Raw genomic sequence first — 60,948 nt, forward strand, 5'->3', positions numbered from 1 at the left:
GGCAACGTTGAAGGTAAAAAATCCAGTGTTAGCAAAAATAATAAATAAAAATAAAATACATGTACCAATAAGCAAGTACATGACTTCCTTGTTGATTCAGATGTTTCCTCCACGTTAGACGTGAAATATGAAGAAATGATCCAATCAAAATTGACAGAGAATAAGTAAATGAATTAAAGAGGAAATGACAATCTAAAGAAGTGGGAAAATACAAGTGAATATAAATAGATAACTAGTGAACAAAATTGGAAGTAAACAATGTGGAATCATAATTACTTAATTCCACATTAATTTCCAAATCTATTAATTTATTCATTTATTTCATTGTCCATCCATCCGTCCATCTTCTACTTATCTGGAGTTGGGTCTCAGGGGCAACAGCTTAAACAGGGAAGCCCAAACTTACTTCTCCCTAGCAAAAAAATGGTAAGCTAGCTTCCAATTCATTTGGATTTAATCATCACAGAATGTAAATGTTAGTTTTACACTGCTGAAATGTTGTGAAGGATCCAACTTTTTTCATTAACAATACAAAATTTGTGTTTTCTACAACTAAATACAATATTATTTACAATTTCACATTTTAAAATTTACAATATTTTTCTGTTCTACGTTATACAACATTATACTGGTAAATGAACAAAATATAATTGTGTTTTTCTTTACAAAATTTTTCTGTCATGATTTCACAGATTTTTACTGTTGATTTTACGGACTTTTTTTACAGTGTGTTCAAACTTTCTATCACCCTCTATCACCCTCGACATGCTTCCATGTTAGTTAATACGACAGACATTTAGATTTGGGGTATTGCCTTATTTGTATCATCTATGTTTGGAAATGTGTGTGCCATACATCTAATATAATGAATATTACATCAAGAAAATTAGTAAAAATAGATGATAACATCCAAACATCTATTTAAATAACTTTTCTCTTTTTTTTTTTTAGATCCCGGCATCTCGTACAAAGACCGCTGCAGGTCTTTCTGCATTAAGTTTCTATGTTTTCCCCACATTTGTTCTCTCTGGGTACTCTGGTTTCCTCCCACTGTCCAAAAAAATCATGACTTGGTTGAAATGTTTCTAAATTGTCCTTAGAAGTGTGTGAGTGTGTGTGTTGGACTCTGTCTCTTGCCCATTGACCACTAGAGAAAGGCACCATCCCCCTGTTGTGTCCAGTAGATAGAGACAGAAAATATGGAGGAATTATGTTGTGCCCTCAAGACATTGGGTGTTAATGATGTTTAAGCATAGAAAAAATGGGAAGTGGTCGGACAGAATGCTACTTTTATTGAAAGACCACTGATATGTTACTCATAAATGTGTAAGCTAAACCTCTTTGACATGTCTTCCTCTCTTGGAGGCCCTCTGCTGGCGCGTGAGCTCTCAGCAGCTGCTTGGTTTGCTATTGCTTTAGGCCAGCTATAAATGTTTATTACCCTCTGTTTGCATTTGTTAAACCGAAACAGTAAATCTTTGTGTTGTGTAACTTCAATCCAACTTTTTTTTTTTTTAATCCCTTGCATTTCATTTCTTCAGGTATAAAAACACTCTCGCATGAAATTCCTTTCCCAATTAAACATCGAACACTAAGTCCGCGTATCCAACAATAACATCGGCTTTGAAAAATCTCACATGGCTCTGAACTGGGATTAAAAGTGAAGCAAGAATTTACACTGCATTCTGAATTAACTCGTGGATGGAATCGCCAGGCTGCCCTTTTTTTAGGGCATTTTTGCCCCATATGATTTGTTACTTGTTTAAAACCTCTGAGTTTTAAATCTACAAGCTTTAAATTTGTGTATAAATCACCAGTTCGTAACAAACGCCGCCTCAAAGCACTTTAGAAGACATAGCTCTGGAAATAACTTGTTTCCGGTTTAACTATACGTTTCCTACTTCACTGAACGTTTCAAGTTTCTGCAGCCAACTTTTCAAAGCTTACTATTCGATAATGATTACCTTTATAAAATGCAGAATTATTCATGGTCAAATTAATAATCTTTAAACTTGGAAATAATAGAAAGAAAACGCGTCTTAAGCCATATTTCAACATAGTGCATTGGACTGAAACATTCACCAATACATTTCAAGTATAGTTTGCCTTTAATCAACATGATCATGCACATCCATATTTCATAAACCAAAGAGGGCTTGCACAAAACCTGAAAACTTGTACTCAAACAATAAATAGAAATGGGACCAATAACACATCCTTGAGGGACTCCGCAGAACAGATGAATATTGGGTAAAAGAGGCATTGAAAAAAATCCTTCAAAAAGGAACTCTTCTTTCATTTTTTTATGCATATTTAGGATCATTCATCACTAATGTAAGAGAAGAATAGTACTGTGTAGACAAAGTTAGTTTATTCTTTGCATCTGATAGCAAAACGTTTAAATCTCCATTCTTCATTACCTCACCTTTCAAAAATAATAGCATAAGTCTTTTTTTTTGGGGGGGGGGGGCAAAAATAAATTACATTGGTCAATGTTTTAAGAAGGTGACATTATGGGAGTGGTTCTAAGTTTTAGTCATAAATTGATGTATTGTACTTTTTAAGGGTAGACTGTTGAGGTAAAAACTTTCCAATATTCTACAACTTTACCATCATAATAAATATCAGAGCTTAAATAAATATATGTAAATTTTTCCCCATTCGAGCTCACTGTTAAGGTCCTTTAAAAATAACCAGAGGTTGCATGTGATTTCCACCTAAATGACTTACTAACGTATCATCTGCATATTTATTTATCCTGCCGGTCCTGAATCCATCATTGCCGTAATTCTAATGCCGTGGCAACCTGTGTCACCAAATTTTCCGAATGAGGCTAATATTGTTATTCCCAGAATACCCCTCCCCCTCCCATTAGATAAACATGCATGCACACGCAGTACGGCCGCATGGTGCACATGCGCGCGGCGTCTCCTTCCCCATCAGTCGGATCAGTCTTTCGAGGAACCTCCTCTCTCTCTCGGAGAGTCAGACTCGATATCTTTCGCTCTAATAATCTTCCACAAACGCAGCGTGTGGCTTTGGCGTCCCTGGATGCTCCCCGCACGAGATGCCTCTCACACAGGCAAATAAACACTCTACACACACACACACACACACATACATGTAGATGCATTCTTTACTCCCTCCTCTCAGCTTACCGATGAGTTATAGTTTCTGCAATTATAACCCAGAAAGAAAAAAAAAAGAGAGAGAAAGAGATCCATATGCTTCCTAATTGGCTTGGAGATCCTTTGCTTTATTCACCCCAGGATAAAAGGCCGGAAATATCAGTTGAAGTGTTAGCTGAGGGGGGAAGGACCGCATGAGAAACGGCGGCGACAAAAGACGGAGAAGAATGGCCGCTGGAGAGGAGGAACAGCTATCTCGAAAAGGTAGAACGAGGAGCGTTGTGACACAGGCGTGGTGCGTGTTTGAAATGAAAATAGACAAAGCACATTATGGGTATTATGTGATTTTGCACTAATGGGATGTTAAGAGGAGCTGGCTGTCTTGGCAAAGAAAAGAAAGAGAGGAGGGGCTAGAAGGGGAAGGGAGAGGGGGTTAGGCCGAGTCTAGCATCCAGAAACCTTCAAGTGGTTTCACCCTCATCGCTCCCAACGGTCAGAGCGTTAAATCAGCTGCGATCAACCTCTTGATTGGGAATATGCGTTAAACTTACCGTTTTTGTGCTGCTCTGTGAAATACGTGAAGGTGTTCAGGGTGTGCAATTTGTTGCTGGTGTGGCGCTCACTGGCATTTAGCCTAAACGCCGAGCTCATTAGCGCTGAATCAGTTCCAGGAGAGTAACACCCAGACCTCAGCTCACACACCACACAGCTCCGGCTGTGGCTGTCTGCCTTCGCCTCTGTGCCAACGCGCTAGCTCTACCGGAATGTGATTGATATATGTATTTAGTGTTTGGAAAGCTGTGCAACGAGCAGACTGCTTGCAAAGACTCAAGAGAATCGATCTGCCTTTAATGCTTGCATCAAACTGACTAAACAAAAGTAGGGGGTAGTTCCATGCAGGATCTGTGGTCCTTTCTGGTCGAGTCAAGAGGGCCAGTGGTTGCTCAGTTCAAACAAACATGCCGTAAAATGTTCTATTATTTCAGAAAAAAATAATAGAAAAGTCAGCTGAAAAAGCTCTACCGTTGAGATGCTGTAGTGGGTTTACATGTTGTGCTGCTGCTGCACTGTGACAGGAAGTTCCTCTGTTTCTCCTTATGCTAAGCTAATAATGCGCTGAGCCAAGCTGCTACGCAGTCAAGCAAGGAAACTTGCATTTATTCTCAAATGCTACTTGCACATTGCAAATCTGGGCCTGCAATAGGTATGGGCCAATACCAAACTATGACTATATGATAACCTTAAGTAAAAATGCCGCGGTTTTGATCTAAAATGTGTTATTTAGCATTTTCTTCAGCATGTTTTGACGTGAATATATACACAATTTGCTTTTTAAATGTTTGCTGAATTATGGGCTGATCTTCACCCTTTGACATGACCTGCTGATACCAGAGTTCTAGAAGAAAAATTGAGACAAACGTGAATTTACCTGGCATTTTAAATTAACTTATCACCATAATTTCTATAGTCATTGTCAAATGTAATGATCTTTGAAAGCTGTTGTTTAAACCGTAAGTGAGATGCTAAAATTTGATTCCCCTCTAGCGTGCACGTTCATACTTTAGACTTTTGGCACATAACATGATTTAGTTATATCATGATTAAACTATATGAGAGCAGATGTAATCTATAATGGTCTAGTTTACATTTAATAGAATAACTGTGTTTCCACAGTAGCTAGCATGAATCAGCTACGCAACAACAATCATCTTTTTATTGATGTAATGTATCCCATTGGAAGTTTTTACTCCATTTTGGATTCCAAGACAGTATTTGACGTAAAGCATATTGTATATGTATACATATATAACTCATATGCACACAGAACCGACAGACATCACAAGTAGGAATGCAATTTTACGAAATACGAGTTAAGCTAAAGAGGTTCCCAGGTAAAGACACAAAGGCACTCGGTACTTTCGCCTTTCACTTAAAATTTATGAAATGCGCAACATAACAACTCCAAAACAGCCATGCAGACAAGTTATGACCAGCACAATATGCCACAGTAATATTTGTATCACCAATGCTACACTCTAATTGTCGCTCGTTCTTTTCGAGACAACATTAACTTTGCCTTCACTTTGGCAAATAGTGAAGTTTTCTCCTCTGCCTGCCACTGCCTGTAAGCATGTTTTACACGTAGGACAACGTTTTTCCTCCAAGTTGCCAATAGTCTCCTTACGCTAGCCAAAGTTTCTTATATATCGGACTTAAATTGAGCTAGCTTTGTAGCGGTGTGCGCAGTGCGTGGAGAGACGTGTGACTTGAGCTCCACTTTATCTCTGATCAGACATATAAAAACAAGAATATGATAGAAAATGTTCTTGGTGACTTTTTCATATCGCGGCTTATCTTGAAAACGGTAACCAGCCCACGCCTAGTCTCTGTAAACATAGGGAACTTTCTGTTTTGCATTTTTTATATACCTGGATAAGTGTGGATAAATGAAAGAAGGATCTATATGTTTACACCCATCCATCCACAAATGTAAATTCATACTAAATGTTTTGGGGACTCTTGAAATCCGAGTCTACAGAAGGATTTAACTTTGACAATAAAAATGAGACGAAACCTAATGGCAGGTTAACGATTCAATGTAGAAATGTAGCAGAATGAAGGTCAAAATAATCTAATGTAAATGAAAACACATGCAGCTGGACCTGAGGAAGGAGAGATGATTGAGAACTGCAATTGAAAGAGGAAGTAAAAAAGGTCAAAAAGTGATCTTTATTTTCTTAAGAATCTTTAGCCCTGCTATTAGCCAGTGGTCGTTTCTTAACCTTTTTAGTCCTGAATCAAGGGCCTGCTGAATTGAGTCAGTCCCCCTCCCCTCCCAAATGGAATTAGACTAAAATTACAGCATGAGGTCATGGCTCCCTGGCAATGAGCTCAACTACTCCAAGGGGAAAAAAAGGAGGTTAATTAAAGAAAAAAAATTTGAAAACCTTTGAAGATCCATGGTTTTGGTACAGAAATAATCATAAGAAATAAAGCATATTATATTTACTGAAGTATGTCAGAGCAACGTTGGAGCCAGAAACCTCAAAGTGGGAGGACTACAGCGAGAGTTTTATGGAAGCGGCCCGTTTCAGCATCTTTGTGATATTCCCAAGGAACTAAACTTAGCAGGGCTGTAAAACACACATTAGTGCTCACTCGCAACAGAAACATGCTCCTCGAGGGGGAAAGTTTGTGAGATAGGTGGTCCCAGTTATGGGATCAGTTTCTTTGCTTTCACAATGGCAGCCTGCAGCCTTCTAATTACCTGATCATGCACAAATGATTGCAGTCGTACAGAAATTGCACGTTTGATGGACAGTGGCGAACTGGGCAGAGGAGGGAAAAAAAAAATATCTTTTTTTTCTTTTTCTCACGTTAGTGGAAGAGCGGCGTATTGTGGTGGGGAGGCTGTTTTTTCCTCTCTGCACCGCATCTGGTTTCCAACATTTTCACAGGAAAGGATTCCTTCGCTTTTGCTTGTGGCTTGTCTCTGTCCAACAGCCTCGCTTACGGGCCTTCTTTGAAATAAATCCACCAGGACAGCCGGATTGGTGCGGCGGAGAGTAGAAATTTACAGTGCCTCTACAAAAAAAAAAGTCTTCGTACCCTGCTTTTCCACATGTTGTCATGCCAAAACCACAAACTTCAATGTATCTAACTCGGATTTTATTTACACAAACTGAAAGCAGTGGATTATGGTAAAGTGGGAGTAAAATATTGCTTTGTTTCAAGAAAAATGCTAACAAATATCTGAAAAGTGAAAGATGAATTTGGCTTCAGACTGTTTTACGTGGGGCACTCATAAATAAACTCCTGTTTCTGCTTGCATCGATCAAGTCACCTGATTTGGAGTACATGGGAATAGAGATATGAACTAGACAGACTTTACTGTCATTCAACTGCACACTTAAAATGTACGCACTGAGACTCTAATAATAAATAAAATAATGAATAAAAATTATCTAAAAAATAAAATTAAAAGTATCAATAGATGTACAATAAAAAAGATTAGTGGGAGCTACAAAATCATTTTATGTTTACTTGTAAAAAAAAAAAAGAAGAAGCAACGTTTGAGTATGTTATAACTAGTCACACATTGATTATGCATCATGTCAATAACATATTAAAAACTTAAAAAGCATTTTAAATAATACTGTTTAAAATGCTTTTTGCTCCGTCAAAATTATTTCAGCAATTTTGACGGAGCATGTTTCCACCCGGAATTAGAAACGTGTTGCACCCTTCAATAAACATACTATCAGACATCGCCTTTTTCAAACCTAGGCCCAAACAAATTGGATTCTATTTGACCGTAAAAATGTTTTCTATATGTGTACCTAAACTTGTTTCTGTTCATATTCGTGTTATCTTTATCGTCAATAATTTCTCCTGCGTCCGCTGATTGGCGCATGCTACGATTCGGAAAGAGCCTTTTCTGCCCACACACAGTAAACACAACAAATAAATATATATATCCGCTTCAGCTGCAACAACAGAACAACCGTAAAAAGCTTTACAAGTACCGTCTCTCCAGTTCGCCTGCTGCTGTTACCCAGCCGCAGTGGTTGGCGCGTCCATTACTCTCTAAGTGGTATTGATGAATGGACGGGATGTCATGGGCTTTTCTTTTTTTTTCTTTTTTTTTACCCCTTTTTTTTGGGTTCGGTGTGCGTGCTAAAGAGCGTTTAACGGGGCGGGGGGAAAGGGACAACAAACAAAAACAAAAAAACAACCAGCTCTCATCGCACAGCCTTAATTAAACTGGCTCCTTCCCACTATGCATAAAAAACTGCCTTTTAATTGCTTTGATTAAAGTTTCTCAGCTAAACCCCAGAGTACATTTTGTTTCTGGTCACCCAATGAGCGTCTCCAAACTGTCTCGCTGTGGAAGCAACAAAACTCTAAAGCAGTTGGTCAAATTAAAAGTTAGTGCAAGTCTCGTACTTCCACCGAAGTGTCTCAACGCTCGCAAAATAATAATAATAATCAAAAAACAGTTTTCTATTTCATTCAGCTTTTCGGCATGTGCTCGATCGTCAATCCAATCGCTTAATGAAACGCCTTGACCCTCGAGAGGAAATTTTTTGTGCACCGTTTGTCCACCGATTCGGTTTGCCAACTCGGGCGGTTGTTAGATGCGCATGTAAAAAAAAAAAAAGAAAATGCTAGGGTGGCTCTTTTAAAAAAAGATACAAATGAAAATCTTCTTAAAATGGAAAACGTAAGGTGCAAGAACAGAGTTCAGCTTCTGCCGTTTAATTTAACAGTAAATTGCACCACAAACATCCAGTGACTTTCACAAAGAAACCAGACTTGGGCGCAACCATTTCAAAAACTTTGCTAAATAAAGCAAGACTGAGTCATTTGTCAAGAACCGTTTGACACTCCTAATGACAATTGCTTGGGTCGACTGTGACTTTTAGTGGGAAGAGTAGTCATCTTGCAATTTGAAGGCTGTAGGTGCAATTTTCAGCATTGATGTGCCTCTGGGCAAGGCACTTAGCCCTGAGTTGCCTTCTAATCTTTGCATAAGCGTATAAAAGTGTAAACATTTATGAGTGGGATTAGGTGAATGTGGCTCTAGTAAAGTGCTTAGAGTGGTCAGCGTGACTAGAAAAGTGCTATAAATTCTGTTCATTTTCCATGTGTGCTTTATTATGAGATCTGGTTTAAAACCACCATTCATAAAAAATAAAAAAAAAACACCAAACAGAGAAAGTGAAACCTGTCTTCTAACACAGGAAATAAAGCTGGGTGGCTTACAAATAAAATAAATGACAGAAAATATTTTTAAAAGTGGTTTTGTAACCTGACGGCGATAATTTTTGTCTAATTATGTGATTAAAGTAATAATATTAGCAGAAAAACAATACGATCTTACCAGAAAAATGTCTTAAAATTGCAAGAAAATACTTTTTTTAATGGGAAAAAAAACTTTGCAGTTATCAAGATATAATGCTCAGTTCTTTAACTGAGATAACAAGATTGTTTGAAAGCTATCATACTAGTAATTTGATGCTTATTTGTTACAAGATTAAGTATTTCTATTGAGTATGATTTATTATCTGTACAACAAACACCAAGATCCTGAACATTCCTCATTTAAATTTTTTTTGTATTGGCATTCACATAGAATTAAGACTTAATATTCTTAATATTGCGACTTTATTTCAGTAATAAATCTTAGCTCGGCCCTAATATTCTGTCGTTGAGTTGACCTGAATTCAAAGTCCAAATAAATAGAAGCTGTAAAACTGACATCCCTCTGAACTACACTGTAAAAAATAAAATAAAATTATATAGGCTATATAATAAAATACCGGCAGCTGTGGTTGCCATAATTTTACCATATAATACAATTTTACCGTATTTACAGTACTTATGGAAAATTTTTTAAGTTAGAATTTTACCATACTTATAAAATTTTGGCAACCACAGCTACTGGTATTATACTGTAAATTTGAGAGTGTTATTTTATATATATATATATATATATATATATATATATATATATATATATATATATATATATATATATATATATAGTGTATGGAAACCCAAAGAGTGCATTGGTGAAAAAAATGTAAGAAATCCTGATTTGTTTTTCCTACAAACTAAATCTTCAAAAACCAAAACTTCGATTAATCGCTCAAATCGATTTATCGCCCAGCCCTGTGAGTAAGTAGAAGAAAAACTGTGACCTCTTAAAGGTTGATGGTTCAGCAGTTATCAAACGTCAATCAAACAGTTGCTCATGCAACGCATTACGCAAATCATCTTGTCGACTGACGGTTCCCTTTTGGCAGGAAGCTGTCTGGAGTTATCACCACTAGTCTTTTCCTCTTCGCCCCGATCCCACACGTCCAACTTCGCAGGCGTCAGCTGTACAAACAGAACGAGTGAAGATCTCCTCTTCCTCCTCCTCACCCCGTCCTGCTGGGCGAGTGTGTGTGGGGGTGGGTGGGTTCGGTGGGGGTATCCAGATTGAGGATGACTCGGGTGAGCGCCGCGAGACACGCCTCAACACTTTCTTCACTTTGTGCCTCTTGCTCTCGGTGTGAGCGCTGCGTGTTTTTACAAAGTTGTCGCGAGAGAGCGAAAAAGTTTGTGTTGTTCTCCAGAGCGTGTCTGTTCTTTCACGTTTACGCGGCCTAAAGGTGTCTCGCTGGACCTGGAGTCAGGTGCATTCCTGGGCCTTCCCCACCACCGTCGTCAGCTTGGAGGAAGACAAGCTAGCGACTGAAATGCGATTGAGTGAGAGTGTGAGGAGGACGGTCCCCTTTCTCTCCCTCCCTCGGCCCCTCGGGCGCCGTAAATTGGCGCGTCGTCCCTGCGGAGCATCGCAAGCGTAAACACACGCCCATGAATGGTTTGAATGGAATCCAGGGGTCACCGGCGGACCCTACCCGCCTACTGCGTAGAGGTCGCCACAGTGATCGCCCTCGTAGCAGTAACACATAGAAAGTTAAAGATGAGAGGGATGAATTCCCCCTTCTTACACTCCCATCAAACCTCCTGCACATCCCCATAGAGAGAATCCCGCTGCTCTGTAAGAGAGAAAAAAACGATTATTTGTCCAGACTGGGGAAGTCTTCAGCCGTCAGCGACAGAGCATCAATCTGTCAGGCTGCCGAGCCGCCAGCAGCTGGGAAGCTGAAGCCAGGAAACAGCAGATGAAAGTTTTTCCTACAGGTATATATCCACGGTATAGGTGGAGCAGAGACTGATCAGCTCCTTTCAACAAGAGCGTAACGGGTTGAAGAACACGTTTGAACTCTTAGTCAGCTGTAAACGTGGCGGGAAAGTGGGGGACGTTGGATGAGTTTTGATAGCTTCAGCTTCAGGCTCATTTCGTTTCCATTTATGTTCCTGGTTTAGCTTGTACGGATGATTTTCACGCATAATTTTTTTCTATTCTAGCCAAAAAAGTCAGCAGCTGAAGTAAAAAGTTTGACATTTTCCATCTTTGAGCGTTTTACAGTGACAAACATGGCTGAAGTCTGTACATCCATGGACGTCTGGTGTCGAGGATGGATTTGATTTTCACCGTCTGGCAAAGACAGGAAAACAGTTTCCCTTATCTGCAAGTAAGGGTTTTGCTAATATTAGCTAGTGTTCATTCATTTTCGACATGCACTCTGTCGAAATCAGTCTAAAACTTAATTAAACACGGTGGTGGTAGCATCATAGTGTGGGCTATCTGAAAAGCTAGATTGAGAGGGCTAATCCTGGAAAAATCCTTCAGATATTGGTGTTCAGCTATGCATAATATGACATTTTTACAGTTGTAATCTTGAGTAAAAATATGATGGTATTAAGTTACAGCTGAAACTCAAATACCGTTACAGACGGGATTACTTTGGTCTTTTAAAATAAACATAAAAGTCTCACTTATCTGTACTTCAAAAGCTAATAAAACTAAAACAGTACATTGAGAAATCAGCACAGGAAGTAGGTCCATATAACTGTTAGAACAACCTTGTTGGACTTTCAAAATAAAACCCAAACATACTCTACAAACCGAAAACCTTCATATTTAACACAGCAGATTATTGCCACTTTGGACTTAACGCTACTGCTGGAGCTCAACCGCTATTACTAATGGAATTACGTTGGTTTACTGAGATTTTCAAAATAAAAGCCTCACTTTTCCATGTTTTAAAGCTGGTAAAACAGTCTTGAAAGACAACCGAGTTAGACTTTTGAAACATACATAGACTCTGCACAGTGGAAATATTCACTCATATACAGATGAACTACACATATTTATACCCATAAGTACTCAGACATACATCCTTATTCCCAAAAAAGGTGGCAAAGACAGAAAAACCTTCGTTAAGAGCCCACATTTACACAGGAACTCTTTTTTGGTTATTTTCTTGACGATGGCAAATAGTCAGAGACGTTCACAAACTATCTGTTGTTTTCGCTAGTTAGGGTTCGGTGCTCAAACCTGAGACTCACCAGACCTAACCCGAACATTCTTCCGTCCAATTTCCCAACCAAACATCCACAAGGAAAAAAAGAAAAGAAAAGAAAAAAAAAAAAGTCGACTGACTGACAACAACTTGAACTTCATCCACCCAGGGCGAGTACAACTTGACATGTCCTCATCTTGCTCTCATAATATTTTCAGAGGGTTGTTCCAAACATAAGCAGAGCATCACTAAGTGGCTCCTTTTGTATGCGTGGGCTACAAAAACAGCATCTAAATTTGCTTAAAGTCCGCAGTGTTTCTTTAGCTGCGGCTGCTCTCTCAAGCGACACCCCTGGAAGCTCTTCGGTGGCTGTTTGTTTTCCTGATTCGTGAACAGCACAGCTGCTCCTGCAGCCAACTCAAACAATGTGATACAACACATTTGGAACTGCTCATCAAAACTGGACTCTGTCGAAAATAAGATCCACTGAAATATCATGATGTCACTTACAACAAGTGCGACCATTTTCAGGCTAAACGCTGCGTTCTATAAGTCCTGTCGATTTAAACAAAACACTGAAACGATGTGCGGACTGCCAATCAAATAACTCAACCTCTGAAGGCTTCACGCTTGAGCTGGCCGTCGTTTACGAAAGCGACTTGGCGTTCAGGTGAAACGGGGCATTTAGCAGGTCCGGGACCTGCTCCAAGTTGAGCACGTGTGTTCCGCAGATCAGCATGCAGCCATTCCTCCGCCTGTCAGCACAGGGGATGGTCGGGTTACCGAGGAGGGAAACGCAGCCGGTTACACGGTGCTGCGATGTTGCAGGGCAAACAAATAAATCTACTCATCTCAGCAACGGGGATTTGTTTGCGGTGGGATATTTCCTTCTCCTCCACCTCAGAGTTGACCTTTTTTTTTTCTGCAAATGTTAAAGCTTGGTACATTGGAAGTTGCCAACTTAAAATAGTGTATACTGGAAATCAAACAGTATGGAAACAGCATGCAAACATCAGCATATTTTGGGTAACTCTAGAGGAACTGCCATGATTCGCAGCTCAGGAGGGAGAATCTTGTGATAGGAAAAATGACCAAAATGGAGCATTTTCGCATTCCAGTAAAGTGATTGCTGCATTTAATTTTTTTATTTTTTTGGATTCTAACACCACATTTCACAATTAACCTGCCAAATCCACTATGAAATCATTTTATTCAACAGGGATGATTTTGGGCACATGTCTTAACAGTCACATGTCTTAAAATGGAAAACGTAAGATGGAGCGCAAAGTATTTATCCAGGTTTTAGTGTTTTATTTAATCTATATTAATGGGAATCAACAATATCCAAACTACAAAATATATTGAACTTCAGATTTGGGCTTTTAATAAACTTGTCAAAATAAAGCAAGAGTGAGCCAAATCCTGTTCCTGTTGCTAAAAAGATACATAGAAATTCTTAAAAAGATGGTCAACCAGTTAAACTTATATGTTTTCCTATTTTTTTTCTAAATCTGACAAATCTGCAAGACCCTTTTTTGTTTTAAGTCTATGACATTTTTATGCATCACTTGTCTACAGAAATCTGACTGCTTTACTTTTTTCATGAAAGTATTGTTTAGCTTGTTTATTTACCAAGTAAAAAAAAAAATCAAGTAACAAAATCGTTTGTGCAATCATAATTAGAAAGAAACACACTAACAGTACTTTACACTCAGAGTACTTTCAACTTGATATTTTTGGCTCTCATGCCAAAACGTTTTGAAAATGCCTGATCTAAACCGACAATGAAATGGTTTAGATCAAAGTGTATAAATCTGTGAAGATGGTGCAGTCAAAGTTCAGATGCAGATAGATCAAAGTGAGAATCGAAGCAAATTTAGAGAACTGAAAAATCTGCTCAGTCTGACTGAGTTTGAGATTTTATTTACTTATTTGGAAAGAATGGGTGAAAATTTCAGCCTCTCTGGTTTGCAAAGCTGGTAAGAATTTGCAGCTACAATGGCATAGAAAGGCGGTTCAAGAAGCTATTAACTCAAATCAATCAAGTCAATCAATCAAGTTTATTTGCAGCAAGGCAGTTCAAAGTGCACATCATAAAAACACAAACATACAAAATTATAGAAAACATAGTCAGTTGAAACATTGTCAGGTGCCATCGTTGCACATCAAAATGTTGATTAAAGTTTTATTCATTCTTTCAAAAACAACTCTAAACATGTGGGTTTCTAGTCTAGATTTAAAGGAACTCAGTGTTTTCGGCTGTTTTGCAGTTTTCTGGCCGTTTGTTCCAGATTTGTGGTGCATAGAAGCTGAATGTTGCTTCTCCGTGTTTTGATTCTGGTTCCGGGGATGCAGAGCAGAACCAGAAGAACTGAGGGTCTAGAAGGTTGATACAGCAACAGGAGATCTTTAATGTATTGTGGTGCTAAGCCATAAACTATTTTAAAGTCTATTCTCTGAGCTCTAGGGACTTTAGAACTGGGCTGATGTGCTCCATCTTCCTGGTCTTAGCCAGCTAAAAATAAACGCATGTTACAAAGTTTTTATTTGTAATTGTAAAAACCTTAAAAAGTATTACTGCCTTATGTCAGCCTGACATTATATCTTTTTTGTAAATATAAAATGCTCCACATCCTCACCCCTGTTTTTTTTATCCGCACTGATTCTGGGCATCAGCAGATTTTTTTTTTTTTTTTTTTGCTGTTTAGAGATCGCTGCGTGCATATTGATGACTCTGAATCACCATTATTGGACAGTCGGTAATTAGTTTTGGTGTTCACATTCAGGAGAGCGTGCGCGCCGAATGCACGCATGGGGGTGTAAAAGCCTCTTTCTAGCTTTAACGGGACACAAGAGGGCAAAATGGAAGCGTGAGAGAGGCTCTCTAAACCTTGGAGATAAAACTGCTCTGAACAGGTCGATACCATGGTAATTTAGTAAACACACAAGTTAAAAAAGAGAGAAAAAAAACTCTTTGCCGCTCCGTGAAACGCTCCGGTTTATTTGAACGGAGCGGTTCTGCTCACACGTGTCCATCTTACACCAGCGACGAGGCCGCACTGAAATCCATCCGGTAAGTTTAGCCTGTGCTAACACTGGAGGTGGGCTACGTTTCAGCAGGTCTTCCAGCCCCCCTGACCCCGTCCCCGCCGTGCTGTGCATTTGGGTTCGGTTACCTGCCGGTGGAGCCACAACTGTAGTGTCAAACGGATATCTGTCCAGAGCCGTGGGGGCTCGGCCACCCTGAAGCACAGAGGCGGCCGAACCCCACCACCCGCCAGCAGCAGAGGTATACTTTGATAGAGGCCCCCGAAAGTGTTGTGACAGGGCACAGGAAGTGCCAACTGCCCAGGGAGGAAGTATCAAATGAAGCGGCGTCTTGAGAGCTGGATGAACCAATCGGAGTTTTAACACTAGTGGAGCCTACTAAAAGGTTTTTTATATAGCATAATGTGTGTTTTTACAGTTTAATTCCACCCGTCGGGGATGAGTCAACATTGCTATAGCACACGAGGTGTGTGTTTTCATTCATCTAAAACTGTGCAGGAAAAATAAATGGAAACAGGTTAGCACAAAGGAAGAAAAAAAGCCTCCAGATTCCTCTGAGGTGACAAATAAAAGTGACTGCTCACTGTTTCCCCACTCACAAACCTTCTGAACTCTTCTTTCTCTTGGCGTTACCCAGTCATTACTCGCAGTGCCTGGAAAACATGATCTTCAGATGTTTCACAGTTTGTCACATTACAACCACAAACTTAAATGCAAAGTTTTATTTTCTTTTTTTTAAATGAATCAGTATAATTGGGAAGTGGATGGAAAATGAAACGACTTTCAATTTATTTTTCGCAAATATTAAAGGGTGCTGTGGTTGGTCATTCATTTCCCTTTGCTCTTGTGCAAAAGGAAATGTGCTGACACGACAACTATTTGTGAGACAAATAGCGTTTGGGTTATCATGATTTGGGGGATGCTTTTCCAACAGGCACACAGGGAAGGTGGATTGAGTTAAAGTACAATGCAAATTATACACAAAAAAAAAAAACATGAGACTGGTTGAGAATTGACCCTCATACATTCATGCAAAGAAAATACATTTATTAGAAGGTCCCAGTTGAGAGAGTTTGTCAAAGCTTGAAATTTTAATTTCACACATCATTTTGATCCAATATGCTGGATTTTGAGCTGTTTTGCGAAGAACGGGAACCATTTCGCTCTTCACATATGCAAACCTGGGATGTGCCTCAAAGTTTGTGTTTGCAGATGAGTTCTAGTGCAGCACACCATTGAATATTTCTGCAAAATTGTTCACAAGAACCTAACGTGGCACAGATGTTCACAGGGGCCTGTTTTGGAAAAAATGTTTTAAAAAATAAATCATAAGTTAGCTACTGAAAAATTCAAAATGGCAGCCATTTGTTTAAGATGGCTGTGGTCATCAAGGAAAATTTATTTCTGCACAAAATTTTCCATAGATTAGGGGTTTTTTGCTCATAAAAATCATATTTTCTGATTTTTGTTTTTCATATTGGTTGCCATGCTTATCATGCACTAAAAATTTTTTTTACTAAAATCACCACTTAGTTAAATGTATTTGGTGTCAAATTGTAGCCTGTATGTTTTAAGCTGTAGAAAATACTTATATTTTCTATGTCTTGAATTTCCTTCTTTTTTTTTTTTTTACATTTTTTAAAATGGCCGCCATGACGGTAACGAATTAATGGACGTTTGCACTAAAATGTAGTTATTGCCAGTAGTGGGAACAGCCAACCAAAAAATTATGCTCACTAACCACCAATTCCCTAAGCAAGAATATTTGCTCCGCTAATGCTAAACCACTAAACACATTAAAACGAGCTCAAAAACGGCAGCCATGTTTAAAAATGGCTGTCAATTCACGTAGCTAATGGGAAAATATTAACAACATACAGCATGAGAGGTGAGCATGCAAACTTTTATCTTTGTATCCACACTTGGAAGGTTTTTACACCATGTTACACTATTCCACCTGTCAAATATACTGAAAAATATTAGCCACATCTTTTAAAACTACAGTAAAACACTCTACAGTTTATAGTTGCAATTTGACAAAAGTGTGAAAAATATCAAGGCCTGCAGATAATTTCACTAAGGATTCAGTCGCATAACCGTGAAACAAAGACAGCATAGTGGCACTATTTCAAGGCTCTGTAAGACGAACACGCCTGTCCCAAAGTTCTCCTCACCCCACTGCCATGAAGTGTGCTAAAAGGAAATCAGATTCCCCCAACATGCTGCAAGCAACATCGGTTTCGTCTTTTATGTGGTGCGCGTTTTGGCAAAAAAAAAAATAAAAATAAATAAATAAAAGCGGTTCGGGAACTTGTGCAGGGAGACGTCTGGATCCAATTGTGGGCTGATGCGTCGCTGTGCGAGAGGAGCAACGTCTGTCAAACAGCGAGACGGGATATTTTGGGAGACGTCCAGAAACCCCAAAAGGGACGCAGCGACACAGATAGAGCAGGGGTGGCTCGAAAACAACCACCCCAAAGTCTCAGCTCCGACTCCCACCCAACCCCTCTCCGTTCCATTCACAGATCCGAATCATCTGCCACAGACACTTTGTGGTTGAGTCAATGAGGTGGAGAGCTGGAGTGAGAGAGAGAACGAGAGAGGATGGAAGGAGAGAAATACACCAACAGAAGGGGAAGGTTTGGGGGAGGAAGTTTAGGGAGGGAAAATAAGAAATGAATGGGGCCACATGGGTGGCTTCCAGTCGGGGATGTTTTATTTCTTTTGGCTTCTTGAGTGACAGGGCCATCATCACTGAGGAATCAGTGACATAATGCAGACGACGTGGACAGAACGCTTTGAAGCGCTTTCAGTCTCTTTTTTTCCCCCCTACATGTGAACAGCGTTACATGGCAAGCAATGCAAACATACATAGGCTTTTGGTCTGCCTGCTTTTAATCCACGATAGAATCTGTGTTGACATGCAGCATGTCTGAAACTTGTCTATAGTTAAGATTAGAAACACTAGTAGGCCGGAAACATTTGGTAGTTTTTGGGAGAATGCGGATTTCTGAAATCCGCAATATAAGTTACTACATGCTTTAATTTATACCTAAACATAACTACTTTCAGCTTGCAGTGAACACTTAGCAGATAAATGTTATTTCAAGTCAACAATCTTAATCTCCTGACAAGAGATGGCTTGTTTTTGCTCTATTCATTGTTGTACCTTAAGTTTCTTGCAGTGTTTCTTTACAGGATGTAAAATCTAACATGTTTTATCATGCTAGATGTATTATTATTATTATTATTATTATTATTATTATTAATTCGTCCTCTTGAAAAGCTTCAGCAGAGTCTGACGGTCAGCAAAGAATGATCTATTTTCTCTTTTTTTCATCAAATAAAATCAAAAGCCTGCCTGTACCAATGGGTATACAGCTATACGTTTTAAGATCAAGTAAACAGAGTTTATTTATTTATTTATATATTAGTTACTGTCCTTGAGGCTTTTATAGAATGGGTGGTTCCCAAATCAAGCTCTGCTCAAGACCCCCGTTTTCCTGGGACCGGCTCTGTTTTAAGCACACATATAAGCCATGCTGTACTCACCTCTCTCTCTCTCTCTCTCTCTGTGTGTGTGTGTGTGTGTGTGTGTGTGTGTGTGTGTGTGTGTGTGTGTGTGTGTGTGTGTGTGTGTGCGTGTGTGTGTGTGTGTGTGTGTTTGCTGTGTAGACCTCTGGCAGTCTGTGTTTAGAAGAACTGTTTGGGCTCTGCCTTGCGTCAAGCTGCAGCTCTGGGTTTGGGTTACCTGCGGGTGTCACGATGATGAACGGGCTGCCGGAGCTTGATGAAGTGTTTATGACCGAAAGGCGTTGTTGCATGTAACTAATCAGGCCTGAAGCCGGTGGGCGAAGGCGAGACTCTCCGCCGAACGGCAACGGCAAGAGATGCTTGATGATGTTTTGGATGCAAACAGTCAGCGGATGTTGCGGTGACATCACGCAGCTGCTCGACTCGGAGGGTTCCGCGGAGCCGCCGCCACTGGGGACTTCTCCTGGCTAGAGACGGCTCGGTTTTTTCTTCTCTTTTTTTTGTTGCTCTATTTATTGTTGTAACCTAAGTAGGAGATGTCTAGGTAACCTCTGTACTTCGTTTCAAGTGGACAGAATAATAAATCCAGCCGTAACAAATGGTTTGTTTCAGGCCAGCCCTGTTATTTTATCATCACATTCTGCACAGGCGTGATGGATAAGCTACGAGGCTCCGGCTGTTTGTACGAGTGGCTAGCATGCCAAAGCAAACACGCGCGCGGGGCTAAAAAAGAAAGTGAAAAATGCGGTGAGAGGCGGGCCCGCATAATTCTGCAGCAGAATCCCCCGGATCTGAGGGTTCACGCCGGGGTGAGACAGGCAAAAAGATTGGAGGATAAATAAAAACACCCCCAGAAAGTCTTCGGCTAAATAAATTATGTGCAAGGACGCGTGAGTTTGCACTTCGCGAAGTGGTGAAAGCTTGAAAGTTTCTCCTCGGCGGCCCCCGTCTGCAGAGAGGTGGCTCCGGGCCAGAGTCTTTCATTCCTTTTTTTTTTCTGCACTTCATGCATCTGTTGCTGTTACTGCAACTCTCTCTACGGGGGAATCGTCAATGCCCTGGGCTTGTCTGTGTAAGATCAGAAGGGTTACATGGTATATATAATCTTAGTTACCGTTCCTTTTTCTTTGTAGCTTGTTTCAGCTGTAGGGATTTCCATGATCAGAACTGGAAAACACTTATATGTAAAAGGGGAAGAAATAGTGAGCAGTTGAACATTGTCAACAATGCATTAATTACATTTGGATTGCAGATGTCAGGCATAATTACCCCCCCCTCCCCCCACACACACACACATCTATCCCACAACAAGTTGAATTTTAATGTCTGAGTTCATAAAGTCAAGATTTATAAGTCAAGGGAGGAAAAGTCAGGAGAAATGTTGTATGAAAGCAACAGTTTGGCACCCTAGGTGGACATTAAAAAAACTCTTTGCTCCAAGTCCAGTCTGCCTGTAAATAACCACACTTTGCCCCTAAATGCTACGTTTTGAAGCATTTAAAAAAATTCTGGCAGAATTCAGATAAATGCCGACATTTTTGTTCAGGGAATGTTTGAGTCCCGTTCCTTAACATCGACTGCGTCACCAGAGCAGACTAAGTCATATTAGCAAGCCGTACGGTCATTGTGTAAGTCTCACCTTTCTCCACATAACCTAACCGTGATTTGCTTGTTGGTTTTTCACCACATTCATCATCGTCTCTGTCAAAAGAAGATTACTCCAGAGTGATGCCACACAAGCTTGTCTGTAGTTCGTTACCCCCTCCCAAAAAATATAGTTCATAAGTAAAACTGAAAGGTCATTTTAGGTTAATGCTACAAATTCAGTTCAAGATTGCATTGTTGATCCCCACAGGGAGAATATTATGTCTTGTGTACAAGTAACACAAAATACAGTCAAAATGTAAGAGGAGTAAAATAAAAAAGTACGTACCAGAGGTGCAATATCCCTCAGAGAGAATACAACCGGCCGGATTAGATTAACTACCAACAGGTGGAGTTGAATGTTCTGATGGCCGTTGATGAAAATCAAAATCTAGTGGACATTAATATGCAAGACGGTGGTTAAGAAATAATAATAATAAAAAAAACACTCCAATGGAAATCAATATTTTTTCTGAAAAACTTTATGCTCACAAACAACCTCGACAGGAGCCGAGGTGACCCGGGTGTTTACACCCTGCTTAAGTTACATATCCAAGCTCACCCATTTTTTCTGAATATCTATCTATTGAAATCAAAAGTACTGACTGAATTATTTTTATACATTCCTGGTGAGCAACCACATGTTCATTCAACATGCCCCATGATGAAGAACAAGGTGTTCTGCAAACAACAGCAGCCCGTCGGACCCTGTGGATCCAGGTAGCACATCATCATCCACATATGGTGTTCACTTGCTGTTTTTAGTGAGGCAAAGGATTTATTCTTTTTTTAAATAATTACAGTTGCTTATTGTTTTTTTAAAAATGTATTTATTTATTTAAGGGTTTGATGGCTATCGTTCATTAGCTGGACAGGAAGGAGGGCAGAGAGAGAGAAGGGAAGAAGGGAATCAAACTGAGTCGATGTCCTGCCACTGAGCCATGTGGCGCTCCTTATTTTTTATTTATTAATAGCTTTATGGCGAGAAAGACAGAGAGAGAGAAAGAAAGAGGGGAAGAAAGAAAAATGCAATGGCTTGACAAAAATGGAAAAAAGCCACCGTTGTGCAGCAGGTCCTTGCAGTTTGGAGCAGCCTCTAATTAGGGTAGCATTCAGGGGTGGCATTAGTTCCCAAACTTCTTTAAGGGGTAGAAAGCGGAGCTCCTATTAGAGGCAGACATGCTGAGTGTAGAGACATACGCTCCCATACGCTGAATAGCAGATGGAGAGAACCGGCACCGCCAGGGGAAGCAGGGGCGTTGCTATGGATCCTGCAGCTCTGGGCTTCTGTCCAATAAATGTTAAAATTATATATTTTTTTGTTTACATCTTTTAAAACTGAAATTATGTTGTAAAAGATAACCCGCATAATGCGAGGAAAGATACTTCACTTTTTATTGTTGTAGTAGTTGGAGTGAAACACTAAGAAGTCAGAGCTCCATTTGTTTTGCAGGAAGATAAAGAGGGAACGCTGTCAACATATATTTCTGTTTTATGTAAAAACATGACGTTCTGATGTGTTTTAATGAAAATAATCAATGGTTTTATTAGAAATGCATTTTTAAAACGACTTCCACAATGAATAAAAAAGGAGTACGGGAAAACATCCTGGTTCTTATGAAGTTACGTTTTCACTCCTTTTATTTCATTATCGAACTTAATTCCATCGATTGGGTTTTCAATAAAATTCTGCAATTACAATTAAATTATGACGAGCTTTTTGTCAATATTACAAAGTGCTTATTATACAAGTCAGGTTTTTTTGGAGAGGCAGGAGGGCTTAGTCACCAAAGTCAAAGTTTTCAAGCAATTTCAGTTATTTTGTTTAAATTTCAAAGTTTTTTAAAATATTTAGTTATCTAAACATTGTATAACAGGATGTACTGTTTACATTTGTAGTCTACATTTGTAAAACTATCCCCTCATTAATAATATTATCAATGAACAAAACAGTTTTGTTAAAAATTCAGCACTTTTTCTGGTACACAGGGAAAAAAAGAAAATTACTTTTTCTTATTCTTTTTTCATTAAAAAGAACTTTCATGTGCACTTGGATTATACTCGTTGATTGCTTTAAAAAAATAATGTATACTTAGATTTTTTTCTGAACATGAAAATTCTTTTTTTTTATTGTGCGTTTCAGTGTTTTCATCCAAAAACAGAGTCAGATCCAAAACCAAAGTAAGAATCAGACACGTTTGCACCAAAACCTTTTGTTTGCTCAAACTCAAATATAATTTTGTGCTTTTTTTTTGTTACAATTTTCTTAGAAACTTAACTTGACTTTTTCTTTTTTCTTTTTTTTTAAACCACGAGTCTTTTCTGCTCTGGATGTTGCCTTATCCCCTCTCCTCATGACCCGTGTGACCCTGTAGGATAAACTGCTAACTGGGCTTCAGTCATGCTCAAGGAGGATGATGGCCACATGATCCATGGACACGTTGAGCCGCAGGTCTCCTCCACCTCCACCTCACTGCACCCTCCGACATCCAACACTTCCAAGTTCCCAACGCATCTGTTTCTTTTTTTTGTTCTTTCTTGCTTTATTTATTATCATTTTTATTTTGTTTTTTTCAGCCGTATGTGTCGCATCTCGGTGTTAAACACTTTCCATAATCCTTTCGAAACTTAAGGTTATTTAGTATTATTAAGCGGGGGGAAGCTGAACGATCTTATGCAATAGTTCAATAAACATATAGCCATTCACTTAAGAATAAACTAATTAATAAATCATTGTAGGAAGTGGAGGATGTAAACAGATATTTCCAACGTGATTTGATCTCTATTTTACGGCAGGGTGTTTTTGCGTCTTTTATTTTTATTTATTTATTTATTTATTTTACCTCAAATCCCTTGAACCGTTTTTACATTTTAACCTACGATTCTTTTCATTTCTTTTATTTTTTTTAAATACAAACAAACAAAAAAACAACAACAACAAAAAAAAACAAAGTCAGGTGAGTTGAGTAAAATGTCTTATATTCTCAAGAGAACAGAGGAGGTGGAGAAAAAAAAGAAAAGAAAAAGCACTTCAAGAAATTTAGTGGTTGATTTACGCCGAATCGGCCACTTAAACAATTTACGGAACGTATTTCTAGGTAAGGCTGTTCCAAAAATGCTTTCAGTTATTATAAGAGCAATTCACGCAGGGAAATTAGCGCCCGACGTACATTAATACTGGAAAAATAGAGGGTTTAACAATAATAATAATAATAATAATAATAATAATAATAATAATAATAATAATAATAATAATAATAATAATAATAATAATAATAATAATAAGCACTGTATTCCCTAACATTCCTAACTAATGCCAGATATAACTGGTTGTTAAATTCCGGAAATGATTCCATGATTTATCATTTCCGCATTTACTTTTGCTTTTGTCTCTATTTCACTTCTGCTATTTGTAAACAAGCCTTCAGCTGACCTCGTTCTTTACTCTCTCTCTCTCTCTCTCTCTCTCTCTCTCTCTCTCTCTCTCTCTCTCTCTCTCTCCAGTGTGCGCGCGCGCGCGCGCGTGTGTGTGTTCTGTATCAGTGTGTATGTGTGCCCGTCTGTCTCTCGTTGCGTGTTACATCATCACGCAATAGCTGTCCTCTCGTGGCCCACTGAACTGGCTCTAAGCGCTGTACCAATTTGGCCATCTACTACGCGCTTCACGTTTCTGTGGATCAGCGCAGGCAGACACACGCAGGCGGCGGGCGCACACATCCAGTCACGGAAGCGCTCAGGCTGTGTATTTTGATTTATTTATTTATTTTTAAGGCAACCATGTGGACTGATTAAAAATTTTTAAAAAAGTCTACCACATGCATCATCTCAAAGTGTACTTTCATATATCTCAGATGCTTAAAAGCGGTTTGATTTTATGCGAAAAAATAGAGCAATTGTGTGGCTTCTTTCTGCAGTAAAAAACGCACAAGTGAACACTCCAAAGGGGCAGAAAACATCTGAAACAAATGGACGTATAATGTAAAAAAAAAAAAAAAAAAAATCTAAATAAATAAAAATCAAGCGGATTGAAGGGGTTCTAACTCCCAAAACTCACATTTACGCGCCGATCAAGCTGCTGCCAAAATGTCAACAGTTTCACTTTTTTCCCCTGGCAGATTTTCAATTTAAGAATGAACTACGAAGTTATTGAAAATTACATGTTACATCAGTAATAATCCCAATTTCCAAACGTATTTTAGCACGTCATTGAACGTCATACTAAGAATATTAGATATTCTACATTAAAATAATTGAACTCCCGCAAACTCATGTTTGTACGTTCAATTTCCAATTAATATTAAGTTTTCAATTCTACCTACATTTTTTTTTTTTTGAAGTGAGCTGAAGTTAAATTATTGAACCGTTAGCTATTCACATTTGGTGTGCAGTGAGGAGAGAACACACAGAAAACAGTAAGGCTAAAGTGTGAATAAAGTTGAGAGAGGTTCTGTTTTTACATTGAGAACTTAGGTTCGTGTTCAGTTTTACCTAATTTATGAACAACACTAACGCAAAACTCAACGGGGCAAGCTGCACTGTAAAAACGAATTTTGGAAATGTGAATACATTCAATAAAATTGTCTCGAGCTGATCAGTACATGAATTTAGCTCCCAATGACGTTTAAATTATGACTTCACTCGCTTCTTCTTTTTTTTATTTATCACAAATCATACCAACTGTTTCATTTGTTAGCTAAACTGCTAACTAGCTAGGCTCTGGTCAGCAGATAATAATGAGGCTGGGGTGTTTACCTGGGTTTCACTTTGAATCATAGCTTAGTAAAAGCAACTAGTTGTCCTTAGACTTGTGGTTGAGACGTTTTCTTTGTTGGAGGAAGAATTTGAGTTTTTAACCAACTTTAACAACGATAGCTCTTTCTTCTAAACTTGTTACCAGCACCAAAACCTTCTCAGTCACAATCTTTATAAGAATTCTGACTTTTTACTACAATGATAAAAAATTCCTTCACTTTGCAACCCGTATAAGCATATAAATGCAACTTCTTTCTGCTGAATATATATATATATATATATATATATATATATATATATATATATATATATATATATATATATATATATATATATATATATATATATATATAATAAATATCTATCTTACTAACATTTCTTTTTTTATAGTATAAAATCTTTAAAAAAGAAATCAACTAGAGCTTGTATGACTAATTATTCTGCGTAAAAATGATATTAAAAAATTCTCATTTTTTATTATACTTGTTTAATAATTAATATTAAAAACGGTCATCTTACTTAAATCTCTTCTGTTGAACTTCTAAAACAATTATTTTCAGGAACGATTATTCACCGTCAAATTCGAATAATTTTTCTTATCGGTGTAAGTCAAACGGGAGCATATCCTGGATGATTATTATTATTTCTTTTCTCAAGCACTATGGCCATGATGTGTAAATCTGTGACCCGGCGGCAGGGACAACACAGCCGCACCCCCTCCCTCCCTGCCCTGCCTCACCCGGCTGACACCCTCCTGTCCGCTCACCGCAATTACGAGGATGAGTGTGAGAGAGGTCAGATGGACACGCAAGGCCCGTTTGCGCATGTTCCAAAACGTGCAGCGGTGGCACCGAGACCAGCGTGATTCAGCCTACATTTGTGAACACACGCACAGAGGCTGAAACACGCTCATCAGCCAGACGCAGCCTGTCCTTCCTCGTTGCAGGGGCTGCGTGCACCGCACTGTAAGTGGTCATTCCTGCACTTTGACTTTGCACTTAAACGCACCAGAAAGCTCAAAAGCAATTCAATTGATTTCCCAAACAAGCTATTGTCTCGTCTTTCTTTTCTGTTGCAAAACAAAAAGAGAAATTTATTCTTCTTAATAAACAAATTGTGTAAAAAATACCACACCTCAGTTACACCATAATTGGCAAAAAAAAAGAAAAAGAAAATGTACAATGCTTTCATTACTTCAAATCAAAACACACAGCAACAGAATTATAAATGACTTTGCTGCTTGCGTGTTCTTTTCTTCTTCCTTTAATACAAACTTCAAATCAAAACCTTTAAACCTTGTTTTGATTTGTTCATAAAATAATAATAATAGATATAAAAAAGATGGATGTGTTTGACACAATTTAAAACATGTGATCACTTAGAACCTGTCCTGAGACGCTCCTAAAGAAAACAGCAGTGACTGAAACTAATCACGTCTTGATAAAATACAAGGAAAATTCGAGGTCAAAAAATCCTTTTGATTCTCACTGAAATAATAATAATAAAAAAAACCCATACCATAAATATATAGTTTCATAAACAGCATGAATATAGGCACAAATAGTGTTTTTTTTCTTCTTCTTGCATGTCCGTCATTCTGCTGCAAACAAACGTACAAAAATAATCCTACCTTCAAAGAGGGGAGGGGGAAGTTTGTTTCTGTTTTTGATAAGTTTTTTGTTGTTGCAGTTTTAAGACTTTTTTTTTTTTTTTTTTTTTTAACAGGCGCTAGTGCCGCCGATAATTCTGTTCGGGAAGTTTTCGACTAAAACGGCCTCCGGGTGGACGGACTGCGGCTGGCTGGGGAGCCCCACGGAGGTCGGTAAAACCGGGACAATGACAGGAGGAGTCCTGGCGGGGCTCAGCGACCCGCCGATGATGCTCTCTATGGAGAAGGGAGACCGCTGCTGCGGCTGCGGCGGTTGCTGCTGCTGCTGCTGCGCCGGGGGGCTAGCTTTCTGCGCCGGGGATGCGGAGCCCAGAGCGGACCCAAGCTGCGGGTAAAATCGGCTCCGGGCAAGGTCCGTGCTGGTGGGCATAAGCGACGGCGAGGGGATGTGCGTGTGGGAATGTCTGGGCTGCTGCTGCTGCTGTTGCTGCTGCTGGAAGGCGAACAGCGCGGAGTGCGTGTGGTAGGACTGCAGCTGGATGCCGTAGCCGCCGCAGCCGTACGGTCCGTACCCGTACGCGGCCGCCGCTGCCGCCGCCGCCGCAGGGATGAAGCCGTTGGGCTCCCGCAGCAAGTCCTGCGTCTGCTGCCTCTTGAAGCGCTTCCTCCGCCTCAGAAAGCTCCCGTTGTCGAACATGTCGGCCGACTCCGGGTCCAGCGTCCAGTAGTTGCCCTTCCCGGGGTTCCCGGGCTCGCGTGGGATCTTCACGAAGCAGTCGTTCAGAGACAAGTTGTGCCGGATGGAGTTCTGCCACGCCGGGAACTTCTCCCTGTAGTACGGGAAGCGGTTGCTGATGAAGTCGCAGATCTCGCTGAGCGTCAGCCTCTTCTTGGGGCTCTGCAGGATGGCCATGGTGATTAAGGCGATGTAGGAGTAAGGGGGCTTCACCAGGGCGTTCTTCCCCGCCGGCTTGAAGGCATCCCTGGTGGAGGAGGAGGTGGAGGTGGAGCCGTCCTGCAGGCACGGAGGAGGAGGAGGAGAGCCGGCCAGGAGGATGCCGTCCCGCATCTGCGCCACCTCGTCCACGTAGGAGCGCGTGTGGCCGTCGCCGTCCTCGCCCTCGCCGACCACGTCGATGTCGGTCTCTTCCGAAAGGAGGGAGGCATCCGACATCTCCGAGCTCAGAGTCATGGCTCAGTCTGTGCGCTCCGAGCTGCCCCTGAACCCCCCCTCAAAAACACGTCAAAAACTCATAAGAGAGGGAGAGGAGAGGCGCAGGAGAGAAACGTCCGCTGTTTTTTGCGCTGTTTCCATAGGTTTTTATTTTTATTTTATTTTTTTCTCTCTTTTCTTTCTTGGGAGGTTAGGCAGTTCTCAGACTGAAGCGCGAACCCTGGAGTGGTAAGACTGAATGTGTGCTATGGGGGGGAGAACCTGCGAAACGGGCAAACCTAGATCTCACAAGGGGCGGGTCTTTTCTTTAAATTTATACCACCGCCCTGATCACATGGGGGAGGAAACGTCACAGAGGCAAACGAGAAGCATGTAAAAAAAAGAAGAGAGACAACAACAAAAAACAATAATATAATAAAAATTGAATTTGAAAACTCAGGTTGTCCTTTTCCTGTGAGGAAAGAGGTTTTCTATAGTGCTTTTTTGATGCATTCCAAACTCAAATGCGTTTATTTGTTAGAAATGTAGCCAATTGCTATGAGGACACGCATGTCTCCATTTATCTCAATTTACATACAAAATAATAAGAATAAAAAAAGGGTGAAATAAAGGGGTTAAAAATGCATTATACAATAAGCTCAGTGATTGGCCATTTATTTCTCTTCTGCCCGCTTCCTGGGAGTGGCGCTCCCAGTTTGCGTGATCCCGCACTTCTCCAGATTATCCTGCGAGCCATTTGTAGTAGGAAAGAGTCAGCTGTTAACTCGAATCAGTCACGGGTCACGCAGAGCAGGCAAGCCCCCCTACATGTACATGAAGCCGGGGCCTAGAGCCGGCTGCATGCGTGGTGCTGTGGGAGAGCGGCTATAGACTCGGATTTTTTATTATTATTTTATGGAGCCATTTATATTTTATTGTATTTGTCTGGTTTAACAAAACAACACAAAACAATAATTTTATAATAAGCATTGCAGAAGACGTCATCTTTAATGAATGTCAGGCAAAAATCGCAAAATTCTTATTATTTATTTTCCTGTTTTAGGATTTTTTATTTTTTATTTTTTACTAATCTTTTGGGTTCTTTCTTTGATGTTTAACGTGTTAGGTAATAAGTCAATAGATAAGCAAATTGAATTTAATTAAATTCTGGCTTGCTCATCTTGAGGTTGATTTAAAACACTTTATCACATTTATTGTTCGAAATAACAATAGTACCTGTTAGTGATGGTTTTTAAAGCACAAATTAAACATGACAAGCAAGTAAATAAATCGAAATTTGAAAATAATTCTGTTTGTATTTTTACATTATTAAATAAGGAAAACAGACGTTTTTTTGTTTGTTTATTGATTTATATATTAAAAATACATAAAGAAAAATTAGGTGTGGTTCATAAAAAAAATCCATATCCAAACACGCTTAGAACTTGATAAGGTAGCTTCCCTTTCCAAGGGGATCTGCTTTGTTTGCGTATGACTCCCCCCACCCCCAACGTTTCAGACGTTTCCTTGTTTACACCGCCATCTAGCGGGGAAATGGTGCCGTACAAAAAAAAAAAAAAAAAAGAAAAAACCTCCAAGTGGCGCAACATAGTGCCTGACTAAAACTTGATTCATTTTTAAATAATTCAGAATGCTGGAGTTATTTTGTCAATGTTACATAGGCTGTATTCTGCTGATGTTCTTTTTTTCTGTGCGTAGAGCAAAAACATCTCTTTGACCATAATTTCGCTTTTTAAGGACATCACTTACCAGCGCCAAAATTAATCGAAAGTAGGGTTTTATTTTTCCTATCGTTGATAATATCGTTGATAATATCCTTGATATTTTGAACAATAGCTGATGTTTAATTCGGTCAAAATGTAAATGTTGGCGGTTTTAACCGGTTCATCCTAAAGGTGTTAAAACTTCTTAAAATATATAAATTGACTGACAGTTCAATGTACGTAGACTCAAAAAGAGATCTGCGACAGACAGATATCTGTTTATCCTCAAACGTTTATCGTGATAATAGAGCAACTTCTTTCTCTTTTTTTCTTATTGAATCATCTATTTATTTTAAGCATATATATATTTATATATAAATTTAGAAATGAAAATACATCAAGAGTAAAAAAAAGATGTGTGTGTGTGTGTGTGTGTGTGTGTGTGTGTGTGTGTGTGTGTGTGTGTGTGTGTGTGTGTGTGTGTGTGTGTGTGTGTATGTATGTATGTATGTATGTATGTATGCAAATAAACTCAGAAAAAATGCTCGGAAACCTCTGGCACCTGCTACTTATCCCCTGCATCCCACTTTTTCCATCCAAATAAAAGTGATATTACAAGTGTGAGATGCAGAGACTTTAACCTAAACATAAATGCTCGAATAACCACATTATACTCTGAAAGCAAATGGAGGTTATGGAATATAAGGTCATTTTCCCAACCTTGAGACATCTTGATGCAAATGCAAAAAGAAAGCTAATGCACTCTGGAGCTTTCTGTTGTTTATCTGTATTTACAGTCAAGAGGGACGAGTCCTGACAACCACCAATCCCTACTTGTTTGGAGTTTTTTAAATTGAGCAAAAGCCCAATAAAAAAAAACACAAAACAAAAAGAGTGAGAAGCCTGTACTTCCCTTACTTTCTCAGAGTTAATCTAACAAAGATTTATATTTGTGAAATGTGTTTTTGCTTGTTTTTTCACGACTTCTGCTTTTAAAGAGTTCTGAAAAGCAAATGACCTACAAAATAGTCAAACTAGGACTGGTTTACTTCACAGCAATTATTGATGTTTTGAAGCATTTTATTGGTAAAATCTTAGGTTCAAAAAGTGCACAAGAAATGCCACTTTTCCACTGACACTTTATTCAAACACAAACAACAGTTTATTTCACTGGGAATGTTTTGGTCCTAGTTACATACAAAACAGGTGAGGCCAAAATTATTCATACCCATGGTTGATTTAAAACACCCAGTGTTTAAGATTTATGGAACAATTTCACTGAACACAACTCACTTTTTGTGCTTATCATTACTTTATAGTACTATTGCATGCATATATTGTTATATATTACATATATAATGATAATACCTGCTACACTCTGGTACACACACTGTAAATTTACAGCGGAATTCCAGTAGTAACATACTGTTATTCCAAAATACGGTAGGATATTGTCAATTTGATGTCTTCTTCTGTTGTCACAATCAAGACTGACGAGTAAACTACTGAAAAAATAATTGTACAATACAGTTTTTTTTCTAGGCAAGACATTTTACTTGTATTTGCATCTTAGAGAACCAGCATATTACAGCATGTTACACCAACAATATTAAACGGAAAGAAAAAAATACTTTTAGGGAATGAATCAGAGCATAATCAAAAATGTTGATTACCAGTGTTGGTGTTGTATGTTAAAAATACAACGTTAATTAAACACTTGTTTAGTCAAATTCAAAGATAGGTTTGTCAGTTTCCCTAAAGAGATGGTGTTTGATAAAGAGCTGCTCCCACAATCACAACGTATCTGTGACGTCACGTGTTTACCCTGGAGACAGCAGTATGGCGTCTTGTCTGGAGCTTATCAAGGTAAGTTCCCCACAGCTATTTAAACAATATCTCAATAAAGAAAAACAAAACAAGGTAAGTTCCATGTTAAGACCATCATGTTTTTGATTTTGATCATTTTTATGAGTGCATTAACTTTCTGTTTGCGCAAGAGTATCAACTTATGCTTAACGTAAGTTTATTTGTTTGGATATCGCGGTACAACTGTTCAGTACAGGGGCGCTCAAGTCCAGTCCTTGAGAGCTGCTATCCTGAAACTTTCAGACGCTTCCCCGCGCCAATTAACACACCTGAATCAAATGAAAGGCTGCTTAGCAGGTCTGTTGGAGTAAAGATGCATCGAAAAGTTGCAGGACGAGAGCTAATAAAAATAATAAACCAAGGGTGTCCTTGGTTTATTATTTTTGTTAGCAGCTAAAGCTAGCCAAGCAGACTGTGTAGCACGGGGTGTCGGGTGGTTAAACGAACATTAAACCAGGCATTCTTCTGTTGGTTCATGTGCTTCGTCCTCAAGGGCGTAGGAACGAGTCTGTCATTGGGGGAGACGCATATCGGAAACCTGACAGATCAGCCAATACCTTGAGCAGAAATGTCAAACAATTATGCCATCAACACGTCAGTAATGCGTTACTCTAATCTGACGCTTGTTTCAGTAACAAGTATTCTAACATGTTACTATTTACAAACCAATAATCAGATTAAAGTTATGCATAGTACAATGACCGTCATTCCAGGATGAACACTCACTTTAGGATTTGCCTCACAACTACCAAGCTAAATACTCTGGTAGCACAGACAGGCTAACAGATTCTGATATATTTTATTGGTCAAAAGATATTTGATTATTGGTCAAAATGCATTGATATAAATTGACTGGTAATTGAACTGGTTCTACCTCTTTCTAAAACCAAAGTAGAAAACAGCTCATAAAATAGGACTCAGCAGTTTTAAACTCAATACATCAGTTTGACCAACAAAAATAAAATCTAAAAAATAACTTTTGTTCTTCTTGAACAACTCTCTACATCAGTCCAACAGTTTGATCTACACAATAAAAAAAATTATACTTTTCACATGTAACAGACCCTTAGCTCCTCACTGTTAACTCAGTCTCACTTTCCAGCTCTGCATTCAGTAACTTACCAAACATGAGCCATAAAAAACACTGAGGCAAAAAGCCTAAATGTTTTTTTTTCCCCGTCATTTTCAGCCACAAACATTTAACTGAAATATATACGGATATGTGTTTCTGTCTCTGCCTCCCTCTGACTCTCTGTAGCCTGATGTTCCTGCATGGATTCATGGATTTACAACAGAGACACTAATGTAATTTACAGTGTCAGAATGTGAACTAAATATAAAAAGTATGTTTTTATCATATCAAAAAAAAATTATCTTTGTCTTTCTGTTTATTCACTGTCACATGCTGTTTTTATTTTAATTATGTAAAACACTTTGAAATGCCTTGCAGCTGAAATGTGCTATGCAAATAAAATTTGATTGATTGATTACAGAATGAGAATTTAAACAACGTAATTTTCAGATGTATACATTATTATACATCTCAACTCTATTTACTGTGTAGCAAAAATGTTCACTAATTTATTTTTAAACCTCTCCTCAAGCACTTTTCTTATTGTCTAACCATTACCCTTATAGTGTGGAAATAATTTTAAAAATATTCAAACGTTGAAAGAAATCAACCTGACATCAGTCTTCACCTGTTCTCCTTTCTGGTTTTATTGAAATTAATATAATGTTTATATCTTCACACTCTGAAACTCCACCTGGCTCTCCTATGTCTTTCCTGACCTGCTCCTCTCATAATAAAATAGTTTAGTTTATTTAAAAATTAAAAACAGTTAATACATATTTCAATAAACTAAATGAAGACCTCATCAGAGCTTCTTCACCTTTCTTCAACATCATTCTAGCACTGCTGTACTCCTCAATATATAATATAATATAATATAATATAATATAATATAATATAATATAATATAATATAATATAATATAAATACATGTTAAGTGGTCGAGTATGATCAGGTGTTGTTCACTTTAAATAATAAAAAGACTCATTTTGCTGCTGTTTCAGTCTCATTCTAAATCATTGTGACCAGACTAGCAGACTTTAAACAAAGTTGGCAGTAAAATTTTGGACATGTGACTATTCCAGAATTAAAACCGCTTAACCAAAAAGATTTAGTTCTATATATGAAAGTAAACTGACAAGATGTTATAAACGAGCGATATTCATGGCAAAATTCCTGACAGACAGTTTATCTCATTCAAACTCCGTCTGCTGCTGCCTTTACTCTGAGCCGTTCAAAGAGGGGAGGGGGAGGAGAGGGGAGCAAGCGCTCTGCTGAATGCGCTGTTGTGCGCCTTAAAAATAAAAGCATGCGAGTGGAAGATTTTAAAATTCTTCGCAACTGCGGCGAAATTATTGGGAGGGACGAATGTGGCTCTCTTCAATATTAGGGGGGACATGCCCCCCCCGTCCACCCCGCTTCCTACGCCTATGTTCGTCCTACATCCAAAGGCCACAAGAAGAATCCAAAACAGCTCATGTCAAACCGGACCATATTTTCAGATATGTGCAGGTATGTGGTTATTCTAATGATCCTACTTCTTTGTAGAAGCACTTTCTCATTGGCTTTCTTGCTATCTGAATGTAGCTGTGCTACTAAATATATTTAATAATTTTTATTATTCGTCTTCTTATCATTATGTCAAAGATGCAAGCCAGTGTTGAAGCCTTCCTCATTTCCGTGCAACCAGGACAGCCCTTCCTCCTGCATGTTGGTGAAAACGAGCAGCACCAAAGGCACTTCACCATCAGTGACCACAAGATCATCCAAGGTAGCTTTTGATGAACTTTCAAAGCACACTTCACCTTCAGTTCAAAGTACCATGAATTCCTCTACAACTTCTGTAAATTAATCCAGCCTACAGTTTTCAACATTGATGTGACTTGCACGACAATTGAGGAGTTTAAGATCCTTGCTTTTATTTTACCTGGCAGAGTGGACATTCTTTATTATGATGATCATTTAAATGCATACTGTATCAATAAGAGGATTTGTTTTATGTTCTTCCAATTAATGACTTGGTTTATTACAGTCCCTGTGGCAAGCAGTTTTCTGCATGGTCAGCATTGAAGGCCATATTGTCTTTGAGAGGGTCCAGCCAACATTCCAGACAGGACAGTGTTGTCCGTCTTCTTCATCTTCAGCCTCCAATATCAACATGAGGCAGCCAAGACTTTGGTTCATTCAACGGTAAAACCATTCCTATAATTTTTTTTTACAATAACATGGTTTTAAAGCAAGTTATGATTAACATTTGACAAAGGTGGTGATGTTTTCTCTTTACGTAATTAAAAACAACTTTATTTATATATTGTACCAGTTGTATTCAGAATGCCACACTATTTATATTCTCAGGAATTTTCCCATTTTTGATTTTGTTTTTTAGTCGCTTCATTGGGATTAACCCGGAAAGGGCACAAAAGCCAGTCATGGGAAGATGGTATCCAAAAAGACAGGAAAGACCATTCAAAAGAAAAAGTGACAGTCAATGTTCAGGTTTCCACCCTCATCAAAAACCTGATGGACTTTGAGTGGCATCTCATTCAGGTTAGTTGTTGTCCTTTTCTTTTCTTTGAAATATTTCTGTTTCCATATTATTTAAGATCTAAATTGTATTGGCTTTTATTTTTCCATGTTGGACGGTGCCTTCATCTGCATCTAATAAAGTAAGTGCCACTTGGACTCTTGAAAACCACTAATAGTTCATATTTTAAAACCCTGTTAATACTAGAATTCCACATTATTTCAGCCATGTTGAATTTTAGATTTTGGAAGTCCTTTTTCATTGATTTGCTAAGCATACCTAAAGCATGGATATTTCTTTAAGAACTGTGTTTTTCTGTTCATAATATTGTAGAAATTAATGAGTTAAACCCAGTTTATGTCGCTGTAAACTGAAAGTCTTCAGTTTTTATTCCAGTGTTAGTGAAACTATATTGACTTTGAAGGCCTATTTTTTGCCAGTTCTCTGAGGAATGGTTTTGTGTTATTCGTTTTGAATGTTTGAATATACTGGAAATATATGTGGTTTGAGACATAGTGGTGCCTTTAAATAAAAATTCTGTTCAGATGGTTACTTATCGCATCCTCTTTTGTGTTATGCGAAGTTCTGATTATGCAGATTATGTATTTTAGAACCGCATCAATTGGGTTAGGTATTAATGTTCTATCATAAAACTAAGACTGTACTTTAAAAAGTAGCATTACAGTTTTCTTTGCAGTAGCTTACTCATAAAGTGAATGCAGTAGTTAAACTAAATTTACAGTGAAAATAATGGAACCTACAGACGCCAGTATTTGAAGGTATATTTACTTTCACCACTGTATTTTACGGTGGCCAACAAGTACGAACACCCAGCAAAGAAGAGAAAAACACATGCAACAAAAAAGAGATGCGAATAAAAAATGCTGAAAACAGAAGTGATCCAGACCACTAGGGGGAGTCGAACAAAGAACAACTGTGTCCAAAGTCAGGTTTTGCATCCTTGGGTCCTCGACGACTGGAAGAGAGAAGCTGTAGCTTTCAGCTAGCTGCTTAGCCTCTACCGTGGCGTTATGTTGCTTAGCAACCGTGACAACGTGAATCACATTGCGGCGAAGGGAAAAAAAAAACGGACTCCAAAGTATGTTTTTTTTTTCTCCTGATTTCTCTATTACTCTAAACCTTTTGTAATAAAGGCTGTTGCATATTAAAAAAATCTTAGTCTGATTCTAAAATGTTCATACACGTATAGCACATTTACACAAGGAATGTTAGCAAAGTATCCCTTTTCAAATACTCTCCAAATCTCAGGTAAGACAATACAGTTTAATCAAACTATTGTGTTTTTAGGCTCAACTTTAATCAGTCAAACCGATTTGCTCAGGAATAAATGAAATATTTGAGTGAACCAAAATATTACAACTAGATGTTACCTGACTTAATATCTGTGTTTAACTAACTGTCATTTGGGAAAGCCCGAATGAGTCAGGTGTTCTCCCGTGCAATATAATCCTGGACCAGCTGGCAGCAGGCGAGGGGAGCTGGGTGTTAATACAGCGCGAGCAGACATCTCCGAAAACGTCGAGCAATATTGCAATTAGGTGATGCACTGATGAACCAAGCAGAAATGTGAGATTTATACATCTACATTCTCGCCTACAGACATTGTTTAAATCATGTTGTATCACAGTTGCTAAGCAACATAATGCCGAGGTAGAGGCTAGGCAGCTAGCTGAAGGCTACAGCTTCTCTGCAATGCTCTCTGCCTTCGCAGAGAGCATTCCGGTCTACGGAAGACCGAGAAACGACCCGGTCTTCCGTAGACCGGGTCGTTTCTCAAGCCCATGTAGACCCCGAATTCGGACACAAAACTCTTGTGGTCTGGAACACTTATTTTTATATATTTTTTGCATCTCTTTTGTTTGCGTCTTTTCTTTGTTGTATTTGTTTTTTTGTCATGTTTGCTGCGCGTTTGCACCTGTCGACCACCGTAGTATTTTAACAATTATGTATTTTAGTTCTGCTGGGGTCCATGTGTATTTGTTACAAGTTGCATTGTGATCACTGTTATGTGTAGAGTGTTATGGGGTTCCTCTGTCTGACTCTGCCGACTTCCACTCACATGTGATGGACCTGTCATGTGGGCAGGGGAGCGGGGAACCAGTACCGATGCTGATATGACAGAACACCGGAAGAGCAGAGAGTTCAGTGTGTGTTAGCAGTGAAGCTATTCAGTTGAGTGTAACGGTTTGTTACAGGCGCGAGCTGCAGCCTAAAATTTCAGTCTATGGATATGGTAAGTTGGTACGCAATGGGGTATATGCCACGGACTTCCGTTTTAGCACTTCCGCATTTTTATGCCACATAGAATGCTTCCGGTGCATAGGCAACAGTATGTTAACAGTGGCTCCTCAGTCCTGCAGGACTATTAATGATGCTTATATAATTATTCAGACGTCCTGAAACGCTCCAACAACAACAAAGGATTTAAGCTGGATGTGTCAAAACTTCACAATAACTTCGAAGGTAAGTTAATAAATCGTTTGTAATCACCATAATGCCTCATATGTCTGACATAGCTAACAGGGACAAGCTTACAAAGGTGCTATGTAAATGTTAAGTGTTTTGATTATCTGTGCATTGTGCAATCCACATATCTATGCTGTATAGATAGATAAAGATATAGATATAAACATATATAGATCTGTCTATATTGTGCCCAAGCTATCAGTCGAAGCTAAAGTTAGCTTCCGAATGTAGCATCTAATTCGGAAAATAGCTAAAGAGCGATTACATTTAATTTTTCACTATCTTGAGCTTTTTTAATGTGTTGTACTTTAAAAACAACACCTAGACATTTCAAACCTAACTAGATTATTCTGTACTAACAGCAGAATAAATAAAACATTTGTGAAACCTTCTAATTGATTTGTGAAATTTGCAAAATGTCAATAGATTCCAGAACGCATTAGATCTGAATTATTAATTTGTGATTATTATTTTAACTTTCCGTTTTCTTTATTTTTTTTAATCTTTATTATAGTTGGAGTTGGACAGTTCTGTTTGATGGCTTCCTGGAGGGAGAGATCGGCTGAGCTATTGTGGCCAACAACTTTTCTCCTGCTATTAACGTTTTTGCTTTTCTTAATATAAAGTATTTCTATCAGTTGCTCTTTTTCCGTTTTGAATTCAGTATTTGTTTATACAGTATTTTTTTATTTTTACCTTAATGCTTACCTGGTCAGTTGAGGTGGAACTGACCAGGTTCCACCTCAACTGGTGGAACTGGTGGAACCATGTGACAAATGTCACATGGTTCTGACATTTGTCAGAACCATGTGGTTCTGTCAGAACCACATGGACTGAGCTGGTTACATCAGATCAATCTGAATCTTTATTTCTCATTAAAACATCTTCTTGTAATTTTGAGACATTGTTATAAAATTGCATCTTTATTCTACTGTAACGATGACTACATTCTTGCAATTAAAAATTCTTGTATCCTGACCGTAATGCTCCTTATACAAATCACAGAACAGATGATTGAAATAAAGGCACTTTTTGAAAGTATTTTCTGTGATTTTATTATAGAAATTGAGGGCAGGAGGAATCAATTAAAATCAAATCTGGTATGAAAAAAAATCTTGTATCATCCAGCCTTATTCAGCATATTAAAATATATGACTAACTACATATTACTTAATATTCACATTTCTTTGCTGGTATTACCTAAATGTGTTGCATTTTAACATCTCACTTGAATTCCTGATCTACATGCAAATACTTGATATAACGTAAACACTGAGAAATGGGGAAAAATGGTTTGAGAAATGTAGAGAATGACAAATGAGATTCAGTTTTATTGTAGGTACAAACAGGATAGCAAAATGAACAGTGAATATATAATATACTTCCTGGCAGCTAATCAGACACCAGACTTGTTTTGCCTTTACTGGTGATGAAAACTCGTCACTCTGGAGCAGAGGAAGTCCGGCTCAGCCCCGTCCAGGATGACTGCAGTGTCAGGGTAGCCAACAAAGTCTGCAGGTAGATTTTTGTATATCTGGTGCTCCGGGTTCAAGATCATAGTTTAACCAAGTACTGTAAATAAAGTTAGTCCACGTTGTGATGATCCTGCAGACCGTGGACTGATGGCTGCCGTGCCGGTCAGCTGGTCCAGGTGCTTGGATCCAGTGGAAAGGTAATTGGCACAGCGATCATGACTCAAAAACGCATCACGAGGTGTTGCTATGCAAACCTGAAAAATTTAAAACAAAAAAACAACAACTAATAAGCGTCCATATTTAGCTGCACAACATAATCAAAACTAATAAATCCTCAGCTCTTTTTGAGAGTTTTGCTTGAAAATACATTGACAATATCTCAGGAAATTTAATGTTTAAGTGAAATAGTTCTGGTATCACAAAGAAACTGCAAAAAAAAATGTTTCAGAGTTGTAACAACACTGAAGTTACTGAATAAGAATGAACTGAAATATTTACTACTTAGAAAATGCATGTTAAAATCTGAATACTTTTGAAAGTGTGCAGCTGAAATTAATTTAAACTTCAAGCAGGCAAAGCATCGTGTTCGCCTAATACCTGCACCAACAGTAATACAAAAAATTATGCATATAAGAGGCATTAGTTTATAATAGTCGAGGCAAACCTAAATTTACCATTTTAAAAACAAATGCAGTCATAACCTCATTTTCTAAGCAAAATCTCAGAGGGGAAAAAAGAGAAATTACGTTGTGTAAAGCAAGAACAGATTATAGCAGCCAAGTGGAAAAAATCACTCTAACGTGGATTATAATTATGAAACAGCAAAGGTAGATGTCATATTTTCGGGATTCGGGAAATACATGATTTCTACCATTTGTTCTGTGTGTTTTTTTATGTGGGTCGGTGACACTTAAACGGCTGTAAAGCGAAGGTTTTGGACCTTAATCTGACTGACTAGATCGGGCTGAAGCGTTGCTGCCCTCGGCTGTTCTTAAATTACCTGCTCGGTATCGCTTGGACTGCATGTTAAATGTATTTTATATAATTGTCACATATAAAAAAAACCTAAGGAGTTGCCTAAAAATAATGTCATACTCCGTATAACACAAACGCAAACATCAACACACGTATTGATTTACCTTGTGCCGAATCGCTGCCTCTGTTCTCAGCCTGTTCCCGTAGCATTATTTTTCCTCCAACAAATTATTCCAGTAAACGAAGCATGTACAGCTCTCTTTTAACCTCCGTCTTCCCATTTCTGACGCTGGATCTTCAAAATTCTCAAGCTTTGAAATAGCAGGCAGCTACAAACTGTGTGTTAGCTGTAGTGGCTAAGTTTTGGCTACAGTCCGCTGTCACCTCGATATCAGCAGGAAAATGAAAAAAAACTAAGCACTGGATGGTACCGGCTAATTATTGGACACAACGGCACTCCACAAAACTCGGTTGTTGTACCAGTAGCTCACAGATATTTTAAGTTTTGCGTCTTTTTCATGGTACAGATCTTGCAGCTTTGGGTAAAAACCATAGGAGCAAGCAGGACCCGGAACCAATCTATGTGGCATAAATTCAAACGGAAATACGTCACCACCTCTCGTGGCATATACCCCATAGCAGCTCACTCTTATTTCTAATAAACCCTGTTGGCGTCATTACAGTATTTACTTAGAGTACACCACTTTAAAAGGTGATTGCAGGATTGAAAAAGTAAATGTCCAGTAAATTACTGGTATGTACAGACGCCAGCTTTTTAATTTTTTTAACCGTTTTTCTGAAAGAACGGTTAAAAACAAACAAACAAACAAAAAAAAAAACTGGCGTCTGTAGCTACCAGTATTTTTTTTAAATCGTTCTTTCATAACGGTAGATTACCGTTCTTTCACAGTATCTATACCGTACTTACGTTGACGGTAATCTACTGTCAGGATTAATTACGGTACAGCTACTGTGCATTTACAGTAAACTTCTGGCGTCTATAGCTGCCAGTATTTGACTGTAAATTTGCAGGATTATGTTTTAGTGTACACATTTAAACTACTGATTTAAATCCTAATCTTGATGAAAAAAAAACAGCTTTTAGATTGGTTTAATAATGATCGATAAGAAAGGAAATGGATCAAATACATTTACAGAAGTGGGTAAAAGTTAACCACATCGGTAATGTTTTTGAAACGCTCACTATAACAAGACTTGCATTTTTAATTTTCCCACAGAAACACTATTTTGCTGTGTGCTGTTATATCTAGAGTAGCGGTTGTAACAGTCGTAATTGTGTAGTATCTCTTTAAGACATTCTAGTATCTCAGATGACGTCATGTATGCGTCGCTGTTTCTTTTTAGAGAACGTCTGAGAAACCTGCTACAGTTGGATACTGTAACAGTCGTTACAAATTGTTACAATACCTGGACTGAGACGGACATATAACTCTCTTATGTTAGTGACGTTATGGGTTGCTTTGAACTCTGCTTATTTCATGTGTGAATGTATAGCAGCCGTTCAACCGGGCTTGTAAGGTTGGTGAAGAGCGTCTTATTAAAGGACAACACTGTGGAATTCTCAGTACCAGTGAAGTTGTGAGTTTCTAACCGTCCAGTCGAGTCCACCGCCTCCTCTCCTTCCTTAAACACAACCTGAAGCGTTACAAATGGCGCCCGAACAATTTCTCTTGGACCTCAGAATGCAGTATCTTCTACCAGCTAATATTTGAAACGTGGAAGAAGTACTTTACAGTATAGTGGACGTCCGAACGAACCGAGCTAGGCCAGGCGCGGACTTCGGAGCTTTTCAACGGCAATGAGCGGAATCTTCAACGCCGTTTTTGGAATATAACACGGTCCCAGGTTTAAACCCTTTACCGTGACGACTTGGAACAACTGCACCGCCTAGACGTGAGATGGATTTTGCTTTATAATTTCTGAATGTGCCTGTGGGCACGGCGAAGCGAAGCGGAAAACCCCTCATCGGCTAAGCGCGCGGCAGACCTTTTTTTTTCTTCTTCTGAACACTCCCTTCGGAAATTTCTTACTGGAGTCAACTCTGTACCGGATCAGGGCTGCGAGCCTTTAAGTCCATCAGAGAAAATACGAACTGAAGCCGTGAGTACTTGGAAAAATAAATAAATAAATAAATAAATAAAAGGAAAAGACAGAACTGAATTCATCCTAGCACAACTCAGACAACAAGGGCTTCGTCTCAGACCCATTCGGATTCGCTGGAGTTAATTAATACTACCAGAGTGCTCGCTGCTGCGTTGCACCAAACAAAATTGGAGCCCCCTGTGTTCACTAATGATGGTGGTCTTCACCCAGAGGAATGGCTGCAGTCTGTCAATGCTTACAAGACTTCTTTAGACTTAACAGACACACAGATTCTCAGAGAACTACCACATTTTCTAGCTAAGGCACCAAGGAAGTGGTTTAATGTTCTCAGCTCTCATGTCTGTACGTGGGCTGAATTTTGTGGACTTTTCAGAACTGTGTTCTTACCTGCTGACAACCAGGAAAATATTATGAGGGGTATCCTAGACAGTTTCCAGCACCCCGAAGAACCTCTCCCTACATTTGTGGCCCATATGGTCAGTGAGTTCAAAAGACTGAGGAACCCTCCGCCTGAGCAGGAGCAGATTGACCTTATCTGTAAACATGCAGTAGAGAAGTACAGAGTGGCACTATATGGAACACCTGTCAGGTCAGTAATGGACTTGGTGCTGCGTGCCCATGAGCTCCATTCTGTTCTCGGCACCAGCCTGTCACAACCATCAAGGGTCCAGATGAAAAATAAAAATGATGGTGGTCTCTACTGTTTTAGATGTTCCATGCCTGGTGTTACATCTCGCACATGCCCAAACTGTTCCACTGAGTATCAGGGAACTCGACAGTCTGCAAGACCTGCTAGAGAGCATCCCCAAACTGCACCTGCAGAACCAGAAAGTGCTAACATGATGAGAGAAACACAACCAGTGAGTAGAAAGCAGGAAAACTTCAGAGGGGGGAGAGTTTTTCACAGGGCCAACCCTCCTCCCAGTCAGTAACTCCGCCCTCATTGCCTGTGTCAGTTCCAAGTTCACCACCTATGCTCAATCACGTTGAAGATGGAGCTTCACAATCATCTTGGAATACCCCTTTCAGAGTTAGAGTGAACTTTAAAGGAACAGCTCTGGAGGCCACACTTGACACAGGTGCGTCGCTTTCAGCAGTAAACGCAGACCTGATACCCGAAAAGACCCAAAATATGTCGTTAAAGAATCAGTGGCATTCCCCACCCATAAGACTGGCCAACGGCACAGACTGCAATCCGTTAGGTGTAACCTGGTTGACCATTGGATTTATGGGCAAGTCAGTCTATCAACGATTTGTGATAGTGCAGGACCTCTCATCCCCCTTAGTTCTTGGAATGGACTTTATGACTCGCACTTCACTAACAATTCATGTCCCAACCAGAACAGTAATTGTGGATGACAATTCCCCATTTCTGGATGAACCCTGTGAAAATGACTTTGTGGAGGCTGATCTTGAGTGTGGAACGATGACTCTACAGAACACTCCACAGCTCTCACTTAAGGAAAAAGTTGAAGAAGCTAACTTGAATCCTGAGGAAAAAAATGGACTGTTAAAGTTGATAGATAACTACAGTGATCTGTTTGATGGTCATCTAGGTCGCACTTCTCTGACAGAACATGTCATTGTCACTGGGGATGCAAAGCCAGTTAACTTACCGCCCTACCGCACCTCCCCAGCTAAAAAGCAAATCATTGAAGAGCAAGTACAAAAGATGTTAAAGGATGACATCATTGAACCTGCGTCTGGACCATGGGCGGCTCCTGTGGTCATAGTGACCAAACCACCCCGTGAACCACGGTTTTGTGTTGACTTCCGGGGTTTGAATCAGCTGACTGTGAAAGACTCTTACCCACTACCACGAGTGGATGAGTCATTGGACTTTTTATCAAGAGGAAAGTTCCTGACAACATTAGATCTTGCTCGAGGTTACTGGCAGGTCCCCATTGGCGAACAGGCTAAACCTAAGACTGCTTTCATCACGCATTGTGGCCTGTTTCACTTCAAGGTCCTTCCTTTTGGTCTATGTAATGCTCCTGCGACCTTTCAGCGACTTATGAACAATGTTCTAGCTGGCCTGATTTATAAGTTGTGTGCAGTGTATCTGGATGATATTGTTGTCGCATCACCAACTTTTGAGCAGCATCTACTTGACCTAGAGGAGGTCCTTGACAGGCTTAAATCTGCTGGCCTCTCATTGAAACTGAGCAAATGTCAATTCTGCCTTTCGGAACTCACCTTCCTCGGCTACCGTGTCACACCATCTGGCATTCATCCTGACCCTGACAAGGTGAGAGCTGTGACTGAGTTTAAAGTGCCAACCACGACAAAGCAGGTGCGACAGTTTCTTGGCTTAACAGGCTACTACCGCCGCTTTGTACAAGATTATGCAAGTCATGCAGAGCCACTCTTCACTCTCACTAAAAAGGACGTGCCGTTCAACTGGACTGACGAGTGCCAAGCAGCTGTCGACTTTCTAAAACATTCCATAACTTCGGCACCAGTGCTAAAATTCCCAGATTTTACGTGTCCGTTCTTCATCCACACTGATGCATGTGATGCTGGACTTGGAGCAGCATTAATGCAGAGGGATGAGAACGGCAAAGATGTAGCTGTGGCTTTTGCTAGCCGTTCACTGCATAAGTCAGAAAAACCCTATTCAACTCCAGAAAAAGAATGTCTGGCTGTTATCTGGGCATTGGAACATTTCCGTCCTTATGTCGAAGGTTTACATGTGACTATTTACACCGACCACAGCAGCCTCAAGTGGTTGATGTCTCGACCAAATCCCTCTGGTAGGCTTGCCAGGTGGTCTCTTCGCCTTCAGGACTTTGACTTCAGCATCATCCACAAACCGGGAGAACGTAATAAGGTGCCTGATGCCCTTTCACGTAATCCCCTCCCAGATGTGGACACACCCATGGATCTTCTTCCTCCCTATGCCGTGATTGGAAGCATGGATCTTCGTGCTCTACCCTCTGTAATTGTGTCGGACCGTCCTCATGTTCGTCAGTTGCAACTGGAGGACCCAGTCACAGCCAACTTACTCTGCCAACTTGAAAATGACCAACAGAGTGAGGAGGATAACCAAGATCTGCAAAAGTTCATTGTACAAGATGGACTCTTATATTTCATTGATCCGAAAACAAAGTGCGGTCTTCACCCACTCAAGCAGATTAAACTTTTTGCTCCAACTGCACTCCGTAGTTATCTGCTCAAGTATTATCATGACCATCCTACAGCTGGACATCTGGGTGTTGCAAAAACTCTGGCACGCTTGCGTCTCAGGTTCTTCTGGCCAAACATGAACTCTGATGTAAAGAAATATGTGGTGTCATGTCGTTCGTGCCAAGTCACTAAACCGACTCAAAGAAAACCAGCAGGCCTCATGGTCCCAATCCAACCACAGAGACCATGGGAGTACACGGGTGTGGACTACATCGGCCCACTCCCCCGCACACAAATGGGAAATGCATATATCCTTGTTTTTGTGGACTATTTCTCCAAATGGATTGAAGTGAGTGCTGTCAGGGAAGCAACTGCTCGAGTTGCTGCTAATAAGTTCATCAACGACATATTTGCCCGACATGGTTCCCCAAAATACCTTATTTCAGACAGAGGAACACCTTTCATCAGCGACCTGTTTGAACATGTTGTGTCAACACTTGGAACTGAGCACAGAATGACAACTGCCTACCATCCTCAAACTAATGCAACTGAACGTGTAAATCGCACGTTGAAAACAGCCATTCGAGCATATATTGAGGACAAACACACTTCTTGGGACAAATATCTTCCCCAGATTTGTTTCGCGCTGCGTACGGCACCTCATGAAAGTACAAACCTGAGTCCCGCAATGATGCTCTATGGACGAGAGTTAGACACTCCCTTGGACCTAATCACTCAGCCGTCGTGGGAAGGAATGGACGACCTTGAGACTTCTTACCCAGATCACCTGAGAGCCTCGATTCAAGATGCTCATGATCATGCTCGTACAGTTCTCACAGAAAGTCATAGAAGGCGAAAGCATTACTATGATCTAAGACGACGCCCAATCTCTTTTAAAGTCGGAGATCTGGTCAGAGCAAAATCACACCCAAAGTCGGATGCATCATCTAACTTTTCAGCAAAACTGGCGCCTCTCTACATGGGTCCCTACCGTGTCTACAAAAAGATGTCTGACGTGAACTATTGTCTAACCAAGGTGGACACTGGAGAGAAAGCTGGAGTTTTTCATGTTGCAAACCTTCAACCATTCTACACCTGGGCTACAGCTTCATCTAACAAACACTCAAAGCAAACCACTTCTGCAGATTTGGTTTCCATTTCACCAGACAACAGTTTTTCCCCGGCTCTTTTGGACCCAGAGCCTGACTATGATGTCGACGCTGATATCGTCTCTGATGACGTCTCTGATGACGTCCCAGTCAAAACTGATGGGGAATATGCGGATCCTGTTCCAGCTTTTTTGGACCACGACCCTGTCCAAGACACTGACACTGCTTTGGAGACGGCTCTTAACAGTTTGCCCCCTGCGGACAATGGGTGTGCTGCTGGTGTCTCTTATAATTTTAGACCGAGACGTGTTCCGAGGGTCACCACTGACTGGTCAGTCAATAGATGGACCAACCCTTTTCATACCTCCAGGTTTAACCTGAAGTGACCTTGTTTGAACTTTGTTTTGCTAGTTTCAGTAGTGTTCTGTGACTGTCACTTACGTTTTGTTCGGGTCATGTTCAAACGTTTAACACATGTTATGCTAAGGGTTCTAGCATTTTTAAAAGACAAAAAAAAAAGGAATTCCACTTTTGTAATCGTCCTGCCTGCCTTATTTTTTTGTTTTTACAGTACTCGTCAAAGTAGATATTGCCGTTGTTGAAAACTGTCATGTATGTCGGATTTTCAATATTATGCTGTATATTCCCGGTTTACTTTTAACAACTTATCCATGTATGGAGGTTTGCTAAGTATTGACTGTGCCTTTGCTGTGTTCGGCTGAGGGCAGCCTATTCTGACCTGGGGGGAATATGTAACAGTCGTAATTGTGTAGTATCTCTTTAAGACATTCTAGTATCTCAGATGACGTCATGTATGCGTCGCTGTTTCTTTTTAGAGAACGTCTGAGAAACCTGCTACAGTTGGATACTGTAACAGTCGTTACAAATTGTTACAATACCTGGACTGAGACGGACATATAACTCTCTTATGTTAGTGACGTTATGGGTTGCTTTGAACTCTGCTTATTTCATGTGTGAATGTATAGCAGCCGTTCAACCGGGCTTGTAAGGTTGGTGAAGAGCGTCTTATTAAAGGACAACACTGTGGAATTCTCAGTACCAGTGAAGTTGTGAGTTTCTAACCGTCCAGTCGAGTCCACCGCCTCCTCTCCTTCCTTAAACACAACCTGAAGCGTTACACGGTTCTCAACGTGGGCGGTACCGGGGGCGTTCAGAGGACGGCAGGGGGCGCTGGCGGACATTTTTACAAAAGGGGGCCGCTGGGATGCCTTTGGGGGGCGTTTGGTCGAAGGTAAACTTTACATCTTAAATCCACAACAATACCAGTTTAGACTTTGAGCAACTTGGTAAAACTGTATGTGTAACATTAAATCATTCCTGGCTGCAACTGTATCGATGGCAGCTCTTCTATTCAGTGTTTGTAGCTTCATGGCGGAGCTCCGCTCCGCATCAGTTCAGCGTTACACCGGCTGATGACGTTGCTGTGATTCACTTTGCCTGGTATTTTTGTACATATGTTTAGGCAGTTCTGTGATCATGTCAAAGCAGCAACTTATATTAAAAAGTGTTTTATTGTCCGTTTGAAAGCTGCCCACTTCCATGGAAGGACAACAGAAAATCGCTCTTATAAACATGTAATTACTAAAATCACGATACCCTGACTTTGTATCCCTCTGAAAAATGAACCCATTTAAATAAAGAAATCCCTCCATGGGTGATACCTCGATAGAGAGCGTTCATTTTATAGCGTTAACACCGGAGCTTGGTCCGGTATGAAACGGGTGTGATAAAACAACGGTACCACAGCACTTTTAAATTTCAATAATCAGAATACCGAAATTGTTTCCGTTGTTTTAAAAGGTTTATGTCGGTCTGCCTTTTCCCCATCGATATGTTTCCTGACCGCCCTGCACCTTAGGGAGTTAAACAAAAAAAAATCGATGCGCACATTGCGCAAAATTCTGAAACATGAGAAGCGGGCAAAACGGAGCGACGAACTGGATGTGAATTATGGCATAAAAACAGAATCCGACGCTGAACAGTGAAAAATCAACACATGATATGAAACGCATGACTATTAGGAGGCGCAGCAGGTGATGAGTGAAAATTACTGATGGTCAATAAACGATAAAATAAATCTAGCAACAGTAAAGAAACTAAAGTGGACATAGCAATAAACCGAGAGAGGATAATACTAATCAAATGAAACTAAATGGAAATGAATGAAGAACAAAATGCAAGAATAAACTAAGAAACTAAAGTAAATACGGAGGAATAAACTGGTATGGCAAGACCTTTCGAGCAATAATTAATACAGAGGACAGTATGGCAAGAATAAACAGACACCATTTCCAGATAAAGGGTAAAATAATATTGTTGAAGTGCCATGGGCAGGGGCGCAACTACACATTATTCAGGTGGATGCGAAAACATAAATCGGCACCCCCCCACGAAGGAGCGTAGAAACATACGCTAGTTTTCTTTAGTATTGTATTTAATCTTATCTTAATCTATTGAAAGTCCTGTAGCTGTTTTAGTAAGCTGTGTCTTTGTGAAATCTGTTTCTGTTATTTGTTGGGTCATAACTAATAATTCATAGCATTAATCAAACATGCTGCCAATGTTTGTATGTGTACATGTTTATGTTAATGTAAAAATGAGCAATCACATCGACCAACAGATGTCAAACTGTAACTGTTACGTGTACGTACGATAACTGTTTTTATACACCTACTAATTGATTTAAATTTAACTTAAGGGACTTAAGGAAAGTTTTACAGAAACTTTCATACGGAGCGAGCATCGCCTGCAACCTGCAGAACTAAACTCAGGGCAGAAAAAACCCAATTACGCTTCTTTGTCTGACGTCACGTCCTCCCTCCTCTCTCGCTTCCATCTTGCTCCCCGCATGTGTCTGCTGTTAGTTTACAGGTCAGTGAGGAGCTTTAAATACTTTCTTCTCCGCACTGTTATCCCCTGATCAGACGGCCAGAGGTAAACGAAAGCCTTTCCCGACCGGATGGCTGATATCCGCCGCGGTGTGAAGCTAATCTTACTCACGGATCTGTGTGGCGGTGTGACAGGCCGTACTGCTAGTAGTTAAGCTAGGCAAAGTTAGCCTCCAGCTTCCTCGCAAAAAAAGCTATAAAAAAAACTCATTTAGGTTGAAAGCAGGTTAACTAAACTTGCTTTTGACGTTGGATAACGTGTTGCTGGCTTATTTAGTTCGACTAATAATATTTCATTGTTATTTGCTTGGCTTCGCTCGTTCACAGTACCTCCCAGAAATAAGGAAAATGGCTCGAGTTTTGTAGCAGTCGTCCTGCGGATTGAGTAATTTTGTTTTTTTGTCGTGCAATGCTCACCGGCGGTTCGTTCAATATGGTTTTAACCTGTTATCTTCAGCATTTGCAGTATTACCACACCCACACTGACAATGCTGCTCCGTGCGCATGTGTGTTTATATGCGTGACATTGTTCCTTTATTTTTATTTTTTTTATTTTTTTGTCCAATCAGGTCGCACTTTGCAGAAAGCTCCGTTTAAATTTTGGTTACAGTTAGTATTAAGTGATTTTTTTTTCATGGGATTTGGCAAGTCAAACCTGAATAGCCTGATTTTATTTTATTTTATTTTTTTCAAATTTGTTTAAGCTAGGGTTTGTTTATTTTACCCGTGTTGTTTCTTAAATGACTTGTGGGGGAAGTGGTGTAAAAATAAATTGCATCTGATTTCAATGGTCAGATTCTACATTCTCCCAGATACATTTCTGGGATCAGTCATTCAAAGTTGTCTTTTTTCTGCCTGAACAATGTTTGAATCTGTGATCTTTGTAATAATAGTACTTTAGTATTTTGTAGATTGCTTATAGAAGATTTGAACAATGTTGGAGTTTTGCTTTCTAGTGTCCTATTAAGATTCCCAATGCCTATTTCTATATCTTTAAAAATTTATGTTTCTTGAGGTTTGCGTTTCTTCCATAATTTCCAATCTTGTTGATTTATTTTTTTCCTTCTTGAAGTCAGAGTTGTCACTAGTTTTATCATCTTAAGGAAATTGTTTCATATGTTATACCAAGTTGATACTAAACAGTTTTCTGCTACAAACAAAAAAAACTCTAAAAATTATTTCCTTGTAAATATGTGCAATTAATCGCAAAATTTCAAAGTAGGAAGATCGCTGATATTAAGTCAGAAATCTGTAAGTAAAAAAATCTTATTCAAAAGTAAGTATTGTCAAAAGCTCATTAAGTCAGATTTATCCATTTTTGTCATGAGAAAATAACCAAATTACTTGTAAATATGTTAAATCTCAACATTTCCTAGTTGTATTGTTCTGCAGCACACTGAACAAATCCCTTATAAATTTGGCTGTTATGATAAAGTATTTGTATTATTTACTCTTTTTTTCCCAGAAACCACATAATTAATAAAAATTTATAGAAATAAGTTCTTAACATAAAGTTGGCTTTATTTACTTCTACTGTGTCTGAGAGAATCATTTCCTCTCTGCTACGCTTATGTTCTTATTTCTTGTTGGCAAAAGTCAAAAATGTCGTTCACGTAAGTTAATTTCAATATTAAAACCTTCACTAACTTCTAATGTTTCTAATCTAATTAAATGTTTGAGTTGACAGTGTGATGTCTTTACCTGCATGGTGTCTGTGCGCTTGAGATTTCTGCATCATGTTGTCCCATGTTAGTATATCTTAGATTTGTCTGTAAATAACTGCAGCACTACCACTGTGTTATAAAATATCAATCTGTTCATTTGCAGATGAAAGAAGCAATAATGAATCAAGAAAAACTCGCTAAACTACAAGCGCAAGTCCGCATCGGTGGAAAGGTATAGTCTTGGCGTTACACGAAGCCTTTCGGTTCTCTCTGCTGCTTTTTAAAGGCTCCTTCTATTTTTGATTTTTGCTTCACCTGAATATTTCAGAAACAACAAATGTTCATGAATTAATTGCAATTAATTCCATAAGATGGATAGGGCCAATATTTCTCCAGTGTGAAGTTAACGACTTCTTGTGTGTTGTCATGGTTGCTTAAATGCACAACGGTGTAAATACTACTTCCATGTCACGTCCAAGATCTTAACAGAGATGCGTCCTCCCTGTCCTCTCTCCCACAGGGAAGCGCCCGCAGAAAGAAGAAGGTTGTACACAGAACAGCGACCGCCGACGACAAGAAGCTCCAGTTCTCCCTAAAGAAGCTCGGCGTCAACAACATCTCCGGCATCGAAGAGGTAGGCGCCGCGCAGGGCGGAGCACGCGCCCGTCTCCTTCGGTAACACCTCAGCATCTCGTTCCAGGTGAACATGTTCACGAACCAGGGCACGGTGATCCACTTCAACAACCCCAAAGTGCAAGCCTCCCTCGCCGCCAACACCTTCACCATCACTGGCCACGCCGAGACCAAGCAGCTGACCGAGATGTTGCCCGGCATCCTCAACCAGCTGGGAGCCGACAGTCTGACGAGCCTGCGGAGACTCGCCGAGGCTCTCCCCAAACAGGGTCCGTGACCCCCCCCCACGCCGTCGCAGATTCTGTAGCTACGCCACGCTTTTCCGGTCTCGTTGCTGATGAGGTAACTTTGATTACTTCCTCTGCTTCCAGCTGGAGATGGAAAAGCGCCAATCGCAGCAGTAGAAGAAGAGGACGACGACGTTCCAGGTAAGGGGTTCGACATCTGGGGGAATCTTCCCGCAGTGGGATCATTGCATCAAGATGTTCCTCCTCTGGCTTAAATAAATAAAATGCCTCAGGTTTTTCCTTCCTAGGATGCATCGCTGTCTTTTGAGGATGTTCGGCTTTATTTGCTTTTCTTTGCCGAGAAAGTTTTACCCAAACACATGAGGTTGTCATTAGCTCGATCCCCGCTTTTCCCAGGACTTCTCAGGTCCTCGCTAACGCAACAAACGATTACGCAGCTACTGCGCTGTCGAGGCGTGTGATGGCACAGGGGTTAACTACCCTCGCCACCACGTTGTTGATGGAGTTGGGTTTCCTTTTGTTCTCCTGCTGTTTGCCCAAACGTTTTTAAAAATTGTTCCCATTTTAACCTTTGACCCTCTGAGACTTGGACATGGTGGTTCTCACAGAGGAGGGAGAAGCCAACTTCTTGAAGTGCTTTTCCATAATTTGTACTGCGACTGTTTTTTGTCGACAAACTTATTTTCATAGCATGGCTTTTATATTGCTGTAAGTTGATTCTTTGACTTAAAAAAAAAAAAACTAGCATCATTTTTCCTTCTTGACAAATTTGTGCGCCACTTTGTGTCGGCCTCATCTGAAATGCAGTGAAGTTTGAGGTTTTTATTGTGACGAAATAAAGGTAAATTGTGTGAATGCTTTCATAAGGCATCGTATGTCGAGCACATTGCAAGTCTGTGTGAGTGAGGAATCAGGTTTCAGATGAACTCACTCTTCCTGGAAGCGTTTTGAAAGCTCGGATGCGACTTTCTCACCCGGTCAGACAGGTCAGACCTCCACGTTTGTGTCGTTTCAGATCTGGTGGAGAATTTCGACGAAGCGTCTAAGGATGAGGCCAACTAGGGGGAGACGGGAGACGGCAGAACTCAACAGGACCACGTGTGGGGCAGAGGGGGCACGAGATGTTGTTTCGCATGGAAGAAGCGGAGAGTTGACAGTCAAAACACCTGAGCAAGTTGAGACATCGTGTCGGCGTTGAGCCTTCTGTAAAAACCGCAACACTTCAATTAATTACCGCCACACTCTTCAATCATTTCTTTTGAGTCGTTTTGTAGAGTATTACTCCGTTTGGAAACCGGGGTCACAGTATTTCGGTGTTCAGGTGTGTTTATTTCTCAGTCCACCTCTTTGCCACCAGGCTCTCCATATGCTTGTCGTGCTCATGTGGTCTTAATGTCCAGTTACAGTAAGATTGTGTGTCCGATGCCCCCCGGCTGTACATCCGTTTCCTCTGTTACTGAACTGTGGCCTCGCTAAAATCACCATATCTGGAATAAACCTTTGCTACTGTCACTAAATGGAACAATGCGTCTGTTTTTTTTTTTTTTCTAAGTGTGGATGATAAAATGCTTCAAAACATCTTTTCATCAGATATGTTTGGCACTTTTCACCAAATATCTGACTTTCACCCTCATGCTTCTCTTGTACTCTTAATTGTAATACAGGTCATTCTCAAAACATTAGCATATTGTGATAAAGTTCATTATTTTCCATAATGTAATGATAAAAATTAAACTGTCACATATTTTAGATTCATTGCACACCAACTGAAATATTTCAGGTCTTGTATTGTTTTAATACTGATGATTTTGGCAAACAGCTCATGAAAACCCAAAATCCCTGTCTCAAAAAATTAGCATATTTCATCCGACCAATAAAAGAAATGTGTTTTAATACCAAAAATGTCAACCTTCAAATAACTATGTACAGTTATGCACTCAATACTTGGTCAGGAATCCTTTTGCAGCCTCCAATGCGGCATGGAGGCAATCAGCCTGTGGCTCTGCTGAGGTGTTATGGAGGCCATGATGCTTCGATAGCCTTAAGCTCATCCAGAGTTTTGGGTCTTGGTCTCTCAACTTTCTCTTCACAATATCCCACAGATTCTCTATGGGGTTCAGGTCAGGAGAGTTGGCAGGCCAGTTGAGCACAGTAACACCATGGTCAGTAATACCAGTGGTTTTGGCTCTGTGAGCAGGTGCCAGATTGTGTTGAAAAATGAAATCTTCATCTTCATAAAGCTTTTCAGCAGATGGAAGCATGAAGTGCTCCAAAATCTCCTAATAGCTGCTGCATTGACCCTGCCCTTGATAAAACACAGTGGACCAACACCAGCAGCTGACATGGCTCCCCAGACCATCACTGACTGTGGGTCCTTGACACTGGACTTCTGGCCTTTTGGCATTTCCTTCTCCCCAGTCTTCCTCCAGACTCTGGCACCTTGATTTCCGAATGACATGCAAAATTTGCTTTCATCCGAAAAAGTACTTTGGACCACTGAGCAACAGTCCAGTGCTGCTTCTCTGTAGCACAGGTCAGACGCTTCTGCCGCTGTTTCTGGTTCAAAAGTGTCTTGACCAGCACCTGTAGCCCATTTCCTGCACACACCTGTGCACGGTGGCTCTGGATGTTTCTACTCCAGACTCAGTCCACTGCTTCCTCAGGTCCCCCAAGGTCCGGAATCGGTCCTTCTCCACCATTTTCCTCAGAGGTCCGGTCACATCTTCTCATTGTGCAGCGTTTTCTGCCACACTTTTTCTTTCCCACTGAGGTGCCTTGATACAGCACTCTGGGAACAGCCTATTTGTTTAGAAATGTCTTTCTGTGTCTTACCCTCTTGCTTGAGGGTGTCAATGATGGCCTTCTGGACAGCAGTCAGGTCACCAGTCTTACCCATGATTGCGGTTTTGAGTAATGAACCAGGCTGGGAGTTTTTAAAAACTTCAGGAATCTTTTGCAGGTGTTTAGAGTTACTTTGTTGATTCAGATGATGAGGTTCATTGCTCGTTCAGAGAGCCTTTTCATGATATGCTAATTTTTTGAGACAGGGATTTTGGGTTTTCATGAGCTGTATGACAAAATCATCAGTATTAAAACAATAAAAGACCTGAAATATTTCAGTCGGTGTACAATGAATCTAAAATATATGACAGATTAATTTTTATCATTACATTATGGAAAATAATGAACTTTATCACAATATGCAAATTTTTTGAGAAGCACCTTTATATTGTATTGTTTAATGCCAGCTTAAAGGGTTAGCATTAAAATGTATGCAAAAATGAAGGCCTTAAAATTTCTTCAATGAAAAACAAGTTGTCCTGTTGCAATAAGCAACTCAAAGAACCAAATGATAAAACAAGCTCAATAACTTCCTTTTACATGATTCATAGTTTTTCTTTTCTTTCCCTCTATTAAAAATTGGTTAACAAATGTCTTCAGTCTCAACTAGCCCACCTCTTCTTTTTTTTTTTTACAATTTTGTTCACAAAGACTTCATAATTCATTGTATTTGTTTCTGTTGTTTTGTCTTCCAGTCTCTGTGTTAAATGTTCTTTAGAATTTAAAGTTTATTGATTTTTAAGAACTGGTCTTTTATGTCTTTACCATTAGGTTACTTGAAAGTGGTCTGTAAACAATTCTATTTATCGTAATAACTTCTGGGACTATTTATCGTCTGTTTTGTTACTGTGACAGGCCTAACATCAAGTTAACAGCGGGTCTTGAATTTTGTTGTGGCAGGCCGTTTTAATCTCATTATGTGTAGTTTTCTTGAGACTTTACTGTTTCTTTGAGTCACATGCAGTCATCTTCACTGTGACTCAAAGTGGTTGCGGCCATACACCTAATTGAAATTTTTATTAGGTTTGTTTATTGATAACTAGCTGCTAATATATCCTTGCTAATCTGACGGCCATCAAATATAAAAGCAGGTCTATTGCCAGTTGGCTGGATGGTATTTGTCTTGCCCATTTACTCACCTCTGTTGCTAACCAGTATGATTTTTATTTTTCTATATTTTTTTGTTCATGTGTGTCATTATGTCTCGCAATGCATTCTCAGTCTTAAAAGGTCTTAAATTTGAATTGGTGAAACCTGCAGGAATCCTGGTATCCAGCTATATGATGCTGCTCTGGATTAAAATGGAAGCCCTCAGTCTTGACAAAATGAAGACCATTAAAGCTGATTTGATGTGGTTAGCCGGATGATCAGCCATGGTAACGGTTTACATTTCTTTCCATACTAACCTAATGAACTTTTGAATAATCATTTCTTCAAAAGTCATTTAATGATTTAGCTTTAATTACAAATAGAATTTTTATTTTAACTCAATTCAAACTCTTTTCTTGGTTTGCTTTGTTACTTGATGTTTGTTCAGTATGGAGCACTTATAACTGCAGAGTCCTTCACATGAAGTGCTAATTATAGGGCACCTTTGTATTTCCCCTCACAACCAATTTGGTAAATTGCCACAACTAATGGGATTTTATGTAATTTAAGTTTCACAAAACCACATCACACTGTGGCCTAAAAGAAAATCTAGATTAAAAATATATATTTTCTCACATGCCATTCAGTTTTCTTTTTTTGTAGCTTAAAACGGCTTTTATTTTTCATGGTAAAAATTGAACTTTTTTTAAAACAGACAACCAACAAATACGTTTGGACAGACAGCAAAATTACGACTGTTTCAATGCACAAGCCATTTGATACAAAACTGCAAAAGAAGCACCAAAATACCACACAGGGCTGTCGATTTGCAGTGTACGGTCTTTACAGAACATCTAACCGTGGCTGTACATAAACACACAACTGACCCTGGAATGGCCCGCAATACATTCAAATAAAAAAAAATTTAAAAAAAGATTCGGTTAATTCACCGACATGTTGCCAGCTTCATGTTCTCACGGTTCAGTGTGCCTCTGAAATGTGCTTGCTGTGAAGACCAGACGTGACGATGAACAACTGTTTTTTTTTCTTCCAACTTTAAAAACCATTCCAGTATGGTTAAAGTTATTTAACCCTCCGGCAGTCCTACCTCGACATTCGGGGAAAGCGAGGCAGATGTTACGGTCGTCGGTTCCCGAAACCGCAGGAAAAAAAAAGTTAAAATCGGAAAACTTCACACGGGGTCCACTCTACCTCTTTTAGGTCAGCGGGAGGTTTAACAACAGGTGGAAAAGGTGTAATAATATATTAGGATGTGACAAAACTAATAACCCGTAGTTGCTTAATTTTAAACACCACATGTAGTCTGCGACTCGTCTCCAGCTCACTTCCACGTCCTTCGGTGTGCTCCGATTACGTTTACAACTCCAGAGGATTACGTTAAAGTGCAGAGCATGACTGCTTCGAAAAGGGTTAGAAGTGAAAACAAGCTGCCGTGTGCACAAGATTAAATAAATAAGATTTTACGACACGAAGTAAATATTTTTTTTTTTCCCCAAGAGATCAAAATATTCCCGCAGGCTGTGACCCAGGGCATGCTACATGATTGTCCAGCACCAAGCAACGTCCCACAAGGAGTCTGTCCTCTCCAGGAGTTCACTCTCTGATTCCCATCAGTAGCTTCAGTAGGTGGGCCTCCATCACCTGTTGAACTGAACACACAAACACGGATTTGTTTCAAGTGTAGAACCAGTAGATGGCGCCACACGACCAAAGAAACAAACCCCTCAGTAACGGTAACACTGAAGGTTTGCTTAACAGCCAGGTGATGCATGTGCATCTTCAATGGTTGGTTCTATGCTCAGGAAAGAGTTCTGTCCCACTGATGGATGTGGTCTGGGTGCAAAAATGTACCAATCAGCAGCAGGATTTAAAGTCGGTCTTTTCAAGAGCCGAGAGGCCACTCTGTGATGAAGACTTCACTCCAAAAACAGAATTAAAAGTCAGATTGCAAATGCGGCAGACCTTCATTTTTAGATAATTTCTGTGGTTTGGAGAAACCAAAACTTAAGTCCTTGGCTCAAATATCAATCGCTACATTTGGAAGAAAATGTAAAAATTGTTAGAACACTATCTCAACTGGGAAGTATGGGGGTGGCAGCATCATGTTGCGGGAGAGGTTTTTGTGGCTGATGCTCCTCATGAGACGGCATCATGGAGGAAGAATATGAGGAAATATTGACGCAACATCTCAAGATATCAGTTCAGAAAATATTTGATTTATATTTAGACAATAGGAAAAAAATGTTTTTTTGTTTTTTTTTAAATGTAACTGGTTTCAACTTTAGCCTGAAAAAAAAAAAACAATTAAGAGGATGAAAAATATTTATACTAAATTCCAAGTTGTATTATTGTTTTTAAAAATCACTGAAGCCATTTCCTGGATAATTATTCACGTCTTTGATGAGCATGTAAACCTCTACCCAGCGCTGTATTTAGAGCTAAACGTAGCGATCAGACACGTTTATTCCTCACACACCGTTTCGATGACCCATAGCCACGGCCATATCCATGGCGTTGAATCCCGAATCCGACTCTACAGTAGGATCGGCGCCGCTATCTAGAAAACACGAGTGTCGGATTAAACAAAACAGACGGGCATTTTATCCTCTTAAAGTTATTACCTGCAGATGAATTTTCCTTACCTAACAGAATCTCAACACAGCGCACATGGTTGCCATGGACAGCATACAGCAGAGGGGCGCCTCCATTCTAAGGAAGATAAGTTGATGTTTAAACAGTGACGCCCAGAGGGCGACCAAGGGAGTTCAACATCGTTACTTTCCACAACCAGATCTACGTTAACACATCAACCACAATGGGATGCAGGGGACATGAATCAAGCTCATACCCAGTCGTACTCATTGACATCCACTCCGCAGTCGATGAGCATCTTCACTATGTCTGTGTATCCCTTACTGCAGGCCAGAGAGAGCGCACTTTCCCTCCCTTTGGCCAGCAGGTTCGGGTCGGCCCCCTGCAGTCAAGCGAGAGAGAGAGAGAGAGAGTGAATGTTTTCAGAGTCGATTCAATAACCGTTACATGCTCCGTTTTGTTCCGCCCGTACGTTTTGCAGCAGAAACTCGACAACGGCGATTTGTCCGTGCGCCGCAGCCCACATCAGAGGGGTGAAACCTTCGTCGTCTTGGAGATTGATTACGGTCTCTGTGCAAAGAAATACGCCTGAGATTAAAATCTGTTGGAGGTGGCAGAGGTACAAGAACAGGGAACTGTGGGTATACGTTTTCTGTAGTTCATGATTATTAGGTCTAAATTAGGAACCATTGTAGTGTTTATGTCTTAAATTGTTTTGTTCACATTATAGAAGGATTCAAAGTGATATTAGACAAGTTACAACAAGTTAAGACAATTTTTGGCTAAAGGCTGCCTGACAATGTTGAAGTTTTTTCCCCTATAGAACATACAAGATGTAACAAATATCCCTCTATTTATTGGATAGAATCAGTGTTGAATGTTATAAAAAATGAAGGGATTACAAGATGATCCCTGTTTACAGAACTAAACTTCATCAGTAGTCATAGTATTGGGGTGAGCAGTCTTGGAATTGTGTCCACTACTGTGCAAAGAAGGAAAACTGTAAGTGCAGAAAAAGAGGGTACAGAGAACAGGGCCCTGATGAACACACAATGACAAGAAATTGCTTTTACTAAAAGACAAAACTATACATGCTCTAAAAACAAAGATGAACTGCCCACCTTGTTCAATCCTACTGGCCAAAAACACCATTTCTCCCTGGGCTGCCAGCTGATGAATGGATAAAGCTGGAAAATAAGAGGAAAACTTAATGTGTTACACTTCCAACTAAATGATACAAGTAAAAAAAGCAACAACAACAACAAAAAAAAACAAACAGCACTTACAGTGGACCAAAAGTGGTGTGGAGGAAACCTCGTTGCCACGGTGTTTGTTGGTCAGTGTGGTAGACTGTTTGATCGGGGAGAAATGTTTGGTGGTGGACGGCGTGTAAACGTGACGTACTTGTATACCTGGCGACGGTGAGGTTTGGATGTTGCACTCAGCTGAAAGGAAGAAAAGAGATCTTTTAGTGTACACACAGAATGACTTCTTGTGCATTTAAGAAACAAATTTCCACTTAGAAGGCAGATCATACCTTTAAACAGAACGGAAGCTACTTCCAGGTCAGAGTTCACCTGGTCCTGAATGTTCTTACTGTCCTCCTCGTTGAGAGACTTCACAAATCTGGAGCAAACATTCATGTCAAAGCGGTTGGGGAGGATGAACTTGATGCCCATGGCCACATTTTGAGGGCTTGGCTCGTCGGGGATCGGACCCACCGACTGCTCGGTCTTTATGGAGCTCAGGTCAGGCATCACGCAGATCCCCTCCATGTCCTCAGCGACCAGGGGACAGACAGCTGTCCCCGCTACAGCTGCCACGGTAACGTTATCCATCCTCTTATCTTTCACACAGCTAAGGCGGACCAATAAGAATAATGAAACACAGCGCTATATATGTCCTTGAGTTCACTAAACTCAAGGAGTGCCAAAATACAAGAATTAAACTAAAACAGGATTTATTTTATTCATCCAAATGCCCACAAACCGAACTGTCAGTTAGCTATTTGTTAGCATGTTATAGCATATTGTTGCTCCAGCTTTCTGTTAGTCATACTTACTTCTCGGAAAATAAAACATGTTCAGTTGTTCAGACTTGAAGCTTAAATGTTACCAGCGTCCGAGTAGCTAAATCGAAAAAAATACAACATGACGCTAAATTAGAAAATCGTCATAAAATCATCGCTGCAGCTTCGATGTTTTGATAAATATGCGCATGCGCACTTTGATTCTGGGTGCTCTCCCTTATTTGGTTCTCCTTGGACTTCCGGTGTTTTCGGCTATCCAACAGGTGCACTCAGCCGCGGTTTAGTATGATGATGCATTCACGTCGGGTCGTACACTGTATTTTAAAACTATTATTTTTTCCCCCAGGACTTTATAAATGACATCCCAGAGTATTTGCAGATAAGTTTGATATTGTAAAGATTAAACATTACATAGTAAAATCAATGGGCTGCACAGTGGCGCAGTTGGTAGAGCTGTTGCCTTGCAGCAAGAAGGTTCTGGGTTCGATTCCCGGCCTGGGGTCTTTCTGCATGGAGTTTGCATGTTCTCCCTGTGCACGCGTGGGTTTTCTCCGGGTACTCCGGTTTCCTCCCACAGTCCAAAAACATGACTGTCAAGTTAATTGGCCTCTCCAAATTGCCCCTAGGTATGAGTGTGTGTGTGCATGGTTG

General features: G+C 39.8%; 3 protein-coding genes and 2 long non-coding RNA genes across 7 annotated transcripts in view; 2 read left to right on the forward strand and 3 right to left on the reverse strand.

Annotated features, from left to right (window-relative positions):
- LOC145554280 (uncharacterized) overlaps nt 1-733 on the reverse strand; it is a 4,705-nt gene extending 3,972 nt beyond the window's left edge. Inside the window, exon 1 of the long non-coding RNA XR_014090301.1 lies at nt 1-733. This exon is cut by the window's left edge and continues 220 nt beyond it. This is a non-coding gene — a long non-coding RNA (uncharacterized LOC145554280).
- Nucleotides 734-25,404: 24,671 nt separating this feature from the next.
- Nucleotides 25,405-28,082, reverse strand: foxd1 (forkhead box D1). The gene has a single exon (XM_008423540.3). The coding sequence runs from the start codon at nt 27,826-27,828 to the stop codon at nt 26,746-26,748; it is 1,083 nt and encodes a 360-aa protein (XP_008421762.1). The 5' UTR covers nt 27,829-28,082; the 3' UTR covers nt 25,405-26,745.
- Nucleotides 28,083-31,336: 3,254 nt separating this feature from the next.
- btf3 (basic transcription factor 3) lies at nt 31,337-53,242 on the forward strand. Of its 3 annotated transcripts, none has more exons than XM_008423541.2 (6): nt 31,337-31,379; nt 51,008-51,076; nt 51,365-51,478; nt 51,545-51,746; nt 51,849-51,905; nt 52,741-53,242. In XM_008423541.2, exons 1-6 carry the CDS (start codon nt 31,353-31,355, stop codon nt 52,785-52,787), a joined length of 516 nt encoding a protein of 171 aa, XP_008421763.1. In that variant the 5' UTR covers nt 31,337-31,352; the 3' UTR covers nt 52,788-53,242. The 3 variants fall into 3 exon arrangements, with proteins under 3 accessions (XP_008421763.1, XP_008421764.1, XP_008421765.1); XM_008423542.3 differs by lacking the exon at nt 31,337-31,379 and adding an exon at nt 49,017-49,163; XM_008423543.3 differs by lacking the exon at nt 31,337-31,379 and adding an exon at nt 49,097-49,226.
- Nucleotides 34,138-35,527, forward strand: LOC103473365 (uncharacterized). The gene is made up of 4 exons (XR_535010.3): nt 34,138-34,222; nt 34,484-34,641; nt 34,838-34,998; nt 35,119-35,527. It is a non-coding gene; the product is annotated as an uncharacterized LOC103473365 (long non-coding RNA).
- Nucleotides 53,243-56,585: 3,343 nt separating the features above from the next.
- On the reverse strand, nt 56,586-60,520 carry ankra2 (ankyrin repeat, family A (RFXANK-like), 2). Its single transcript, XM_008423544.3, has 9 exons — nt 60,331-60,520; nt 59,806-60,125; nt 59,555-59,713; nt 59,390-59,455; nt 58,741-58,838; nt 58,525-58,650; nt 58,319-58,385; nt 58,153-58,233; nt 56,586-57,325 (listed from the first exon to the last, which is right to left on the reverse strand). The coding sequence occupies exons 2-9, from the start codon at nt 60,104-60,106 to the stop codon at nt 57,270-57,272; spliced, it is 954 nt and encodes a 317-aa protein (XP_008421766.1). The 5' UTR covers nt 60,107-60,125; nt 60,331-60,520; the 3' UTR covers nt 56,586-57,269.
- Nucleotides 60,521-60,948: the final 428 nt, after the last annotated feature.

The sequence above is a fragment of the Poecilia reticulata genome, chromosome 12 (genome assembly GCF_904066995.2).
Source record: "Poecilia reticulata chromosome 12, P_reticulata-male-v2, whole genome shotgun sequence".
In the NCBI taxonomy this organism is placed as follows: Eukaryota; Metazoa; Chordata; class Actinopteri; order Cyprinodontiformes; family Poeciliidae; genus Poecilia; species Poecilia reticulata.

What these genes read in the sequence shown, in the direction of transcription:
- foxd1 (XM_008423540.3), bottom strand. Translation starts at nt 27,828, where the DNA reads ATGACTCTGAGCTCGGAGATGTCGGATGCCTCCCTCCTTTCGGAAGAG.
- btf3 (XM_008423541.2), top strand. Translation starts at nt 31,353, where the DNA reads ATGGCGTCTTGTCTGGAGCTTATCAAG. An exon ending in ACATCTCCGGCATCGAAGAG is followed by an intron (nt 51,479 to 51,544) that starts GTAGGCGCCGCG and finishes ATCTCGTTCCAG; the next exon opens with GTGAACATGTTCACGAACCA. An exon ending in CGAGGCTCTCCCCAAACAGG is followed by an intron (nt 51,747 to 51,848) that starts GTCCGTGACCCC and finishes CTCTGCTTCCAG; the next exon opens with CTGGAGATGGAAAAGCGCCA.
- ankra2 (XM_008423544.3), bottom strand. Translation starts at nt 60,106, where the DNA reads ATGGATAACGTTACCGTGGCAGCTGTAGCGGGGACAGCTGTCTGTCCC. An exon ending in CTGTGTTGAGATTCTGTTAG is followed by an intron (nt 58,234 to 58,318) that starts GTAAGGAAAATT and finishes CGTGTTTTCTAG; the next exon opens with ATAGCGGCGCCGATCCTACT. An exon ending in GGCTATGGGTCATCGAAACG is followed by an intron (nt 57,326 to 58,152) that starts GTGTGTGAGGAA and finishes TTGTGTGTTCAG; the next exon opens with TTCAACAGGTGATGGAGGCC.